Genomic DNA, 72,089 nt, shown 5'->3' with positions numbered 1-72,089 from the left:
TTAACCTTAAAAATTTTTTTGAAAGGTTGAGAAAGTTTCAACTTAAGTTAAATCCATCCAAATGTACATTTGGAGCCAAGTTAAGGAAATTGCTAGGTTCTGTGGTTAGTGAAAGGGGAATTAAAATTGATCTAAAGTACACCAAAAGAAATCTGAGGTTTTTTAAGCAGATTAAATTATATTTCTCGATTCATCTTTCAACTCACCTTCAAATGTGATCTCGTTTTTAAACTCCTCTAAAAATAAGTCCTGGTGAATTGAATGAAAAATGTTAAGAAGCTTTTGATAAGGTTAAGCAATACTTATCCAATCTCCTAATTTTAGTACCACCCATTTTGGGAAGACCATTAGTTTTATATATGGTGGTACATGAGAAGTTGTTGGGATGTGTACTAGGATAGCAGGATGAATCAGGTAAAAGAGAAAAGGCCATTTACTACTTGAGCAAGAAATTTACAAAGTATGAGTCCAAGTATTCATCGTTAAAAAAAATGTGTTACACTTTAGCTTGGATAGCTAAAAGACTTATGTAGTATATGCTTTACTACACTATTTGGCACATGGCTAAACTTAATCCAATTAACTACATCTTTGAAAAGCCATCATTATAAAAAAGAATAGTAAAATGGCAAGTAATGCTTTTTAAGTATGATATAGTTAGTATATATGAGCCAAAAGATGATCAAGAGAAGTGCCATTGCCAAATTCCTTTGAAACCATGTCGCTAAAAGCTATAAGCCCATGAAACTAGATTTTTCAGATGAAGAATTAATGACAATCTCCGGATTAGAGAAGGATAACAATAATGGAAAATCATGGAGAATGTATTTGAATGAGGCCGCCAATGCTATGGGGCATAGAATTAGGGCATTTCTAATATCTCCAATAGGGCATTATTACCCCGTTATAGTAAGATTAAACTTCAATTGCACCAATAATGCGATTGAATATGATACCTGTGTTATGAAATTGCAAGTTGCTTTAGATAGAAATGTCAAAGTATTAAAAGTTTTTAGGGGTTTAGCTTTGGTTATCTATCAACTAAAGGGTGAATGAGAAATGAGAGATTGAAAACTTATCCTATACCATAAATACTTTCAAAGTTGTGCAAGCAATTTGAAACAAACCAATTTGAACATTTGCCTCTAGAAAAAATTAGATTGTAGATACATTAGCCACTTTGGTTGTAATGATACAAATTGGGAATAACGTTGAAATACAGCCTTTCAAGTTAGATGTTAAGTATATGCCAGTACATTGCGCCAACATAGAGGAGGAAAAAGATGAAAATCCTTGGTATTATGACATTCTGTGATACCTAAAGAGTCAGCAATACTTAAATTATGCAACGAAGAATGATAAGAAAGCTCTGAGGAGATTGGCTATAAGATTCTTCTCAGATGAAAATGTTTTGTATAAAAAAGCAAAGATCAGATGCTATTACACTATTTACAAGCCTTTAAGGTAAGAAAGATTATTGAAGAGGTACATAATGGTATATATAGAGTACATGCAAATGGACATATGATGGCAAGACAGATTATGAGAACTAGATACTACTAGCTAATAATGGAAAGTAATTGCATTGATTATGCTAAAAAATATCATAAATGCCAAATTTATGTCGACAAAATCCATGCTCCACCCATTACGTTACATGTTTTGGTACTACTTTGACCATTTTTTATGTGGGGAATGGATGTCATTGGTCTCATCACTCCAAAAGCATCAAATGAAAATAGATTCATTTTTGTGATGATTGATTACTTCACTAAATGGGTCAAAGCAACTTTTTTAACAAATGTAACTCAATTAGTAGTCTGTAAGTTCATCAAGAGAGAAATAATCTATAGATATAGACTCTAAAAAATTAGATAATGCAAAGAACTTAAACAGTAAGATGATGTAAGAAGTATGTGCTTAGTTCAAAATTAAACACCATAATTTAGCTCCATATTACTCAAAAATGAATTGGGCAATAAAAGCTATAAATAAAAAAAAGATTCTGGAAAGAATGACTGAAACATATAAAGATTGGTATGAAAAATTACTTTTTGCTTTGTATACTTATCGAACATCAGTATTTACCTCTACTGAGGCAACTTCATTCTCCTAGATTTATGAGATGGAGGCTATATTACTAGTGGAGGTAAAAATCTCACTTTTGAGAGTCTTAAGAGAAACAAGATTAGAAAAGCCGAATGTCTTCAAGAGCGCTATGAACAATTAAACTTCATTAAAAAAAAAAGAGGTTAGCGGCGCTCTGTCATGACAAACTATACCAAATAAAGATGATAAAAGCTCATGATAAAAAGGTTCGATCTTATCAATTTTGAGAAAAAGAGTTAATGTTGAAAAAAATCCTCCCAAGCCAACATGATAATAGAAAAAAGTGGACTCCAAATTAAGAAAGGTCGTATGTTATGAAAAATACTTTTTCAGGAAAAGCCTTAATTTTGTCAAAGATCAATAGAGATGGCCTTCCTAATCCTATAAATTCTGATGCCGTAAAAAGATACTTTACTTAAAAAAAAAAGATAAAGAGTTCAAATTGAAAATTTGAAAAGTCGACTTGAACTAAAATAAAAAAAGAAGGAAAGTTCAAGTTAAAAACTCAGAAAGACAGCTTGAACTAAAAAAAAGTTTATCTAAGTTGAAAACTGTAAAGGTAACTTGGATAAGGAGGATACGACATCATTTGTAAGGTGCATCAAAAGTCAATATCAATGAATTTTTTAAGAGTTTTGAAAGGCTAAGTACATCATGTGGTTGAATTTTTTAAGAAATCCGAGATATGTTGTCATGATTATCTGACTATTTGTCTAGAAGACTATTACCCCAAATAGCCATCCTTATATGCCTTTATTTTGTCCCATTGCTATCAATTGTAATCTGCTTGTTCTCTAGATAAATGTTATTCATTTCATTCATCTATGTCTCACCTTCAGTTTTTACCTTTTTCTTTTCTATTTAAAGGCTTCACCATGAATAAGCGAAATGTATAATTCGCATCTTATATTTTGAAAATGGGATAATGAATAATAATTGAATAATATCATAAGAGATTATGCATTTACTTTGGGAAAGTTGAAAGAGACAAAGGCAAAAGATGAAACCTTCAAGGTGTGGTAAAAGTAATGGTTTTGAAAATTCCCTTAAAAAGAAAGACGAGTATCTATTTTGATTGATAAAAAGTAGATTTGATTTCCTTCACAAGAAGTATGCAGAGATTGGGATACAAAGGAAAAAGTCTAGAGAACGTTAATACCACAAACAAAATTTTCATGCATTTGCATCTCAGATAGGACATGCATTATTGTTATTACTGAACTATTTTAATCTTAGCTCATCCTAGATCATTTTATTTTTCTAACTTACAGTTTGGTCCTTACCACCTATTTTAATCTTGACTTAATCTAGATCATTATATTTTTTTGACTCGTAGTTTGATCCCAATTACCTATTTTGATCTCGATTCAGTCTAGATCATTTTATTTGTCTGACTTGCAGTTTAATCCTAGTTACTCGTTTTGATCTCGGCTTAGTATAGATCATTTTATTTTTTTTTACTTGTAGTTTGATCTTGGTCATCTATTTTTGATCTTAGCTTAATCCAAATCATTTTTTATCATGATTTGATCTCGATTACCTATTTTGATCTCAGCTCAGTTCAGATCATTTTACTTTTTTTTTATCAAGAGCTCGATCTCAATCATCTTCATTTTAGCACAACTCATTCACTTTTGACTTTGATTCAGTTTAGTCATTTTTAAATTCTAATTTGACTTCGTCTAAATCATTTTAACTTTGAATTTCAATTTGATTTTTTAAATCCGAACAAAATGGATACTTTTGTCTTTGCACAATTCTTGCTTCATAGAAATTATACAAAGAGAGATAACTATAGACACTTATTTGTGTCTGGGATCAACTTTTGTTATTATCATCATCATCATCATCATCATCATTATTTTTTTTTTCTTAATCTATTCTAATAAATAAGAAAATTGAAGATGGAGGGAATTGTATCAATTCCTTGGAATTAAACAACAAATTGGCATAAAACTAAGAACCAAATTAAAGGGATTTAAAGCCTAAAATCAGACAGAATCTAATCCCTGGATTCAAACCTAGACTAAATTAATTTAAGCCTTAAAACTTCCGTTGAAATTGATTATAAATTGAATTTGAAGATCATACAGAAAAGATAAGAAAAAGGGGAGAAAAGTCTAGGTTCTGGGTTGATACTGTTTGGTTGATTTTATTTAAGGTTAGTCAACATTTGGGTTTTTGAGTTTGGTGAAAAAACAAAATTGTTAGGAATATTTGAGAAATCTGAAAGAAAGGAATTTTTTAGAAAATTTTGGGGAATTTCTAGGAAATTTTGGAAATTCTCAAAAAGTCTAAGTTTTGGGTTAAAAGTTTGAATTTTTTTATGAACTTTGAAATTTTTAACTGAATTCCAATTAGTTTTCTAGAAATTGATGATCAAACCCAATTTCTGACGGCTTATTATAGGGTTTCTAGAGAAAAAATAAAGCAAAAAAATCCTAAAGGAAGAGAGAGGGCTAAAGGATTTTGAAGAAAAACGAAAAATCTTGATTTTTATACTAACATTGAATGATGCCGTTTCATTCAACATAACACGTGTCCCAACCTATCTGGATCCATGCATGAGTCACTTCTGACCTAACTTGACACGACTCGATCGCATGTTTTTTTTTTTTTTTCATTTAGGATATTGGAAGACTTAGTATATTTTTTATAAAAAAATTACAAAAAAATTTCATCAAACTATTGAGAGATTTGTATAAAAAAAATCTTACCAAACTATTGAAAGATTTTATTAATTTTTTATTTAACTAAAATTTAAATGAATTCAATCATAGAGCCTCTTAAAGGTAGGACACTAATCTCTATGAATATTCCTAAGATAAGAGTTTTATCTTAAATTACTACTAAACTATTGAAGTAATTTTAAGATTAATTTTCAATATTAAATATTTTGGTAAATCATAAATATGGTTAAGGCTTGGATTATTTGAAATCAAATTGGTATCATCCTTTGGATAGGTATTGTGAGGGTGTTATAACTTTTCTTATGCGTAACCGCACTCTTGAAGTTGAAATATGATTTCATGGACTAAAATCTACTATTTAAATATACCTAAGTCAATTTTGAGACTCCTCTTTAAATAGAACAGATTCAATTAGGTGATCAATCACACCTAAACAAAAAAAGATTAGTGGTGACTCCTTTAGTCCATGTCTAGCGATAGGCTCACAGATCTATATGTTATGATAAAGAGGAAGGAAAATAAAGGAAAATAAAGAAAAGTAATGGAAAAAGAAAAACCCTTTATTTGTTTCGATAAACTTTTAATTTAAAAGAAAAGAGAAGAAAACCCAATGACCTTTAGTTTCTCTTGTAATCTTCATTTTTTTAATACCTTAAATTGAAAAAAAAGCTAAGGAAATGAATGTTAAAAAAATTTTATTTTTATGAAAAAACTATTATATCTATATTTTTATTATGACATTAGATTTTATTATATAACTGATATCCTCTACAAAAATAATTTTCTTTTATGAATATTTTATATAATATCACAATTTATAAATATTTTATGATTTTTTAAATCTTAACAATAAAACAAGCCAACTCAGAATAAATTAAAAGGCTGAATTAAATACAAAATTAAGAATAAATTAATAACTAACTAATACATATTATTGTATTAAACATGCTTAATTTTATTCAAAAAGATTTGTTTATATAAGTTAGATGGTATAAAAATATATTTATATATTATATGTTACTTTATAAAAAAAGGTTATAATTGAAAAAATATATTATAATGAATTATTTCATTTTTTTCATTATTTATCCAAATAATGGTTATTAGAATTCTTTTCTTTTCATTTCTTTTATTAATTTTAACTATTCATACAAAGAGTACATGTATCATTTTCTTTCCTTTAAAAAACTTTCCTTTCTTTTTTTTTTTAATTAATATATATCTAAACATAGGGTAAAAGATAGGAAGAAATGAGGTGATAAAAAGGTGATTGGCTTATAGTATTCTATAAAAAAAAAAATTGCTTTGAACCAATCCCGGAGCCCAACCAAAGCCTAGCATTATTAACTTGACCCGACCCACTTCTATACCAACCTAATCTAGATCAAGCCCAATTGCAACCCATTCCAACTTGGTTTTCCTGGCCCTTGGTTTTGCTTTGGATTTAAATCCAAAAGTTTCACTTGGGTATATTTCTTTCTCTTGTGGCTATTTATTTTGTTAAATTTTGTATTTAACTATTTAAATACTTGGAATTGTGATTTTATGTTTTTAGGAAATAGTTGTTTTGTGAATATTTATGTTATTGTAAAATTGTTATTATGAAATATTAATAATTGAAAATAAATAAAGTTTTTTTTATGATGGGATTTCAAAAAGTTTAATTAGCAATTTTTAAAAACTCTCTAAGTAAGAAAAACCTTATGTTCTTTTCAATATAAAAATTCTTACTTATTTTTCTTAATTTGAATAATTATCTTAAAAGAAATAAAAATGTAAAATATTTATAAAAAATATATTGTGAAAAGATAAATTTATTCTTGAATAATTATATTGTTATATAACTTTTAAAGTTAAATATTAATAATTCAAAAAAAATAAATAAAGAAGGTTTTGAAGATGAGATTTTAAAAAAGTCGAAATAGTAATTCTTAAGAAATATTTAGGTGAAATTTTTTTTTCTAAAATACTACTAAAGTATTAGAGTATTTGGAATGATTTTTAATATTTTTAGCTTATTAAAAAAATTAAAAGAATAATTTTTATAAAAGATAAAAAAAAAAGAATTGTTTAAATTAAATTATGGTCATCATATTATTTATATTATAAATTTTGATTTTGAAAATAAATATAAACTATCGAAAATGAGATTATTAAAAGGTCTGAATAATGATTTTTAAAAAACTTTTAAGTGAAAAAATTGTTCATAATGTTATCAACGTATTGAAATGTTTTGAAAATTGTTCCATAACATGATTCCAATGTTTTATTCAAATAAAAATGAAATAATGATTTTTATTAAAAAAAAAGGGAGAAAACTTTTTAAAAAATGAAATGAAATAAAAACACTAAAATTGTGGTAAATAAAAGGAATTAAAGAGATTATTTCTAAATATCAAAATTAAGATCACTTTTGTCAAAGTTAAAGGATAACATATGATTAGTTGATACTGTTTTTAAAATATGTGCTGTGGAAGTGAGGTATTAATCTTTCTTCATGAGTAATCATACTCTTAATTTTAATTTTGTTTTTATAGACCCCAAAATCGTATAAATCTTAATTAACTTTAAAATTTTATTAAAAAAATAAATTTTTTAAGTGACTAATCATATCTAATAATAAAATTACTGATGACACACTCATTTTGAAATTTTCGTTTGTTGATCCCAAAAATAATTATGACAACACTTACTCTTTTTTTTATTTGAAAAACATCTTCATATTGGCAATATACACTAATCTTAAGAGATGTTATTTACTAAATTAATCTTAAATGAAAAGACAAATAGACCCTTATTAATTATTAATACTTATTTCTCTATTTGTTTTTGTTTTTATTCTTTCTTTTATTTAAAACTTTTTTAATTACAAAATAACGAAAATTTAATTTGTTTTAAAATTATCTATAATTGCGATCAAATTAAATAAATACATGTTAAATATTTTAAACTCATCTTTAATTCAATTATATTGACATTAAGATAAATTCATAAAATTATTGTAGTTTAAAATAAATTAATTACCATTATTAAAAAATTTAATAATAAAAGAAATTGATTAAAAAAGGAGAGAAGAAAAAGAATAGAAAAGAAAAAGAAAACATAGAGAAATAAAAGAAATTGGGACTCTAGCTTACATTTTCATTGTTTGTGTATAAAAAACAAATTATTTGATTATTAAAGTTTTTGAACAACTACTTCAAACATTGAATATCTTAAAGGAGTCTATGACAGTGAGCGATCCGTCTTTCATCTTTGTCCCACCTTCTCTTATTCGCCCCAATTGTCAAAGTGCAGAATTTACCTGATGAAACATGAAACTGATATCTATGTAACAAGGATAGTAGGTCTAACATTTGACAGGCTCCATATAGCACTTCGATGCATGGTACAAGATTTTTGGAAGGGAGGGTAAGCTATGGATGTTCTTTTTACCAGTTAACCATGCATATGCTCTACATCTTGTAACGCCATCCAACAACAATGGCGGATCCTTTGGCCCCCAAAAATTTTGATTTTTTTATATATATGTTAATTTCGTAATAATCTTGTAATGTTTTTTTTTTTTTTTTTATATATAAAAACTAGTTTGGCCCCTTCAAATTTAAATTTATTGTGTTGATATAGATCATTCTTTATTTTATATATTTTATTATATATACAATTACAAAAGTTATGTGTATCTAATATTACAACTCTTAATTTCAAAAAAATTATTATTTTTTAACTTGTGTTTACTTATTATAAACAATTTTTAATTTAAAATGAATAATAAATTTGTCAATACTATATTTTCATAAACATCTAAAACTAGCATGCTAAATATTCAATATGATCTTTTTTCAATCAATCTTTTTACTATATTCTATATGCTCATTTTATTTGAAAATTGTTACATATCAAAATAATTAATATAATTAGTTTAAATACTTTTTCATTTTTTATAATATAAAAATACCATATAAAAAATTAAAAAGTTTTAGTTTATCATACATAATCTTTATTTTATTTTTTAAAATTTTAATTATTTAAAAATATATTTTTGTGATTTTTTTAATTTAATAATTTAAATATTAAATATGATAAAATAATGTGTTAATATTGAAAAAAAATATATAATAATTTTATTTTATAAAAAATATTGTTAGTAATTTATAATTAGAAATTTGAGACAAATTGTTTAATATATTCATTTTGTTTTATATATATATATTTACATATTAACATATTTATAATTGTTAATTTTGTTATTATATGTTTGCATCTATTTTATATTATTAATAGATTTGATAGATTTTGAAAAAAAATTATTATAAAATATTACTTTAGCCCCTCAAAATTAAAAGTTAAGACAGATTTGATTTGTTCAAGACAGTTTTTTTTAAATAATAGGTCGGGTTGATATTTAAAAAAAAAAATCAAGACTGGATCAAAGACGGATTTTAAGGTATTTTGTCCCAACTCGTCACGAGATATATAAAAATATATATATTATTATTTATTTAATTTTAAATTTGTATATATGTTAATAAAATTATTATTTAATACCTTATTTTAAGATATATATTTATTAAAAATAATATTTTTTATATAATTAAGATGTAATTTATATTAAAAATATTTTATAAACATTATACTAAATTAAAATTATTAAATTAATTTTAAATAAAATGGAAGTCAAATATGAACTATACATATATGTATCAAATCGTAATCGTATATAAAAAATAATAACCTAATGTACAAAGATCATATCTACATTGAAAGAACATCTACACTTCTACATCTACACATGCATGTCCAAAGAACATGTCATAACGCAACCTTATGAAACATTATGAGAAGTGAATTAGGTAAACTCGTCGAGGAATTTTTTTTTTTTTAATATATAAAAGAGGTTAGTGTCTACAGATAAAAAAAGAAGCTGTTGGTTTTAAAATTTAAAATTTAAATTTATTAAATATCATTTTTTAAAAATAATTATATGAATTAATTGAATTAAATTTTTTGTTTAACTCATTAAAAAAATTATCTGGCATAAAAGTAGGATTACAAATTCATGACATTACCCTAGTGTGAAGATGTTCTAGACCAGGTAAATGTACAACATTTTATCGAAGAATGAACTCAAAGGATCATCTTCTAGTTCGGGAACATTTGCTGCTTCTGAAAATAAAAAGACTGACCAAAAAACGTATTACATAGATGGCAGTCGATTCTAATTGAACCTTTTTGCTGCATTAGGGGATGCTTATTTTTGTTCAAAGCACTTCCTTTTGCAGCATCAGGCAACGCTAAGGTGAAGAGGAAACCCAAGGGACTTTGGAATCCTAAAATTTAGTGGCAGGTTTAAAATATTTTGAAAATATTCATTTATAATATATATAAAAAAATTTATTGATGAATTTATCAATTTTATCATAAAATATATTTAATTTTATTTTAAAAATTTCTTTAATTTTTTTTTTTTAATTTTCGGTGTTATGTATGAACACCTTAATTAATTATACATGTGGATCTGCCTCCCGACGAGATTATCATGCGAGAAAGTCCAGAAACAAGATTAGATCCATCAGATTGTCATACGTATTCTGTGCAGTTCTGAGTGACAGCAGACAGACACAGAGGAAATACAACCAAAGAAGGTACTGTAAAAGGCAATGAAACCACACCTGTTTGCATGGGAAAGGAAATATATATATATATATATATATATATGTAAGAGTTTATTTACAAAATATAAAATTAAAAAATTTTATATATTTTTTAGTTATTAATTTTAATAAATTTAAAAAAAAATGAAAGAGACAATTAAAAATAAAAAATGGTTTAATTTTATCCTTTAAATCTTTAAAATCAATAATTGAAAATATAAAATTAAAAAAAAATTTACACTATATAAATTAATTTCTCTTATGATTAGCCAAATATTTGCAAGGGTAACAAATCCAGCTTTGTAGCATTCTAAAAATTAGAATTTGGAGCATCATTTTGGACATTTAAAATTGAAAATCAAGACTCCATACATGAGATAATAAGATAAGAGTGAAAATTAGTGCTCGCCATTCTCCTAAACAAAGTCTTTATGCCTTTTTTTAATAATATGATTAGGGATAGAGATATTTAAGTGTCGACTATTTATTCGATTTGAAGGTTTGTTGAAGTTTTGAAATAATTTAAAATTTTGAATAAAATTTTTAGATTTGCTTAAATTTTGAATTAAATCTTAAATACAAAAATTAAAATTTAGATAGGTGCGACTCAAATTGAATAATATAGATAATTAAATTATTATAATTATATAAAATATAAAATCTTATTTTTTAAAAAATATTATATAAATTGAGCTAAATAGCTTGGTTTGTTTTTTTTTTTTTTTAACATAAGCTAGTTTGAAAAAAATTTAGACTTAAAATATCAAATTAGATCGGATATGAACAAATATAAAATTTATTAATATTAAATATGAACTCGATCCAAATTTAATTAAATTTTATCTATTAACTTCTTTAATTATGGATATTGTTAAGTTTTATAGTAAATTATTACATTTGAAATACTAAAAATGTATCTTCTTATATCAACATGTTGTACTCCAAATTATATTTTTTTACTGTTAGCTTTAACCTTAATTGACAAAAATGATTTTTTCTTTATTAATTGATTAATTTGCGTAGATACTGTATATCATTATATATCTTGTAAATATATCTTAAAATCTTTAAGTAACAGAAGAGAAACCTAGCCAAAAAAATCAGTCAAAGAAATCCAAGTTGGAATAACCAATTATTAAAATTATATATTTAGATAAAAATAATGTGAGAAAACTAAAAGAGTGAGAAACAGTATCAAATAAGAGAAAAAAAAAACGAAAGTGAACAGAGCAAATGAACTGGCAGAGGAAAAGGATTTACTCACCCCCTCATAATGCTGTCTGCTTTCTTACCTCCCATGGTCTAAAAAATACAATATTTTTATTTTATTTTAAAATTTTCTCCAATGAGAAATACTATAGTCACCCTGGCATTACACAGACCAGCATTTGTGACCAATAAAATAACCAATGTCAAGCGCAGATCCAGCCGTTCACACGAATACATGCCAACACAGATCTTCCCTTACGCAATTTCCAAAAATACCCCCTCATATTAAAAAAATTGATAAATCACATTATGACTTTTTTGTGTTTTTAACACCCATATTAGTGAATTATTTTTTTATTTAACATTTTACATCCTTTTCGTTTTGATTAGTTAGATTTAAAAAAAAAAAATCATAAAAAAGTTACAATTAAAAATAAAAAAATAAATTATAAGTATTAAAACTTAAAACTCAAATTGATTAGATATCTCTCTTAAAAATAATTACAATTTAATTAAGTTAAATTTCAAATTAAACTTTTTTTTTCAATTTAAAAAGCATTAAAGTGGCATATTAATTTTTCATTAAATTACCAAATAATATTGTAAAATATATATTTTTTTGATATTTTTGAAAAGTACAAGGGTTTAAGTGTAGTTTAACACAAGAACATAAAAATGAAAAAAAAAATCAAAATTTGTTCAAGCAAAATTCTCTTCTTGCCGGCACTTGACAGAAGAAAAAAAAGGATGGATGACTCCATGTTTTCTCTGTTTATCTGTTGTTTCCTTTGCCTTCTTTAACACGGTCTCCATTTGCACTAAAGAAAAGATAAATTAAAAAAAAACTGATTTTTTTTATAAAAATTTGCCCCTCTGATTTTAAAATTTCTGCTGAATTTAAAGAAAAGGAGAGTTAGGGTGTGGGTTTTGGTTTTGGTTTTGGTTTTTTTTGGAGATGATGATGTCGAGAGATTTGTTTGGGTGGTCACCACCCCACATACAACTGTTGACACCAGTATCGGAGGTTTCGGTGACGGCAATACAACTGCGGAAGCAGCTACTGTTGCTGTGGCGCCGGCGGAGGTGGGGGAAGAGATGGAGGAGGCGGAAGAGATTGAGGCTCCTCCGGCCGCCGTTCCGTTCTCAAGACTCTTCGCCTGTGCTGACAGGCTCGATTGGGTTCTCATGTTCGTCGGATCGCTTGCTGCTGCTGCTCATGGGACCGCTCTAGTTGTTTACAGGCATTGTTTTGCAAAGATTGCTCATGTCCTTGGAATTGGGTCGCCAGAACAGGGACCGGAGAGATTGGATGAGCAGTTTGAGAGGTTTATAGAGGTTAGCTTTTTTATTAAGTAAAATTTTTCATTTTGAGCATTTTGAAGGTTTGGTTTAGTGTTTTAGTCGATAAATTTTTTATAACTGAAGTGAATTACTAATGTTATGATCTTTGTAATTTTTTAGAATAATATTATTTGGATTTTATAGTTTTATAGGAGTCCAAAATTTTGGGATTTTATTTAACTAATGATGTTTTAGCTTTAAATTAGGGCAGATGGAACCTTTGATTCTGAATTGAAGCAATTCCCTTGATTTTTGGGTTTTAAGTGCATAAAGTTTGATTCTTGGTAGTGTTTTGGAAATGGGAAGGTACATAAAGTTTTGGGTTTTAGGTTTCTGGGGTTTGCAACTGCTTTTTTTTTTTTTTGGTTGTGGTTGGGGGAGGGGGTTAATTCTTATGATTTTAGGATCAATAGGCCAGAGTTAAGTATTAGCAACTTAGCATTACCCTTTGCTCTGAGAGAATTTACTTGTTTCTATGTTAGGTGCCAATACAATGAAGTGAGCTGCTTCATTAGTTTTAGATTTTCAGCTTGGTTTATTTAGTTATGGAATGGTACCGCTAGGAGAGTGATTGAGTGATGTTCCTAATTTAACGCCTGAGGTCGGTAGTTTCACATCAAGCATCAGGAGTTGGTGGCTGAGATTTGGCTGGCGGATTGTCAGGAAAATTTGTGGTGTAAAAGACCGTGATATTTTGAAAATCTTTGTTGTTTGAAACTAATGGTTATTGCTTGTACAGGATTAAGAAATGCCATAGCAAGATATGCTATTATGATATTTGGGTTGATCATTAACTAATGTCTTAACTCTTAACTACAATTTCTTCCCTCTAGGTTGGGGACAGACGGGTTCTTTCTTCCACATTCTTGATGCTAGACATCATTATAACAAAAGATGAGCATATTGTTCTGAAGTGAAAGATGTGATTATCTTAGATTATTTAAGAGGCTTGCACATTTGAGGAAGGTAAAAGGGAGGGAGTGGGATAGAGTGGGACACGAACTACAGAAAGAATGGAATTTTTAATGCTGGTGAATTAGTTAATTTTAAATCAAAGAGCCACTTTTTGATTGTAGTACAAGTTAGATGCTTAGGGTGCATCAAGTCAATTGGCCGCTCTCTCTTGTGTAGATGTGCTAACATGTGCAGGTAAAAAACTAAGTATATTTAGTTATTCTCGGCTTGTTAGTGAATAGTATTTTGTTTTTAATTATTATTATGAAGATATAGAAACTCTCTATTGCTGGGTTAACTCTAGATTGCCTTTACTCTTAGAGGTGTTAATTAGTAATATAATGTTCAAATCACATGGGGCAAAGCAAAACCACTTTTTGAGATTTGAGTTTCTGTCTAACATTATTTATCTCCTTTTTTCTTGCTATAAGCAACTATCATTGCAGTTTCCTTGAGACATTCTGTTACTTTATATTTGCGTGTATCACCTATTTTTTCATTCTTGTTCTGCAGCTTGCTTCAACCATTGTTTATATTGCTATAGGTGTTTTTGCTGCTGGCTGGATTGGTAAGTTGATTTATATCAAAATCAGTTATTGCTTCATTTCTGTTTTCTTCTGATTGATGCATCTTTTCTGCCTTTTGTCACTTGTTCTGTGTAATATAGATTTCATGTTGGATTTTGACGGGACAGCGGCAGTCTGCTATCATCAGGTGAAGATATGTTCAAGTATTATTGAACCAAGATATGAGCTTCTTTGATACTTATGGGAATAATGGAGACATAGTGAGCCAAGTATTGAGTGATGTACTGCTCATCCAGTCTGCTCTTAGTGAAAAAGTATGTTCAGTCACATGTTGCTTCACATGTGGGTTTCCTTGCTTTTCTAAGAAGTTACTTATCCTTTTGTGGAATTTCCTTGCAGATGACTGCTTTAGTCCTAATGCTCCTTTGGTTTTACAGGTTGGGAATTACATTCATAATATGGCAACATTTTTCCGTGGTCTAATTCTTGGTTTTGTCAACTGTTGGGAAATTGCCCTTATAACTCTAGCCACCGGTCCATTCATTGTTGCTGCTGGAGGCGTATCCAATATATTTCTTCATAGGCTTGCTGAGAACATTCAAGATGCTTACGCTGAGGCTGGTAGTGTTGCTGGTCAGGTTTTTCTCTTCTTCTTTTATCTGATCTTCTCTACTCTCCCCACCCTTTTTCAACCAGACCTTTTTTTTTTTTTTTTTGTTGTTAATATCAATTTCAAGTGAATGCTTATCTGTTGTATTGGTTGGTGAAAGGGATGTAAATTACCTATGTGCTTGATGTTCTTTTAGAATGACTTATCTAAATGGTATATATTGGCTTAAGAATGCAGTTACCATAAACATTAAATTAAATGAGTTTGTTTGAACTGGCTGCTAATGTAGGGACCTGTATAGTGGTCATGTTATTTGAAACATGGGATCATTTTAGGAGTTTGATTACAAAACTAAAAAACAATGTGTATAAGAACTTCCTCTGCTTGCCATCATTTCTGTTTCCAGTACAAATACTTATAGGGAGCTTTAGATGCCTATTGTTTGGAGACTGTTTGGCCAGGCTGGAGTTGTGGGAAAAAGTGCTGTTCAAGTAGAGCTTCAGGAAAGTGTTTTCAAATTGAAATAATTTGAATTAACTAAGAATATCTTTTGTTTATTTAAAATTTTTATTAAACTTGCCAATTGGCTTTTCTCTAGAGGTTCTTGTAAGAAGCTCCAACTTTGGGCTTCGGCTTTTAGCTCTCATAAGCTCATTTGCAGTTTTATAGAAGCTAAAACTATTTTTTGAAAACTCTATTTGAACCCAGCTTCTGCTTTCTGGAGTTAAGAAGCTGCTCCAAAAGCTAGGAGAGGCTTGCACTTGATATTTTCTTAATCATCCATGCATAGTACATATTATGCCTTTCTGGTTTCAGTAGTGTCGATTTTGTTGAATGGTTACTCAAATTCTTAGTTGAACTAAGCTTTCTACTTAGAATCAGCCTTCTGTACAGCCAAACAGAGTGTTGAAGTGGTGCTAATATACATATAGTTATCATCTTTCTGCAGGCAGTCTCTTACATTAGGACCTTATATGCATTTACAAATGAAACTTTGGCCAAATATTCTTATGCAACCTCATTACAAGCAACTTTGAGATATGGTATACTGATTAGTCTTGTGCAAGGGCTTGGGCTTGGATTTACATATGGGCTTGCATTATGTTCTTGTGCCTTACAACTTTGGGTTGGAAGGTTCCTGGTCACAAATGACAAAGCTCATGGTGGTGAAATCATAGCAGCTCTATTTGCTGTAATTTTAAGTGGCCTGTAAGCATCACTTTTCCCTCTTTTTCTGCTCCATGTTATCTCTACCGTCTTACCAATCTTTTCTTTGTTGTGCAGTGGGCTGAACCAAGCAGCAACAAATTTCTATTCCTTTGACCAAGGAAAAATTGCTGCTTATAGAACTTTTGAGATGATTAGCTGGTCATCCTCTGGTTCTAGCGAGGAGGGTAACATCCTACAGTCCATTCAAGGAAATATTGAGTTTTGGAATGTATATTTTAGTTATCTCTCTCTACCTGAAATCCTGATATTGAGTGGATTTTACCTCACTGTACCTGCTAAAAAGGCTGTGGCACTTGTTGGTAGAAATGGCTCTGGGAAAAGCAGTATTATCCCACTCATGGAGCGGTTTTATGATCCTACATTAGGTACTATGGTCATATGATTTTATATATCACATGCACTAGTATGCCATTTAAGGTTTGAAATCATTGGTGGTCAGTAAACCTTCATGATTTAAATGATTTTACTTTTTGTGATGTAGGGGAAGTTCTTCTAGATGGAGAGAATATTAAAAACCTAGAGTTGGAGTTGCTGAGAAGCCAAATAGGACTCGTTACTCAGGAGCCTGTCTTACTAAGTTTGAGCATAAAAGATAATATTGCTTGTGGGCGAGATGCTACATTTGATCAAATTGAAGAGGCTGCAAAAATAGCACATGCACATACATTTATTTGCTTACTTGAGAAAGGATATGAGAAACAGGTAAAATATGAAAAAATACGATATAAGTTTTGCCTATTTTATTAATCATCTTGATTATTTCTCCCTTATGGTCCTTTTTTTGTTTCTTTTTTTGAAATTTTTTACTATGAATTTCAGGTGGGGAGGGCAGGCAGGCTTGGCATTGACAGAAGAACAGAAAATCAAACTTTCTATTGCTAGAGCAGTGCTTTTGAACCTGACAATGCTTCTGCTTGATGAGGCTACTGGTGCACTCGATTTTGAAGCTGAAAGAACTGTTTAGGAAGCTCTAGATCTCCTCATGTTGGGACGTTCAACTATAATAATAGCTCGGAGGCTTGGTCTCATAAGAAATGCTGATTATATAGCTGTAATGGAGGAGGGTCAGCTGGTTGAAATGGGGACGCATGATGAGTTACTAGCCTTTGATGGTTTGTATGCAGAGCTCCTCAAATGTGAAGAGGCTGCAAAACTTCCAAGGAGGTAAATGGAGCTATAGATGCTTTTACTAAGAAGGCTGGAATACTATGTTTGAAAGTCCATTCCTTGACAGTGATTTATCTTCGTTTAGATTGAAAAAATGCTCCTTTCTTTCTAAATTCTGGTTTATTGTTGTTTATTCTCTTTCAGGATGCCAGTTAGGAACTACATGGAGACTTCAACTTTCCAAATTGAAAAGGATTCTTCAACAGTTCACAGCTTGCAAGAATCACCATGTCCAAAGTTTATCAAATCACCATCTCTCCAAAGAGTTCCTGGTGTATTTCGGCCCCAAGATGGTACTTTTTACTTACAAGAATCACCCAAAGCTCACAGTCCGCCACCAGAAACAATGCTTGAAAATGGCTTGCCTGTGGATGCCGGTGATAAGGAACTATCAATTAGGAGGCAGGATAGTTTTGAAATTGGACTACCGGAGTTGCCCAAGCTTGATGTTCATTCTACCCAGCGGCAGAAATCAAACGGTTCAGACCCAGAATCCCCTGTATCACCACTTCTGACATCTGATCCTAAAAGTGAACGTTCCCATTCTCAGAGTTTTAGTAGGCCTCACAGTCACTCCAATGACATCGTGATGAATTTTAAGAAAGCAAAGGATTCACATCATAGGAAAGCTCCATCCTTTTGGAGATTGACACAGCTTAGTTTTGCAGAGTGGCTTTGTGCTGTGTTGGGAAGCATCGGTGCCACAATCTTCGGCTCTTTCAATCCGCTTCTTGCTTATGTTGTTGCTCTGATAGTAACGGCATATTATAGGCGTGAGGAACGTCATCACATATGAGATGAAGTAGACAGGTGGTGTTTGATAATTGCCTGTATGGGTATACTGACGGTTGTCGCTAACTTTTTGCAACACTTCTACTTAGGCATTATGGGAGAAAAGATGACTGAACGGGTTTGCCGAATGATGTTCTCCAGTATCTGAATCTTAAAATTAATATTGTAAACTTACTGGAATGCTGAATTCCATGCATATTATTTACCTTGTTTTGCCAATTATGTTACAGCAATGCTGCGAATGAAGTTGGATGGTTTGATGAAGAAGAGAATAGTGCTGACACCTTGTCCATGCGATTGGCTAATGATGCTACATTTGTACGGGCTGCTTTTAGCAACAGACTTTCAATATTTATACAGGATAGTGCTGCTGTTATTGTTGCTATACTAATTGGGATGTTGCTTCATTGGCGGTTGGCACTTGTGGCATTTGCAACCCTGCCAGTTCTAACTGTCTCTGCTATTGCACAGGTTTGCATATCAATTTTTTTTTATGTTAAATGCGTTTATATATTTGGTTTTCACTTCATTATTGAAAACATGAAGTTTCTGGAGAGTTGTGCTTTGATGTTAATTGTTGTCAATTCCATGTATTGTCTATGTTTATTTTTCTGCCCTATATCTTTGCTTTTTTCTTTCTTATTGAATTTGGTTGGAAGATTGTCCTTGTCCGAATTTCTAAATATTGGGCTACTTAGATGTTACAGAAATTATGGCTTGCTGGATTTTCTAGGGGAATCCAGGAGATGCATAGGAAGGCATTATTGGTCCTTGAGGATGCGGTGAGAAACATTTACACTGTTGTAGCATTTTGTGCTGGTAATAAGGTAATGGAGCTCTACAGACTGCAACTGAAGAAAATATTGAAGCAGAGTTTTCTTTCATGGAATGGCAATAGGGTTTGCATTTGGCTTTTCACAGTTTCTGCTTTTTGCCTGCAATGCTTTTCTTCTTTGGTACACTGCCCTCTCTGTTAAAAGACGCTCTATGGATCTGCCTACGGCTATCAAGGAGTATATGGTTTTCTCTTTTGCGACTTTTGCACTGGTTGAGCCATTTGGGTTGGCACCATACATAAAGAGCGGAAATCTCTCACTTCAGTTTTTGAAATTATTGATCGAGTTCCTAAGATTGAGCCAGATGATAACTCATCATTGAAGCCACCTAATGTCTATGGAAGCATTGAGTTGAAAAATGTTGATTTCTGCTATCCTACGCGTCCAGAAATGTTGGTATTGAGCAATTTCAGTCTTAAAGTTAATGGGGGACAAACTTTAGCCGTTGTTGGAGTTTCAGGATCTGGGAAGAATACCATAATATCTCTGATCGAGAGATTCTATGATCCAGTTGCAGGTCAGGTTCTACTTGATGGCCGTGATCTAAAACTCTACAATTTGATGTGGTTGAGGAGCACCTTAGGTCTTGTTCAACAGGATCCCATTATTTTCTCAACTACTCTCAGGGAAAACATTATATATGCAAGGCACAATGCTAGCGAAGCTGAGATGAAAGAGGCTGCAAGAATAGCTAATGCTCACCATTGTATCAGTAGCTTGCCCCATGGTTATGACACGCATGTGGGTATGAGGGGTGTGGATTTGACCCCAGGACAGAAACAAAGAATCACTATTGCTTGAGTTGTGCTGAAGAATGCACCCATCTTGTTATTGGATGAAGCTAGCTTGTCCATTGAATCTGAGTAAAGCCAAGTGGTGCAGGAGGCACTTGATATGCTGATAATGGGGAACAAAACAACCGTTTTGATAGCCCATAGAGCCGCAATGGTGAGGCATGTTGACAACATTGTAGTGCTTAACGGTGGTCAAATTGTGGAGGAAGGAACACATGATTCTTTGCTAGTGAGAAATGGCTTGTATGTTCGTTTAATGCAACCTCATTTCAAGTGCCAGCATCGGCTGGTTTAGGTTGGCTTTACGATTGATTGTAACTAACATTGGTTCTTCTACATAGTACACGTCCCGCATATCTGAATTGCTGGAACTGCCACCAACCTGTGGGCTTCACTGAATCTCTTGGTTGAAAAATCCAGAATCAGAAAGGACAAATGGGGATGATGCAGCTTGTAATGATGTCCTCAGGTGACAATCAATCGAGGGTTGTAACAATGTCCACTCCGGTGAGTAGGCACAGCAGCAGCTATAGTTACATTGTTTAAAAGTAGGGCATAGATCCATATTCTTTATGAGTTTAAGCAGAGCATTAGATTGGGGCTGTGTGTTGTTTCCATTCTATATTATTTTTCTTTATTGATCAGAAAAGGGTTGATAATTTTAGTCCTATTTTCCAGGTTTTGCCTCTGATTTCTATAAATTTCTGCAACTCTTCTCTCCAAAGCTTGGATGATGTATGTGCCTAGCTGTAAAATTTTCAACTTTTGATTACCGATAGAATTAGAGGAAAAAATGTTGTAATCCCTGTAAATAAAAGTGCATATAATTTACAAATTTTTTACTTTGCCATCATTTCTGCTACTTGAGTAATGTTCTGCTATATCTCTTTTACTCTGCTAAGCTTTTCTTGCTCAGATGAACATAGAAATTTGTGACTGCTTAACACTTAAGAGAGCCTCATTAACAAAATTCAAGAAATGGATGGTAGTAATAGGGGAAGAAGTAAATTTCACAATTTGTGTATGTTTATTTTGTGTTTAATACATATAAATACAAAATTTATTGTATCATAATTTGTGTTGATGCAACAAACATAAATATTTTTATTTATTTTTACCAAATATATATAAGTTTTTATTAAAATTTTAAATTATCGTTTTCATGTGTTTTTTTTTTTTGTATTATTTTCATATAATGATATGTACAATGTTTAAAATTATCAAATCTAAAATGAATAGTAATAATTCAGGTTGATGATGCTCAACGACGAGAGAATCCCGTTGTTTCCGACTATAGACAATGAAACGAGTTGTCTTTTTCACAGGTTGAGGATTGCCCTGCTCTGTAAAACTGCATTTCAGATGTTAAGCACTTTGAAGGAGTCGGCCACCACTTTCAGCTTGTTGCGGGAGCTTCTCCACCGTCTTTCAAGTGCTCCCACAACCAGTGTGTAATATCTGCTTGCAAAGAAATGCAAGTCAATAGGTTAAAGAACACGAGGAAATCTTTCTCCTTTGTTGTAGTTCATATCTTCACACCAAGTAAAGACTCTGGATCAAATGAAGAAACCTGTCTTGTCAATTGATTTTGTGTAAATATGGCTAAGCCATTGTTCAAGGATTGCCATTTCCAACAAAAACGCATCAACTATTTTAGTTATAAAATGCGAACAAGTAATATGAGTATGACATAATAAGAACACGATAATTTAAAAAAAATAAAGATATAAATAAATGCAACAATTGAATTTGACATTTTTGAGATGATAAATTCTCTACGATTTCCAATGGCTATCGTTGCAAAGGAAGCACTGGCATAGTTGGGAGAGGTGAGTTGGTATTCAAAGGTGTAAAAATTTTTCCCATCACTTGTCTCTGCATTTTGATGAAAGAAAATTGTCAGACTCACAATTAAAGCTATATGCTATTTTGTTATCTCTTACTAATAAAAACTGAAAGAAAGTTGCATGTATTTTGTACAAACCTCTTGCATATCGAGAATATTGGCCACTTGATTGGCGATGCATAAACTTGATTAAAGAAAAAGTTAATAGAACTTCATTTTTTCCAAGTAATTCAAGGAAATAGACATGATAATTTTAATTAAGATAAGGTAACAAGATGCGAAAATAATACGAAAAAAATAATAAAATTTTAAAATTTTAACAAAATATAATTTTGATAAAATTAAAAATTGAATTTCATTTTTTACGTATTTATATAAATTATAATGCAACAATTTTTATGTTTTATACATATTAACACAAAATAAACAAGTAGAAGACAGAATTGCCATACGTACAAGAAAGCAAGCGTAAGAATTGCCATTCTTTTACCTCTTCTATTGGCCCCAAATCATGGATGTCTTTTTTATCAGTTGATATGAATCTCACCGTTGCATTGTGCAGTTGAAGAAATCTGTGCTTGTATGCAGAATCATGTCCCCTAAAGTCAAATTCCAAAGAAAAGCGACAGCTGAAATCAGATAAGGGGATTTGCAGCCAAAACCAAGGCTTCAATTTGTTAGTATTGAAACAACTTACAGTCCAATCTGATGGCTAGTAATAAGAAGGGATATTTCGTTTAGCCTCTAAATTATCATAATTTTTTAATGTGATATTTAAATTAAAATTTTTTTTATCATATATCTAAAATTTAATTTTGTGTATTAAATTATTTTAACTCTTAATACTATTAAAATAATATTAGTATGATATTTTAATATTGATATAAATAATACACGATTATTATTTGACAGTGATATACATGACAATTACATATTAGATCACAAGGCAGTTATATGTCATCCGTGTTAATATTTCAATGTCACATTAGCATTATCTAATGATGTTTAAGGGGAAACTTAATACATGAAAATTAAAAAATTTTTGTTTAGGTACTATATTAAAAAAGTGTAATAGTGCATGGGTCATATGGGAATTATTCCCAATAAGAATACCCGTTTGGAATGTCTCTGTCAAATGACAAAAGCAAGAAAAGTTGAATATTCAAATGACGGTTTCCAGCCGCCAATCTCGCGGGTCTCTACGAGACTTTCAATGGACCACACACCACACAATCATCATGAGGTCCCACCATCATTTGGTCGGCGATCCAGATCGCTTCCTCGCCGAGTTCTCCGTTGCTAAAATTAATCACAACCACACACGTAGCAAACTACTCTTCCTCTGTGTCATTTCTTACCGGGTACCTGCATTACCGGTTCCTTGGCCGTTATTTTAGGTATGTACAAAAGAAAGCTCTTGCTAAACACTTGACACAAATTTGAGAGCTATATTCTTAGAAAGCAAAAGAGCAAGAAACAGTTCTTGATACTTCTTTTGAAAGAGAAAATTTGCATTGATAATTTGTTATTTTTCCTTGAAAATGCCGATTAATAGAATTACGGTTGAAACATCGAGCGAATCGAGCCATCCAGATGCGATAAAGGCAGCTTTCGCAGAGTTTTTTTCAACGCTTATTTTTGTATTTGCCGGAGAAGGATCCGGCATGGCTTTTAGTAAGTTTCAAATTTTCGAATATCATTATGTTTTTGATAAAAATAGAATGTTTATTTTCATGCAATTATGGGCTTAGAAATTTTTTTTGGATAAGGATATGTTTGGATGTACAGTGGGGTACAGTGGGATTGTATTGTTATCTGTTCAGTGAAAAATATATTTTATTTTATTGGACCGTTCATCCAAACATAACATATAATAAATTTTTAAAATGAAAATTTGTTGCTTTAAAATATATTAATTCATAGTTACTAGTCGAATGATTAAAAAAAAAACCATTGAATTAGTTGAAACAATGATTATTACTGGGCTGATGCTTCTTGTTGGCAGACAAGTTAACGAATAATGGGTCAAGCACACCTGCCGGTCTTGTAGCTGCATCGTTGGCTCATGCATTTGCCCTTTTTGTGGCTGTTTCTGTTGGTGCTAACATTTCAGGGGGTCATGTCAATCCTGCTGTGACCTTTGGGGCTTTCATTGGTGGCAGCATTACTTTGTTGAGAGGCATTTTGTACTGGATTGCACAGTTGCTAGGGTCAGTCGTGGCTTGCTTCCTTCTTAAGTTTGCTACCGGCGGATTGGTAAGAAACTTGTGAAAATTTTAATCAATCTTGGTCAGACTTAAGAGTACATGCATCTGCCACACGAACATTTTATTCAATTGATTGGCATATAATCTTTTTATCGGAGCTTTCAAATCTACTTAGTCTTAAATTTTTTAGCAATTTAAAACTGTTTTTGTATAAAAGAGATCACAACTTGAGACGGAGAGAAATGGTTGTTGGTATTGAGATTCAAACTTCAAACAAATTAAACTTGATAGATGTCACTTTTTAATAATGGTTGCATAAACCGAATTAAGCTCTGATTCAACAACCTGAAAATGTTAAATATAAGTTCAATGTTTAATTTTAGTGGATTTGATCATTTGCAGGAAACACCAGCTTTCTCGCTATCATCTGATGTATCCGCCTGGAACGCACTTGTGTTTGAGATTGTGATGACTTTTGGCCTCGTCTACACAGTATATGCCACAGCAATGGATCCAAAGAAAGGAAATTTGGGGATAATTGCTCCTCTTGCAATTGGTTTCATAGTGGGTGCTAACATCTTGGCTGGTGGTGTTTTTGATGGTGCCTCAATGAACCCAGCAGTGTCATTTGGTCCTGCTGTTGTTAGCTGGACCTGGACTAACCACTGGGTCTATTGGCTTGGTCCATTGATTGGGGCCGCCATTGCTGCCATTGTCTATGACAACATCTTCATTGGTGATGGCACCCATGAACCTCTTTCTACCACTGATTTTTAGGTGATGGAGAGAATAAACAAATTGGGAAAGGAAGAAGAGGTTTCTCAGGGTGAAATTGGGGTTTGTTGTAGTTGTAGTTCGTTCTAAATTTGTGTTATAGGAGTGTATAAGAGCTTCTTGGCTCTCCTGATCTGAAAAACTTGAGAAATTCTAGTCCATGATCAATCCCTTTCAATAAATTCCATGTAAGTTATGCTAATATATCATCTATAGACCGGAAACTACCATCTAAATTTACAAGGAATTATCATGAAGGGATGAAAAGAAAAAGACGTCTAAACAGAAATATACATATGTTAGGTGGGTGTTTGGCTAAGCTTATGGAATGGCTTATCTACTACAAAAACATAAATCATTTGGCTTTCATAATTTTAAGAGTTTTAACTTACACAGGAAATAGATTAAACTTTTAGACGAAAATATAAATTATTTAATAACAAGTTTTTCACGAAAATATTTTATATTCTCAGTTTTTTTCTTCAAAAATTTGTAAAATTATAAGAAAAATTATATTATTTTACATTATTTTTATTTCATCAAATTTTTTATTGAATTCTTTTGTTTTTTTTATTATAATTAACCGAAATATCCTTTTTTACCTAAAAACTTATAATTTAATTTAATAAAATTGATTATTTAATTTTTATTTATTAGAAATATATAAAAATACTATCGAATAAATTTTTTAACGTTTTACAATACTTTTATATTAAGTTTGCCAAACATTATTTTAACTTTTCTTTATAACACTTTTAAAACAGCTTTATTTTAGCAACGCTTTTTATAAAAGCTTGGGTTGGACCAAACAAGCTTAGATGCAAGGTTTTCGAGCTTTGGTATATATTTAACAATTAAATAGATATATATTTAATAAATGAAGGGCATTCAATAATTGCAGTTAATTAAATATTAAATTACCATTTTAATCTTAAGTTTAATTTATGAACTAAATTAAAGTTAATTAATTAAGTAAATATAGTTATGTGAGGATAGTTATGCTTTTTGGACTTGATCTTGAAAATTGAGAGTAATTATGCAATCTAACCAGACAATTTTAGTTATTTATGTCACATAATTGTATGTGTCGTACAAAAATTTTATGGCTCAATCCAATGAAAATTGTGAAGTACACTCAAAATAGTGATGTATTGAGTCACAAGCAAACTGATAGGGAAGCAAGGAACTTATGAGACAAAGATGACAACTGGAATTAGCTTCATTGATTTCTTCAATTACCCAATTCCTGTTAGAAAAGTTGGATTAATCACATTAGAATTAAAATGGATCATAGGTAAAGCAGAAAAGAAACAGAATTGATACTATTTGGAGAAATGAATGAGCAAGAAAGGGATAAAGAAGGGCTAGACAGGAAACTACCAAAAGAAAAAGAAGAAGAAAAGGCATAATCTAAGCAAGCTCTTAGTTATTTTCAAGTTGAAGATCAAACCACTATTGCAAACTACCAAATTTATAATTGCAAGGAAATAATAATAATAATGACAACTTTGAAAGGAGCCATGATTAAATTCGAAGTTTAGTTTAATTGGTTCGTATAGTTATTTTTATGAAGTGATATCATAAATTGATATTTAAATTTCAACATTTATAATTTTTTTTTATCTTAGGCTGAAATATTCTTTATAAAAAAGACACAATTTTAAAATAAAAAATTACAAATGTTAATCATTTCTTAAAAATTATTATATAAACCAATTTAATTTTACTTTTGAAAAGTAAAAGAAAAGCTTATGCTCTCATATTTCAATTGTTTCTACTTTATCTTTATTGATTGCACAAGATAAGTATAATTTAAAAAAGAATCATATATAATCTCAATCAAACAATGAAAGGATGATTTGTATGGTTAGAATATATAAAACGCCATTGATTTTTCACCTAAATGGTTTATCACAAACATAAACTTGAAGATATCAATAAAATAAAATTCATTTCTTCTTCTTCCTCTTCGATTTATTTTTATGTATTTCAACTTTAAACTGATGTATCCACATTTTCTTTATTTAAGTTACATAATATGAAATTAGGGTTTTTTTTTTTTTTTTAATTTGAGATTTAATTTTGTTAATTCATATGATCACTTTTAAAGCTTAGTTCAATTGACATTTAATATGTTTGAAATTTAAATATCAACACCTATAATCTTTTTTATTATTCTCAAGTTACGACCTACTTTATATTAAAAAAATTAATTTTTTTATTTTATATACCAAAATGTAAATTAGTACATATACAGTTAAAATTTTAGGGCAAGACGCTTCGTCCTATCAAACAAAGCTTCGGGTTCCAATTAATTGGTGATATACAATATGAAATAGATGTGCCTACATTCTTGGCTTTAATTAGAAATATTCTTTGTAACAAGAAAAATTTTGATATTGGGAACATTTTGTAATTCAGTGTACTCAAGTCATATATTTCACATTACAAACATAATAAAATATTAATATATGATTATTTTATATATAAACAAAATAATTTTTAAACTCCATGAACTGATTTTTATAATTGCTATGTTTTTATAATAATTACATTAATTTACTTAATTAATAACTTAATGGACATATAATAATCCTCTTAATTTGCTTGTGATTGATATTTAAAAAATTTTACCATTGATGTATACAATAATTTTCATCATTAATTGTTCACAGTGGGAAATAGTGGTAACATAAAAAACATGATGAAATGAATTTGAATATAAACCTTGATAGAGATTAGAAACTAAATATAAATATTAAAGATTACAGCCATTAAAAAAAATAAATCTCCCACTTAAAATTAGACACAAAACAGAGAATGACAGGGTGAAATGGTCCTTCCATAACAAATAATTATTTATCATTTTTTTATTGGAAACAATTTGATTTTTGAAGTATATGTATGTGTGCTTGCTGTTCCCAGAAAAGCATTCACTACTATCTCACCTGCGAACTTACATAGAAAGAAACGAGAGAGAGAGAGAGATGGAACCTCAACATTTTATCCATAATCATCCTCTGGTTTCCAATGAAGAGCGAAGACAAGAAAGTGATCAGGAGGTTTGTTGCTCTGGGTGTGAGGAGGTGATTTCGGGTCCAATGTTTAGCTGTGTGACATGCTGGTTTCATCTTGACAAGAACTGCGCCATGGCACCTTCTGAGATAAATCACCCCTTTCATCGTAACCACAGCCTTAATCTTCTAGCAAGCTCGCCATATAGTGCAGGTTGGTGTTATTGCAATTTCTGTGACAAATATTGCAAGAAGTTTGTTTATCATTGTTCTTGTGGTTTAAACCTTCACATCAAATGTGCTTTGTTTTTGTGTGACATTGCTGAAAAAAAATTGGAGATCAGCTTCAATGGATTGAAAATAAAGACCCATCCATCTCCACTGAAAATCATTCTGAAGAGCTCAAGAAAGCTTAGTGCTTTGCCTGTTGGAAGCCTTTATTAGATTCTGCATACCTTTCTCTTGATTCTGGATTTTGCCTACATAAAAAATGTGCTGAGCAACCTCTTGAAACCAATTATCCTCGCCACCGCCAACATTTTCTTTTTTAACAATTTAATAGTCATCTTATCCCTTGCAAAACATGCGAAGTAATCCGATCTGGAGGATTGGTTTATTGCTTCGCATAAACCAATAAATTTGTGTTATAGGAGTGTATCAAAGCTTCTTGGCTCTCTTGATCTGAAAAACTTGAGAAATTTGTTAGGAATAATGACTCAAATCCCATAGGAGATTTGTTTGAAATTTATTAGATATTGCTTGATGGATAAGAGGACTTGCAGAAAAAGAATTCTAAAAAAAAAGAGATTCTTAATAGGCAAGTTTGACTTACAGAAGAAGAATTCTAAAAGGAGAGTGATTCTTAATAGGCAAGTTCGTATAGTTATAAATAGGTGAAGTCTCTTCTAGGTTAGGTATGAGAAAAAGATATAAGAGAGTTGTGGGATTTTGTGGGATAAACACTAAATAGGAGTACTGGGGCTTTACGTCTTATGGGTGTGTATGTTTGTTTGTAAGTGAACTAGAAGAGACTGAGAGGGTCTATATAGGTATGATGTATGGGTGTATATGGGTATGCGTTTGGTTATGTTGAAAGAATGCACATGGGTTTGTGTTTGTTTGAGTTGAGAATACTCCATAAGACTAAAAGAGATTGAGAGGGTTTATGGGTATTGATTGTTGTATGAGATTGATTTGAGTATGTTTGTAATTCTCTACAACTGGTGGATTTTGTTTCTCATCTGTGAACGTAGGTCAGTTGGACCAAACTATGTTAAATTATTGTCTCTTATGTATTTGATTGATTATTTGATTTCACTTCCGTTGGTGTGATTGGATTGGAGGCTTTTAACCTAACCAGTGGTATCAAAGCTATGGTAATCCCTAATAAGTGGTATCAGAGCTGAAGGTTCAAGACTTGGAAAAAGTTAAGGGTTTGAGTTATGAGAAGAGGCAAGCCTAGAGGAGCTCAATATTGCGCCTGAAGCAATAATTACAACAATACAGAAGCAATAGACAACAATCAATAATCAAAGACGCAGGAAAAATAAAGTATACCAAGATTTACGTGGAAAACCCTCCAGTGTAAAGGAAAAAAAACTACGGACCACTAGAAAAATCTTCACTATCAAATAATAGGTATACAAAGTTCTTCTCTAGCTAAAACTAGAGCTAATCAACAACTAGAGAAACAATTGGAGAAATCTCACCAAATAAGTGACTCAACAAATACACCATAGATTTGTTCCTAGAGAGCTTCAAACCTGATCTTCACCATTCAGAATGTAGAACTTTGAATCATAAATGTCCTAACAAGGTTCCAATTCAATCGGACCACGGATCGACTTTCGTTCAACCAACTCTCCCTTTTCTTTTTTTCTCTCTACTTTTCCTGGCTTTTGTTCTTTCTCTACTTGGTTTTCGACACACTCATAAAACAACCCCACCTCTTTTTTATTAAGTAGCTAGGGCTCTGTGTAAAATGAAAGATCAAGGTCCATGGCTTTTACTTGGTCCAAAACTACTTATATGAGGCTGGAACCCATTTTCCTAACAATCTCTCCTTCCAGCTCCATTAGGAGGAGATTCATCACCATAGTAGTTTCATTTGGAACTTACCTTGGCCAGGGAACTCATTTAGGCTAAGTTACTGCAAAGCTCAAGCTTTTTCCTGGGAAGTATCTTAGTCAACATATCTGTTACATTCTTATCAGTATTTACTTTCTTCAATAGCATCTACTGTTCTTCAATCACTGAACATAACCAATGATATCTAACATCAATGTGCTTTGTTCTAGCATGGTACATGGTATTCTTACTCAAATCTAAAGCACTCTGGCTATCATAAAATATCACATACTCTTTTTTATTCAACCCTAATTCAATAAGAAAACGTTTTATCCAAAGCATTTCTTTACATGCTTCAGTTGCTGCAATATACTCAACCTCTGTAGTTGACAAAGAACATTTTCATAAGATACAGTTTCTCCTGTAAAAGTGAACAAATACCCTGAAGTAGATTTCCTACCATCAAGATCACCGCATGTCAACATCAGTAAACCCTTCTAGAACTAGTTGTGAAACTCCATAAGTCAAGCACATTTTTGAGGTACCCCTCAAATATCTAAAAATCCATTTCATTGCTTTCCAGTGAATCTTTCTCAGATTAGAAAGAAATCTGCTCACTACACCAATTGCATGAGCAATTCAAGCCTTGTACAATTCATAAGATACATTAAAAAACTGACTGCAGAAGAATAAAGAATACTAGACATAGCTAGTTACTTTTTTTTAGACACTGGACAAGATTTCTTACTTAGATGAAAATGATTGGCAAGTGGACTGCTAACTGATTTAGCATGTTGCATGTTGAATCTACCAAGCACTCGTTTAACATACTTTTTCTGTGACAACCACAGCTTTTCAGCTCTCTTATCTTGGATAATGTCTATACCAAGAATCTGCTTTGCTAGACCTAAATCTTTCATATCAAAGGACTTAGACAATTGTTCTTTCAACCTGCAAACCATACTAGCATCTTATCCTACAATCAACATATCATCAACATATAATAATAGAGGATAATGAAGTTACCATTAGGGAATTGTTTAACATACACACAAGAATCCGTTGCTGTTCTTTTATAGCTAAGACTCACCATAAAAGAATCAAACTTCTTATACCACTGTCGCGGAGCTTGTTTCAAGCTATACAAGCTTTTCTTCAATTTGCAAACTAAGTGATCTTTCCCTTTCACTTCAAAACCCTCAGGCTGATTCATATAAATGTCCTCATGCAAATCACCATGCAAAAATGCAGTTTTAACATCAAGTTGCTCAAGCTCAAGATTCAAACTAGCTGCTAATCCCAGTACCACTCGAATAGAACTCATCTTTATAGTTGGAGCAAAAATCTCATCAAAATCGATGCCTGGTTTCTGAGAAAAACCTTTTACTACCAATCGAGCTTTATACCTCGCTAGTTTGTCACCATCTTTTTTCAACTTGAACACCCATTTATTCTTTAATGGCCTCTTCCTTGTTGAAAGTTTAACAAGATTATAAGTACCATTCTTTCGTAATGACTCCATCTCTTTTTTCATTACTTTTAATCAGTGCTCTCTATCTGGAGTAGTTTGCACATCTTGAAAGCTTTCTGGCTCCCTTTCACTGGTAACTAAAATAAAATTTGAACTTGGATACCTGGTAGATGATTTATGCTCTTTAGTAGATCTCTTAGGCTGAGACTCTATATCACTTGATGCCAAAGGTAGCTCTTCTTGCTCAACACTCTCAGGTAGAGAGGATTGCTCCCCCTACTTAAAACTAATTGCATCTGGCTCATCACCAACTGTGGCTGGCTCATTCATATCCCCAAGTTCTGTTTCTTGCTCATTTTCACCATTTGTGGCTTTTTCTTATGGAATCCCTGCCGGTGTTGAAACATCACACTCAATAGTAACCCGTGTAGTCTTCTCATTTTTCTCAAGGTCTACTATGATTTTTTTTTCATGAAAGACCACATCTCTACTTTTGACTGTCTTTCTTTTTACTGAATCTCATACCCTGTAGCCAAATTCCTCATCACCATATCCTACAAACACACACTGTGTAGCTTTACTGTCAAGCTTTGACCTCTGTTCTTTCGACACATGCATGAATGCTTTACACCCAAAAACTTTCAAGTGAGAGTATGAAGTATCTTTCCTTGTCCATACTCTTTCTAGAATATCAAAGCCCAAAGGAACTGATGGTGATCTGTTAAGTAAATAATAAGCCATGTTGACTGCTTCACCCTAGAATGGCTTTGGTAATTTTACCATCCTCAACATACATCTGACTTTTTCCACAATGGTGTGATTCATTTTTTCAGCTATACCATTATGTTGCGATGTTTCAGGTTCTGTCCTCTTATGCTTAATCCCATGCTTTGAGCAATACTTTCAAAGCCTTTAGATGTGTATTCTCCACCATTATCAGTTTGAATACACTTCAAGGGTATTATCCTTTCAACCATGACATGAAATTTTTGAAAATACTACAGTACCTGACTTTGGTATTTCAACATATACACCCAAGTCTTACGTGAAGCATTATCAATAAAAGTAACAAAATATCTACTACCACCTAATGACTCAACCTCAATGGGACCACATACGTCAGAATAAATTAATTCCAATCTATTTTATTTTCTCTGAGAACTTTTACGAAAAAAACTCTATGATGCTTACCAAACAAATAATAATCACATGAATCAAGAGACATACCTTTGGTCAAGGGAATGAAAGACTGCCTTGCCAAAACCTGTAACCCTTTTTCATTCATGTATGCCAACCTCCTGTGCCATAAGTTTGTTGAAGCATCATTTTCAACGGTATTTACCTGGTTACCATTCAATTGTATCCATGTCTTATACATTGTGCAGCATAGTTTTCCCCTTGCAACTACCATAGATCCTCTGAAAAGCTTTCACTGTCTATTCTTTTGTTGACTTTCATATCCCTCTTTATCAAGGACATTAATAGCAAGCAAGTTCATTCTCATATCTGAAATATATCTGACATCCCTCAAAGTCAACATGCAGCCTGTACTAGTTTGTACAATAATATCACCAATCCCAATAATCTGTGACACACTCTTGTTTCTCATCTTGGTACAACCAAAGTCTCCTGCTTTATAAGCTGTAAACAACTCTCTCTTAGGAACACAATGATATGTCGCTCCTGTGTCAATTATCCACTCAATGCTAGGATCACTAACATGATTACAATCACCATGTGTACAAATCAAAGTAACTAAATCACTATCTGAATTCACTGCTATAACATTACCATCATCTGAACTCTTGCCTTTCTCATCTTTTCGCTTTTGCTTCAAGATTTTACAGTTTCATTTTATATGACCTGCCTTACCATAATAGAAACACTTCACTTTACCTCTAGACTTGGATCTATGTTTAGACTTACCAAGGCCTTTTGAGTCTTGACCTCTGTCAATGTTTCTACCCCTGTTTTCTGTGACCAGAGCTTGATTCTCAGGGTCTACATCTTTTCGCCTTACTTTTTTATTAAGCATACTGTTCTTACCATCTCCAATGTCACCTTATAATCAGAAGCTGAATTAAGAATAGTCACAACTAAAGTATTCCAGCTATTTGGCAATGAACCTAAAAGAAATAATGCCTTCATTTCATCATCCATCTTAAGCTCCATAGTAGTCATTCGATTAAATATATCTTGAAAATCACTCAAGTGCTCTGTAACAGATCCTCCATCCATGTACTGTAAAGTTGCAAGCTTTTTAACAAGGATAACTTTATTCATACCTATTTTTCTCTCATACAATGCTGTCAATTTTTTTCAAATAGTGTGAGTATCTGACTCCTGCGCTACATGATGGAACACGCTGATATCAACCTATTTTTTGATTGTAGCCAGCGTCTTTCTACCTAGCTTCTTCCAGCTGTCATCTTTCATATCTGTTGGTTTAGTCGAATCACCTAACACTGGCTCATACAAATCTTTACAGTATAGATGATCTTCCATCATAGACTTCCAAATTGAATAATTTGATGCTGTTAATTTTATCATGAAACCTGTATCACCTTTCATGATCTCAAATAGAATTTACTTCTATCATGGGTTACTTTTGTATTAATGTCTCAAAATTACCCTCGCTCTGATACCACTTGTTGCACCAGAAGCAATAATCATAATAATACAGAAGCAATAGACAACAATCAATAATCAAAGACGTAGGAAAAATAAAGCACACCAAGATTTACGTGGAAAACCCTCCAGTGTAGAGGAAAAAAACCCCAGACCACCAAAAAAATCTTCACTATCAAATAATAGGTATACAAAGTTCTTCTCTAGCTAAAACTAGAGCTAATCAACAACTAGAGAAACAATTGGAGAAATCTTACCAAATAAGTAACTCAACAAATACACCCTGGATTTGTTCCTAGAGAGCTTCAAACCCGATCTTTACCGTTCAGAATGTAGAACTCTGAATCATAAACCTCCTGACAAGGTTCCAACTCAATCGGATCACGGATCGACTTCCGTTCAACTAACTCTCCCTTCTCTTATTTTTTTTTGCTTTTCCTGGCTTTTGTTCTTTCTCTACTTGGTTTTCGACACACTCATAAAACAACCCCACATCTTTTTTATTAAGTAGCTAGGGCTTTGTGTAAAATGAAAGATCAAGGCCCATGGCCTTTACTTGGTCCAAAATCACTTACATGAGGCTAGACCCCATTTTTTTAACACTCAATTCAAGAGGAGAGTTCGAGTTCATATTTTAAAGATTAAAGATCAGTTTGTATGAAGCGTGAAGACACACAAGAGAAGATGATTGTGAGACTTTCATTGTAAGTTGAGCTAAGCATGTTTAGCATAGAGACATATGATTGATGAAATTTGAGTCAAGGTGGAGATTGTTAGGAATAATGACTTAAATCCCATAGGAGATTTGTTTGGGATTTGTTAGAGATTTATTAGATATTGCTTGATGGACAAAAAGACTTACAGAAAAAGAATTCTAAAAAGAAAGGGATTCTTAATAGGCAAGTTTGACTTGCAGAAGAAGAATTCTAAAAAGAGAGGGATTTTTAATAGGCAAGTTTGTATGGTTATAAATAGGTGAAGTCTTTGCAGGGTTAGGTATGAGAAAAGGATGTAAGAGAGTTGTAGGGTTTTGTGGAATAGACATCCCATAGAAATACTGGAGATTTATGTCTTATGGGTGTGTATGTTTGAATGTTTGAATATTTGTGAGTGGACTAGAGGAGACTGAGAGGGTCCACATAGATATGATGAATGGGTACATATGGGTATGTATTTGTTTGTGTTGAAAGGGTACACATGGGATGTGTTTGTTTGGATTGAGAATACTCTAGGACTAGAGGAGATTGAGAGTGTCTTATGAGTATTGATTGTTGAGAGGTTGCTGATTTGATTTGTATGTTTGTAATTCTCTACAACTAGTGGATCTTATTTTTCATCCATGAACGTAGGTCGATTAGACCGAACCACGTTAAATTACTGTCTCTTGTATGATTGATTGATTGTTTGATTATGCTTCTGCTGATGTGATTGGATTGAGACTCTTTAACCCAACAAGTGATATCAAAGCTGTGATGATCTCCAACAAAATTCTAGTCATGATCAATCCCTTTCAATAAAGACCATGTAAGTTAAGCTGATATATCATCTGTAGACCGAAAACAACCATTTAAATTGATAACGAAATATCATGAAGGAATTAAAAGAAAAAGATGACTAAACAAAAAGACAAATGTTAGATGAGTGTTTAGCCAAGCTTATGGAATGACTTATCTATTGCAGAAGCAGAAGTCAAGTGTTTGGTTCTCAGAATTTTAAGAATTTTAGTTTGTGTGAGAAAGAAATTTGAACTTTTAAATGAAGATATAAATCAAAATTTTTTTAAGAAGTTCTAATTTTAATAACAGGTCTTCACGAGAAAATTTTGCATTCTCACTTTTTTCTTTAATAGTCATAAAATTATAAGAAAAATTATATTATTTTACATTATTTTTTTTTATTTTATCTATTTTCTATTGAACTCATTTGTTTTTTGTTATTATAATTAACCGAAATATCTTTTTATTTTTTCACTTAAAAACATATAATTTAATTTAACAAAAATTGATTATTTAATTTTTATTTATTAAAAATATACAAAAATACTATAAAATAAATTTTTTGAACATTTTATAATATTTTGTATTAAATTTGTCGATCGCTGTTTTCATTTCTTTTTACAACACTTTTAGAATACCTTCATTTTAGTAACACTTTTTATAAAAGCTTCTGCTGGACCAAACAAGCATAGATGCAAGATTGACATGGATTTGAATTTTCAAGCTTTGGTATATATTTAATAATTAAATAGATATATATTTAACATATATTATTATTTAATATATGAAGAGCATTAAATAAATGCAGTTACTTAAATAATAAATTATCATTTTAATCTTAAGTTTAATTTTTGAATTAAATTAAAGTTAATTAATTAAGTACATATATATAGTTATGTGAGGATAGTTAATGTTTTTTTAACTTGATCTTGAAAATTGAGAGTAATTATGTTATCTATCCAGACAATTTTATTTATTTATGTCACATAATTGAATGTGCCGTACAAAAATTTTATGGCTCAATCCAATGAAAATAGTGAAGTAAACTCAAAATAGTGATTTATTGAGTCACAAGCAAACAGGTTCTGACAAAGTTCTTTTAGGGAGGTAAAGAACTTAACATGTGTTTAATACAAAAAATTATGATAAGATAATATTATGAATATGATTAAATTAAATAATAGCATTTTATCTTATATTTGATGTGTGCAATGATTAAAATAAAATAATTTATTTATTAATCAAAATTATCTTTTCGTAAAGTTTGTATAATTTAAATTATTAATGTAATTTTTAAGGATATAATAGGATATAAAAATTAAGCTCATTAATTAAAAATAATCTTTTCCACTTTAGGAGAATTGAATTATCTTATATCCAAAGGATATTAATCCTCCTTGTAATTTTATCCTTTTCTTTAGATACAAATCAAATATAATATAAAATGATTATCATCCTATTTTATCTATCATCCTATGCACCAAACATAATCTTATGAGACAAAGATGACTATCGGAATTAGCTTCTTTGATTTCTTCAATTACCCAATTCCTGTTAGAAAAGTTGGATTAATCACATTAGAATTCAAATGGATCAAAGGTAAAGAAAAAAGAAACAGAATTGATAGTATTTGGAGAAATGAATGAGCAAGAAAGGGATAAAGAAGGATTAGCCAGGAAACTACCAAAAGAAAAAGAAAAAGAAAAAGCATAATCTAAGTAATTAAGCTCTTAGTTATATTCAAGTTGAAGATCAAACCAGCATTGCAAACTAACAAATTCATAATTTGCAAGAAAAATAATAATGACAACTTTGGAGGGATACCGTGTTTAAAGTCGAGACTTAATTTAATTAGTTTGTATAGTTTTCCTTTTTTTTTTAAATTGTGATGTTAATAGGTTAGAAATTTAAATTATAGCTTCTACATTTTTTTTTCTATTTCAAACTATGATCTTCTTTAAAAAAAAAAAACAATCTAGGATAAAAAAATTGCAAATATTGAAATTTAAACTCTAAGGTGTGCTTTGTGTATAAAATTATGATAGAATATAATAATATGATAGTATAAAAAGATTAGATTCAACAATGTCATCTTATCGTGTGTTTGATATGTGAAATGATTAAAATAAGATAATTTTATTTATTGATTAAAATTAGTATTCCTCAAAGTTTATATAATTTAAGTTATTGTGTAATTTTTAAAAATATAATAATACATGTAAGTTCAATCTCATAAATTATAAATAACCCTCTCTACCTTGAGAGGATTGAATCATCTCATATTAAGAAAATGATTAATCCTCCTTATAATATTATCCATTTCTTTAAATACAAACTAAACATAATATAGTATCATTATTATCTTATCCTATCAATCATCCTATACATCACATATAGTCTAAATTTATTGAATATTGTCTCTTAAAATTTATTACATGAACCAACTTTAATTTTGAAAAGTAAAAGAAAAGAATATGCTCTCATATTTAAATTACATTTACTTTATGTTTAATGATCGCACAAGATAGGTATTTTTACTTTATGTTTACTAATCGCACAAGATAAGTATAAATTAAGAAAGAATCAAATATATTTTCAAGAAAATAATAAAAAGACGGTTTGTACGGATATGTTATATACAAGCCATTGCTTGTTCATCTAAATGGTTTTGCACAGATATAAACTTAAAGAGATTAATAAAATAAAATTCATTTCTTCTTCTTCCCCTTTCATTTTTTTTTTATTTATTTTCAACTTCAAATTGATCTATCCACGTGTTTCTATATAAGTTACATGATTATGAAATTATTCCTTTCTTTTTAGTTCGAGATTTAATTTCGTTAATTCATACAGTTATTTTTAAGTCTTAGTTCAATTGGTATTTAATATGTTTAAAATTTAAATGTCAATACATATAATCTAATTTGCTATTCTTAAGTTACAACCTTTTTTTTATTAAAAGAATTAAGTGTTTTTTTTTTTTATTGGGGTTCCAATTGATTGGTGATATACAACATGAAATAGATGTTCCTACATTCTTGGCTTTAATTAGAAATATTCTTTTTAACAAGAAAAATTTTGAAATTGGGAACATTTTGTAATTCAGTGTGCTCAAGTCATACATTTCACATTACAATTGAATTATTCAATAATTTTCACCATTGTTCACAGTGGGAAATCGTGGTAACATAGAAAATATGATGAAATGAATTTGAATATAAATCTCCCACTTAAAATTAGACAATTTGAGAACAAAAGAGAGAATGAATAGGGTGAAACAGTTCTTCCATAATAAACAATTATTTATCATTTTTTTATTGGATACAATTTGATTTTTGAAGTATATATATGTGGAGTTGCTGTTCCCAGAAAAGCATTCACTACTATCTTACCCACAAACTTACATAGAAAGAAAAGAGAGACATGGAACTTCAACATTTTAGCCATAATCATCCTCTGGTTTTCAATGAAGAGCGAAACCTTGAAAGTGATCAGAAAGTTTATTGCTCTGGGTGTGAGGAGGAGATTTCGGGTCCAATGTTTAGCTGTGTGACATGCGGGTTTCATCTTGACAAGAACTGCGCCATGGCACCTTCCGAGATAAATCACCACTTTCATCGCAACCACAGCCTTCATCTTTTATCAAGCTTGCCATATGGTGCAGGTACGTGTGTTTGCAATTTCTGTGACAAAGATTGCAAGAAGTTTGTTTATCATTGTTCTTGTGATTTAGACCTTCACATCGGATGTGCTTTGTTTTTGTATGACATTGCTGAAAGAAAAATTGGAGATCAGCTTCAATGGATTGAAAACAAAGACCCATCCATCTCCACTGAGAATCATACTGAAAAGCTCATAAAAGCTAAGTGCTTTGCTTGTTGGAAGCCTTTATTAGATTCTGCATACCTTTCTCTTGATTCTGGATTTTGCCTACATAAAAAATGTGCTGAGCTACCTCTTGAAACCAATTATCCTCGCCACCGCCAACATTCTCTTTTTTTACAATTTAATAGTCATCTTGTCCCTTGCAAAACATGCAAAGTAATCCAATCCGGGGGATTGGTTTATTGCTGTTCAATTTGCAATTTTGTCCTTCACATTGAATGTGTCTCACAACCACCTATCATTGAAGATACAAGTAGTCATGAACACCCATTCACCAGGTTGTTGTTAAGACAATCCTCATTCACTTGTGATGCATGCGGCGCTTCAGGAAATTATGTTTCTTATATTTGCTTAACATGCAGCCTAATAGTCCATAAGAAGTGCACTTCATTGCCACGCATCATCAAAAGCATATGGCATCACCATCCTGTTTTCCACAAATACTCCGTTGTAGACAATGAATGTGGAGCACTGGCATGTGTGATTTGTCATGAGATCAATAAAGAGTGTGGCAGTTACTATTGTTCTGACTGCAAGTTTATTCTCCATGTGAATTGTGCATTACAAGATCCTTGGTGGTATTACAAAATTGAGTCAAGAGATGCTTTCGAGAAGCTTAATCAAAATGGAGCTGATAATGTGGATCCCAGCTTTTCTGTTATTAAAGAGATCAGACATGGAGAAAATGTGATGAATACAGAGATGAAACATTTCAGCCACGAGCACAATTTAATACTGCATGATGAAGTAAAGGATCATAAGTGTTGTGACGGTTGCAGTCAACTGATCGAGACTTCTTTTTATGGTTGTTTACAATGTGATTTCTTTCTCCACAACTCATGTGCTGAGTTACCTAGGAAGAAGCAAATTTGGATTCAAGTACACCAACATTCCTTTAACCTTATTGCAGATTGTGTTTACATGTGTGGATTTTGTAATTTCGTGTGCAGTGGTTTCTCCTACAAATGCAAAATTTGCGACGATCGTATCTGCGTTCGATGTGCTGGACTTTCTCCGGCCTGCACAAGTCAAGGACACAATCACCCTCTTCTTTTTTACCTCAAGTATAGTGGGCAGTACTGTAATGCTTGTGGTGATAGTATTGATAACAATGTAACATACAGATGCAAGGATTGCGATTTTAATGTGCATTACAGATGTATTCTCCTTCCACAAACAGCTTGTCACAAATGTGATGAACATGTTCTCACTCTCACATGCAATGAAGATAATGATTATTCAGAATATCATTACTGTGATATTTGTGAAGAAGAAAGAAGCCCCAACAATTGGTTTTATTATTGTGCAGTTTGTGACAATAAAGCTCATCCCAAGTGTGTTCTAGGAGATCACCCATTTGTCAAGCGTGGAACCAACATCTTCATAGAAAGTGAGCATGCACACTCTCTCGTGTTCGTGCAAAAGGTTTATCCTTACCCTGAATGCTGTAAATGTGGTCAGCCCTGCTTAGATCTGGCTCTTGAGTGTGGAGAGACAAGATGCACCTATATTGTCCATTTCACATGTGTAGAACAATATTCATACTTTGGTCGAAAGGCAAACCAAATACGGTTCTAGTGATCAGACACAGAGGTTGCTGATGATCACAACCAAAATGAGACGGTTCATACTTCTTCATCGAAAATATCTTCTTTCCTTGTTTTATCCTTTGAAAATTTCCAAAACTTTTTAATAAATTCACTGTGTAAGGCTTCCATGTGATCCTAATCGTGTGATTTGTAAGATTTTTTCATTGCATTTGTATAAACATTGTCTTGCTATTGATGGATTTGCTATCATCACTTGAAATTTGATTAGAAGATTATATTTTTCTGAATATGCTATCTAGCTAGGCTATATTGTGCACATAAAGTTGTCTAATTTGAAGGTAAAATCGTATGAATAAATCAGTTCCATTCTTGTAACTGGAGATGTCTGATCTAACTATAATAAGCTATTCCTTTTGGATTATTTGCTCAAGAATAAAATTCTTTCAAGTTCAAACTGATTTGATTTTTTTTTATTAGAAGCTATTAGAGATTAAACTTTAATTATGGGAACTAAAAGTCTAATATTCTATTAAACAGAGAATATAATATGAGAAATTATTTCATATTCAGTGATAGTGGAATTTTAGATTTTATAAGCAAAATTAGCAAGATGACATATACCTCTTATGATATAATATAAATATTAAAAAAAATTAAATATGTTGTAGTCTTTTAATTTCGCTTATTAAATGAAAATTTTTACTATTAGCATATAAAAACAAATAAATTGATGAAACCAAATCCTAAATCCTAAGAAAAAAAATGATAGTTTGAGCATCTTAACTTTACCCCCAAAAAGTAAAAGAAAAAAATTGCTCCCATATTCGTTACTTTCTCTTTAATGATCACAAGACGGGTACTTAAAAGAAAAAGTCATATCCTTTGGTAGTGCAAGGATGATTCCTATGGATAGGATACATAACAAGCTATTGATTGTAGATCTGAAAAGATTAACAAAGTAAAATCCTTTTCTTCTTCTTCTTATTTTTAATTATTTTTAATTTTTCCCTTTTTCCCTTTATCTATTTTTAACTTCAAGCTGATCTATCACTCTTTCTTCATATAAGGGACATATAATTGTGAGATTAGTCATGTTTTTATACACTAAAATGTAAACTATTTGGAATTTCAATTAAGGCCAAATAGTAATGTTTATTTTAATTGAGATACCATGGAAAATTGTTGTGGGTGGCTTGAAAATGTCTAGCCAACCTTTTGGAACTTAAAAGGTGGCTGGCTAATAGAAAATGGAGTTTTAGCGATCATAATTTACAACGAATAAAAATATTATTGTAAAATACTATTATATTAGCAAAAAATTTTCAAAGTTGCTGATTAATTAAAGGTTTTTAGTCTTCATACAATGACAAGTTTTGTCTTTATGAGTTCTAATCACATTTCTAACAACTAACTTTCATTGCGAAGTTTCTAACAAGGGATTATAGATGTAATTTCGTAAGTTTCATACTATTTTTTTGATTTATTTAATTTTGTTATGGAAATTAACTTGTAAAAATGAAAAGGAATTTGTAAATCTCATTCCAAGGTAGCTAGATCCTTGCAATTCGGTGCATTTTTTTTAACAAGAATGCTTATCTACTATAGTTGGAAATTCAATAGCCACTAAAATACCATTTCTCAATTCAAGTGAATATCTTTTGTTATGTGCTTATTTTAAATATTTTCAAAAAAAAAAGTTTGTATCCATTAGATGAGAATTTGCTAAAGAACCAAACATATATATAGGGAGACATGTTCTTTTTAAGAAAAAATCATATTGTCTCTGTAATTTATCCGTGACCTTGAAATTGATACTAGTTGTTATCAGCAAGAGAGGAATAAAAAAACCACGCCATGTCATGGATTTATGTTGTCTTTATAATAATGTTATCTGTTGGGTTATGGTTATTACTATGACATTCCATGACTTATGAAATTCAAAAGGAGTCGTAACTGAAGCATTTTAACATTATTCCTTGACATGAACAAGTTTGGCTTTGTTATTTTCTTGTGAAAATGAAATTTTCATGTTCACTTCCTACAGACAGAAGCTGCAGCGAACAAGCCCTGGCTCTTGACAGAGCTGAAATGTGAGTTCAATTGTCCATATCTCTCTTTATTTCCCGTTGTTAAATCATGCTTATAAAACTTCTAGTGTGTTCCTTAGGGGAGGAATGCAGCTAACAATTCAGCCCTACAAAGCCATTCAAGTCAATAAAGCAACTGGTTTTGCCCAAAGATGGAAGGTTTAAGGAAAAAAGAGTCATCTATCATCATAACATATATATCCGTGGACGAACCATAAGGCATGGATTAGAGGAGTCACCATCAATCTTTTTTATTTAGGTGTGATTGGCTACCTAATCGAATTTGTTCCATTTAAAGAGGAATTTCAAGATTGACTTAGGTATCTTTAAATAGTAGATTCTGATCCATAAAACCAGATTTTAGGTTTGGGAGTATAGTTACGTGTGAGGAAGGTTGTATCACCCTCACAATGCCCATCAAAAGATGGTACTAGTTTGATTTCAAATTATCCAAGCTTTAAAAATGTTTATGCTTTACCAAAATATTTAATATTGAGGATTAATCTTAAAATGATCCCAATACTTAGGTAGCAATTTAAGATAATTCTCTCACCTCAAGAGTATTCATAGAGACTAGTGTTCCACTTTGAAGAGGCTTCGTTGTTGAATTTATTATAGTATTTTATTTAGGAAAATCAATTAAGTCTCCCAATAGTTTAGTAGGACTTACTTTGAGGCAGATCTCCCCATAGTTTGGTGAGATTTTATTTGAAAATGTTTATAAAAATTTTATTCTTATGAGAAAATTCATTAAATCTCCTAATAGTTTGATAAGATTAATTTAGGAAGCAATTCTCCAATAGTTTGGAGGATAAAAATTATTTTTTATCTTTTGAAAATTTATTTATCTAATTTCCTTATAGGTTGGTGGATTCCATAAAATTTAAATTCATGAAAATCCCCCAAATAATTTAGCAGGATTCACGAATTTATTTGAAAAGATTTTTTTTTAATTTTTTAATAAAATAAAATTTTATAAAATATTTAACAAATAATAAATTGCTCAGTAAAAATAAATAAATAATACAAATCAGTAAAATAAAAAAATTTTAAATATAAAATAAATAAAAAGAAAATCAAAAATAAAAATAAAAATAAAATGAAAAAGAAAAACTTTCGATCTGGTCGGGTTAGACTACGGGTGGCGCACGGATCTTACTTGGGTCACGTGCGAATCTGGGTTCTAAAAAACAATGCTGTTTTGGAATCCATAAAAGCCAACTCTTTCTATTTTTTTCTCAGATGCTCATGCTCTCTCTCTCTTTAGCCAAAAAATCCTCTGACTTATCTCTAGAAAAACCTAGAAATTCAACTGAAAACTAGAAATCTTCATCGATTTCTAAAAAAGTCATCAAAATCCTGAAAAATCCAAACTTGACGAAAAAATTTAACCAAAAAATTCAAAGTTTATCCTAAAACCCAGTTTTTCCAAAAAAATCCTAAAAACCACAAAATTTTTTCAGATCCTTTCAAAAACCCTCAAGAACCTCAATCTTAACCCTAGGAACCCAAATCTAAACCCAGAATCCCTAGAATTTTCGAAACCTAAACTCACAATCCCAGCCACCCAAAATTTCAAAAAATTAAACACTGGGTCTTTTTCACCAAATCCACCCTGTGTGTTTTCTCGTCTTTGTTCAATTTATAAGCAGTCCTCAATCAACTAAGAGATCAGGCAAAACCAATCCAAGCTTGAATCTTAGGATTAGATTTTGCCCAAACCTAATTTTAAGCCTAATTCTTTGCTGATTTGTTTGGACTGAATAAAAATCCCTTGATTTGGTTCTGATTGACCCTTTGACCGAGTAGATTGAATTCAATTCTAGATTTCAATTTCTTTGATCGCCGATTAAGGAGGAAGGAAAGAAAATAAATAATAATAATAATAATAATAATAATAATAATAATAATAATAATAATAATAATAATAATAATAATAGTGATAATATAATAAATATTTTGTAATATACTAATATAGCATATTGTAATACATACTATACTAATAATAAATATAATAATGATAATAATATAATAACAATATATTATACTATAGTACTAATAATACAAAAATAATAATAGTAACGAAACTCAATCTTGGTTGGCCCTATACACATATGGGTGTCTACAGCTGGCCCTCTTTGCACATCTCTATGAGACAGGGATGATGCAAAGACATAAACATTTACTGTATTTCAATGGTCAAGTTAATAAGCAGAATTGACTAGGACTGAGCTGTAAGTCAGGAAAATAATTTGGACTGAGATGAGATTAAATAGGTGATCGGGATTGAATCATAAATTAGAAAAATAAAATGATTTGGATTGAGTTGAGATCAAAACAAGAGATTGGGATTGAACCACAAGTCAAAAAATTGATCTGGACTGAGTTAAGATTAAGCTATCAAGATTGAGCCATAAGTCAGGAAAGTAATCTGGATTGAGACAAGATCGGATGATTGGGACTAAGACACAAGTCAAGAAATAATGATCTAGACTGAGTTAAGATTCGATGATTGGGACAAAATCACATGTCAAGAAAAATGATCTGGATTGAACCAAAATTTAATGATCACGATGGAACCATAAGTCAGAAAAGGGATCTAGACTAAGTCAAGATCAGATGATCGAGACAGAATCACAAGTCAAGAAAAATGATCTGGACTAAGCCAAGATCGAATGATTGGGATGAAACATAAGTCAAAAAAATAATCTAGACTGAGTCAAGATCTGGTGACCGAGATGGAATCATAAGTCAGAAAATGATATGAATTAAGCCAAGATCGAAAATGAGTGATAAATGCTGATGCAACAATGCAAATACATGTCCTATCTAGGATGCAAATGTGAACACCATGTATGTAATGTAGAAGTTACTAAATCAATGCCATGAAATTTCACTTGTGGTAACAAGGTTCTAAAAACTCCATCGTCTCATGTATTCCTTTTCAGCTTTTCAGCATCTCAGAACAAATTCTGTTAGCTGACCATGTCTTTCTTTTCATCTAGTCACCACTCACAGGTCATGTCAACCAACCCATCACTAAATTCATCACTGAGCCACTTGTGTCACTTTATTTACCCTTTTTTAAAGCATTTTTTTAAGCTTTTTTCATTTATCTTATCTTGGATTTCTTTTAAAAAAAATGGAAAACTCTTTATAAACATTATTATTTATTTATTTGCCATCATTCAAATTAGTGACATACATGATAAAATTTTCTTGATTTATTTAGGGAATGTATATTTGGCAAAGGATAAGAAAAATGGGTCTTTATTATTGAAAAGAAATATGGTTAATAACAAATTAAAGGTGAACAAAGGCAAAATACTTTGGCTGCTCAAATGGGATATTAGCGTTAGAAAATAATGATTGTTCAAACAATTGTGAACTCTAACTTAAATCCTCTTTTATCAATATCTTCGATCTTTGAGCCAATCATCTTCATTTCTAGGATCCTCACATGAAATTTTTTTTTTCAAGTTTTCATCTTTACTTAAATCGTCATTTCGGGTTTTCAACTTAAGTATTCTTTTTTTTTTCTTTTTTTATTTTTTGTTTTTGTTTTTCACTTTTTTGTTTTTTTGTTTTTTTTACACACCTCTTTTTCATCTTTTCTTTTCATTTTTTTTTTCCTTTGATCCATTAGTGACACTTTGATCAAAGTCTCAAATAATCTAATGGCAAATCTGCCTTAATTCAAATCATGATTCTCTAATTCGAGTATTCACATTCGATCAAAATGGACTTTCAAGGGATGTAATGTAGGTTATGATGAAGGGTTATGAAAGAAATGAATAAAATAGGTCCAAATTGTATTTGAAGGGTTATCAAACCAACAACCACTTTTTTCATGTAAAGCATATTGACATTTTACCCCATCAATTTTTTTTTCATTTTTTTCTTTTTTCCTTCATTTTTTAAGAAAGACTTGAGCATAAAAGGGCTTCACCCTTGAAATAAACAAGCTTTTCAAACTTTTCCCCCAGTGTGAGGGTGATTTTTGGTTAGGGTTTTTAAAAAAAAAATTTGAAAAAGGCTCAAACGGGGTAACAAAGGATAATTTTTACTTTTTTTTTAGGATAGAAGAAAGATGGTCATTTCTTATTTTGAATATGAATACTCTCAATGAAAAATATTTATTGATCAAAAGCAAACTTGTGAATGAACAATTGCAAAGATCATGTGTTGTATCCCTCTTAAGATTCTTCACCAAATTTATCTTTTTTTTATTTAATAGTCCAATGAATCAACAATCTTCATCTATCAATCAAACCATCATGAATGATATTTTTAGAATTGAATCCTAAATCATCGTCATGATTGTTTGAATATTCATTATTTGAAATTAAAGAATGGATATGGGCAAAAGGTATGAGAGGATGAAAAGTAAATAATGGTGATTCACATAAAAGAGAAAAGTCATGAAAATGCATTAAATTTGTCATTTTTATTAAAATGATAAAAAATAAGATGAAATTCAAGTACATAAAAGAGATCTATATTCTCAAGAAGTCTTAAGATGATAATCAATTCCAATTAGCCTCCCTAAAATCATGCATTTGGATGATTAGGCAATGGGTTACCACTTACATCAAGTGTCATATTTCCACCGATGTTGAAGCTTATCAACCCTTATTTAATCAGACTTTGCACATTATGTTTTAAAGGGATACAATTTTTGATAGAATGGCCAGTCATCCCATAATGATAGTCACAATGAGCAGTGGAATCATACTATTTGAGATAAAGAGGTTCAAGTTATTTTGCAAGAATGAGAGCAATCAAGTGGTTTTTGTAAAGCTTTTGGAACAGTTCTATGTAGCTTATGGGAATAGGATCAAATGTAAGCTTTCCTGATTTTGGATTCCTGTACACCATTTGTTGGGGTAGCTAGATGAATAAAGGCCTAGTTATGGATGGATAAGAAGGTCATGTAGCAGAAGCATGATTTACAGTAGGATGATATATGGGATAGATTGGCTAAAAGTAGTTTTTGAATTGCTACCTATTGAAACTCACAGCTTGAGCCTCACTTTCTTTTTTTTTTTAGGTATCTTTTTAGCAGCAGAGGATTCTTTCTCTTTTAGTTTACCACTTTTGATTGCATTTTCAATTATCTTCTTTGAAATCACCATATCAATAAAATTTTTAGTCACATTCCCTATCATCTTCTCATAATATGATGACTTTAAAGTGCTTACAAATAGCACCATTATTTTTTTTTTGTTAATGGTGGCTGTACTTGAGTGATGACATCCTACCACTTTTGGGTATACTCTTTAAAAGACTCAAATGCTTTCTTCTCTATACCTTGCAACAAAAGGCGATTAGGAGTTATATCTATGATATGACGATATTGGTTAATGAAATATCAAGTCAAATCCTTCCACGATCTTGTATGAGTTTTGTCTAACTGAACATATCACCTTATAGTAGACCTGATTAAGCTATCTTGAAATATATGCATGAGCTATTTCTCATTGTTAGCATGTACCGTCATCTTATGATAATACATTATGACTTGTGTAATAGGACGCTTAGTACTGTCATACTTATCAAATTTTGATACTTTGAATTTTGGAAGAATTATAACATCTGGTACCAAATAAAGGTTGGCAACATCCATAGAACCATAGAAATCAATGCCTTTCATAGCCCATAATATTTATTCAATCATGCTCATGGCTTGATCATTGTTAGAGTCTTCTAAGGGTACAACCATTTGTAACTTCACTTTTTTTTTTTGTTTCATCCAAATTAAGGATTTTGGTGGGTCAACTACCTTTTCAGTGAAGATAGGATTAATGTAACTCTGAACATTTCCTTGATTGTAATTTGAGAACGTGGTTTATTATGGCTAAAATTTTAGAGTGGTCTGGGTTTGACACGAACCAAAACCTAAAAGATACAATGACTCAGGATCTTTATATGAGGTATATTCTTTTACTGCTTTCTCTTTGTTTATCTTTTCTAGAGCTTCAAGGATCTTGCTTAGTTTTCCCTCAATTACCTCTTAAGTCTTTTCCAATCTTTCAAAATGGTTTGTATTATCTAGCTTCATCTTCTTGGCTCCAACCTGAATGTAATATTGGTGTTGAGCTATCCTCAAACCTTGATTTTCATAATGTGCAAATTTAAAATGATATTTATAAAACTTTCAAATTATGCATAAGAATGAATGCAAAAACAAAATGCATAAATGTAACAAAGGGAATTTACCAAATAACAATTGTTATCAAAGAAAATTTTTATTGAATTAAAAGTCATTTTTAACCAAATCCAACATTACATCCATGAAAAGTCTAGAACTATTGGGAAAAAAAACTCATAACTTGTCAATACTGGCTTTGCACTTCATTAAAAAAATCTATCAATTTTTGACCATGTGCTCCCACTGGTGGCACCTTTGTTTTCCATTTTTCAATCATTTATGCCATGTCCTTGCCTTTGTAAATAGCCACAATGATTCGATTAAGTAAAGACTTCAGCTTATTATGTTTTTTCACATATGCTTCCTTCATTTGCTCATATTCTTCAGTCACAGCCCTCATTTGTGCTCTAATTCCTAACACTACTCCATTTAGCATCTATATGTGCTTTTGTACTTCAAAAAGCATTGCATCCCTTTCTTATAGTTTTGCTTGCAATTGTCTGTTTTCTGGTAAAATTTGGGCTAATTCTTGATTAGTGGATGACTATGTTGTATTAAGGTCAATGCACAAACTCCTCTATCCATCCTTTTCTTGTTTCAGTGTTTGTCCTTTTTTAGCTTTTTGTTTGCAAGCTTCAACTCTTTATACTCCCTTTTTAGAAATAAAAGACTTTGCTAGGCTTTTCATGGATGTAACTGAGATTTTTCTTGTTAAAATTATTTTATGGCAAATATTTCTTATGATAAATCTAATGATGTGAATGCATGATAAAGGAAAAGGGTTAGTAGGCATAAAAATAATACATAAATATAAAAACCAACATACAGGACTAAAGTATATAAAAAGGACAATATATAAACTTACAAGTAAAATAAACATCCAATCATGTGTCCTATTCAAGATCTAACACAAGGGAATGCATGGTTATACCTATGTTAGGCTCTTAAAGTTAACTATATGTGATTTGGATTATTTTTAAAAAGGTTATCAAATTATTCCTTACATTATTATCTATTACGAACTAGTAAGGTACTCCAATCCTTGCTCATCATAGGCTATAAACGAAAAATGTTCAATTTGAGTAAAAGTGTTTCGCAAGCCTATGCAAAGACATAAAATTTCACGAGGGCATAGGTATTTCACTTCCTTCTAAGGGTAGGGCTTAGGTGTAGAGCTTTATGTTATACACATGCAAATGAATGACAAATATATACAATAAATAAATGAATAACTAAACAAATATAATAGGGAAAAGAAATATAAAAGAAAAAAAAACTCAAATTTATTAAGCAAGGTTTGGATAATAAAAAATTATTTACTAGCTTGACTCTCGATCTTTTCAACGGAGTCACCAAACTATCATAATGTATAGATCCGTGGACCTATTGCTAGACATGGATTAGAGGAGTCACCACCATTTTTTTTTTTTTGCTTAGGTGTGATTGGCAACCTGATTGAATCTATCACATTTAAAGAAAAGTCTCAAGATTGACTTAGATATCTTTAAATAATAGATTTTGATCCACAAAACCAGATTTTAGGTTTGAAAGTATGGTTACATGTGAAAAAGGTTGTAGCACCCTCACAATGCCCATTAAAAGATGGTACTAGTTTGATTTCAAATTATTCAAGCCTTAAAAATGTTTATGCTTTACCAAAATATTTAATATTGATGATTAATCTTAAAATTAACCCAATAGTTTGGTAGCAATTTAAGATAATTCATTCAGTTTAGGAGTATTCATGGAGATTAGTATCCTACTCTGAAGAAGCTCTGTCGTTGGATTTATTATAGCATTTTATTTAGAAAAATTTGTAAAGTCTCCCAATAGTTTAGTATGACTTACTATAAGGCAGATCTCCCCATAGTTTGGTGAAATTTTATTTGAAAATATTTGTAAAAATTTTATTCTTGTGATAAAATTCATTAAATCTCCCAATAGTTTGGTAAAACTTAATTTAGGAAGCAATCATCCAATAATTTAGAGGATAAAAATTATTTTTTATCTTTTTGAAATTTATTTATGAATTTTTCAAATAGTTTGATGGATTTCATAAAATTTAAATCCATGAAAATCTCCCCAATAATTTAATGGGATTCATGAATTTATTTGAAAAGATTTTTTTATTTTTAATAAAAAAATTTAATAAAATATTTAACAAATAATAAATTGCTCAATAAAAATAAATAAATAATAAAAGTTAGTAAAATAAATTTTAAAAAATATAAAATAAATAAATTTAAAATATAAAATAAATCAAAATAAAATCAAAAAATAAAAATAAAATCAAAAAGAAAAACCTGCAATCGGGTCAGGTCAGACCACGGGTGGTATGCGGATCCTACTCGGGTTATGTGCGAATTTGGGTTCTCCAAAATGGTGCCATTTTGGAACCCTATAAAAGCCAGCTCCTTTTGTTTTTTTTTTAGATGCCCCTGCTCTCTCTCTTTAGCTGAAAAAATCCTCTGACTTTTCTATAAAAAACCTAAAAATTCAATTGAAAATTGAAAATCTTCATATGAGGTATCTTCTTCTACTACTTTCCCTTTGTTTATCTTTTTTAGAGCTTCGAGGATTGTAGACACCCAACTGGGTCCGGGCCCAGATCAATTGGGCCTGGCCCAAACGGGTAAGGCCCAATTCAATCCTGTATTTTTTTTTCTTTTCTTTTTCTTCTTTTGTATTTTATGTATTTTATTATTATTATTATTATGTATATATTTATTATTTTTTTTTATTAGATTAGATTTATATGTATATAGTTATATATTTATTATTATTATTATTATTTTTTGTAATATATACTTGGGTTTATCTTATTTTATTATTATTATTATTATTATTATTATTTTTAATTATCTGTTCTGATTTTTCCTGATTATCAGATATATATATTTTTTTAAAATATCTTTTGATTTATCTGATTATTATCTAGTATTTTTTTTTTTTTTTTTTTGGAGAGCTAAGATTGAAGCTGAAGAATCCTACCGGGAATGGGAATTCAATCAAGAGAGTCCAATTGGATTCAAAGACTGAATTCCCGTCCAAGGAGGAATTGGGATTGATCAGAAACTCCTGATCAATCCCTATATAAAGCACCTCCTGGAACAGATGAAAGACACACAGAAAACAGAAGCAAAAGCTACTGATTGAGAGAATAGGGGTGTTTAGAGAGCTAAGGAAAAGTTTAGGAGTGTTCTGGCAGTGAGAAAAATTTTTTAGAAAAATTTTACGAAAATTTTTTCTGGAAATTTCTGGGAAATTTCCAGATTCCGGCGAAAATTCCGGCGACATTTGAAGTTTCCGGCAAAAATTCCGGCCAACATTGAAGTTTCCGGCGACAAGCCCAGTTTCCGGCGAAGAATCCCAGAAACCGGCGAGTTTCCGGCCAACTTCCGGCGAAAAAACCCAGATTCCGGCGAAAATTTCCAGAATCCGGTGAATCTTCAACTGGAGTTCTTTGGTTTTCTAGAGAGAAGGGAGAGAAAAGGGAAGGAAGAGAGAGAGAGGGGAGGAGCGTTCTGCCGAAAAACAGAGGAGAGTGCCTTAAATACCCTCCAAAAACGACGTCGTTTTGGCCTTAAGTAACCAGAGGATCCGCGCGTTTTGCCGTGACCCGACCCGACCCGAGCGTCGACCCGCTTTCTGACCCGCGCGCTTCATCCCCTCCGAGCCGAGCCGAGCCGAGCCAAGCCGCCAAGCCGCTCCCCCCGAGCCGTTTACTCTTCCTTGAGCCGAGCCGAGCCGAGCCGCTCCAGGTTTTTTTTTTTTTTGAATTTTTTTTTTTTGAATTTTTTTTTTTTATTTGACTTTGATTTTGATCTTGATTTTTTTTTTTGAATTTTTCTTTAATTAATCCGACGACGGAGCCTGTACAAGTGAAACAGTAGTTTTTCTTGCATACTCTTGAGGTGAGGGAATTTTCTCAATTTCCTGCTAAAAGTATTAGAGTTAATTGAGACTAATTTCCAATAATTAATTGGATGATTTTGATTAATCCGACGACGGAGCCTCTGCAAGTGAAACAGTAGTTTTTCTTGCATACTCTTGAGGTGAGGGAATTTTCTCAATTTTCTGCTAAAAGTATTAGAGTTAATTAAGAATAATTTCCAATAATTAATTGGATGATTTTGTTTTTTCTTTAATAAATCCGACGACGGAGCCCCTGCAAGTGAAACAGTAGTTTTTCTTGCATACTCCTGAGGTGAGGGAATTTTCTCAATTTTCTGCTAAAAGTATTAGAGTCAATTGAGAATAATTTCCAACAACTAATTACTTGGTAAAATTTTAAGGCTTTTGGATAACACAAATTCAAGCTGGTACCATCTTTTGATGGGCGTTGTGAGGGTGCTATAACCTTCCTCACACGTAACCGAACTCCCGAACCCTGTTCTGGTTTGTAGACCTGAACCTATTCTTCTAGGGACCCTTAAACTTAGGTGTTCCCTGGAAGGACAGATTCCTTAGGTGGCCAATCGCACCTTGATAAAAAAGATTGGTGGCGACTCCCTGAAAGTCAATGTCTAGCGATAGATCCTCGGATCTAGACGTTACGACAGCTTGGCGACTCCACTGGGGACTTTGAGAGTCAGGCCAGCAAATAATTTGTGTTATCCAAAAGCTTAATAAAATTGAACCTTGTTGTATATATGTGTATTATTCATTCATGTTTTATTTACCTTGTTAATTATGTCATTCATGTGCATGTGCATAACATGAGCTCTACACCCGAGCTCCGTCCCTCTAGGAGGGAGTAAAGTACCTATTGCTTTCGTGAGGTCTAATGCCTCCGCAGTGGCTAGCGAAATACTCCCACTCAAATTGAACCTTTTCCGCTTGTAGCCTGTAATGGGTGAGGATTATGGTGCCTTACTAGTCTGTGATGGACAAGGATGTAAGGAACAATTTGAGGACCTTTAGACTTTGACCCTAAAACCACATGTAGGGAACCTTAAGAGTGCCTAACCCTAGGATAGAGCCCTTTCTACCCAATGATAGATATACCCTGAAATTAGGACACAAAAAAGGTGTTTATCTAATCATTTTGATTGCTTAACTTTGTGTATTATTTTTTGTAATGTTATGCATCAGCATCACTTTCATTTCATTCATGAAACTAACTATGTTGTTTGTCTGATTGTATGCATCCGCATTACTTTCATGACCATGTTTTAACACAATCATTTGCATTCATTTCATACTAGATTTCATTCAGAAAAATATACATTTCATTTGTGTATCAAAGCATCATACATAAGGCACAGCATGACATTTCTAATCATAAGTATGGTACTCAAGGTCCCAGAATAGCTCCATCTAGTGAAAACCCTGCTCATCCATACAACACAAGATCCAGAGCAAGACAAATGGAGGAGGAAAATTCTTATAGATTTGAAAAGCTAGAAAAAGCTCAGGAGAAGATTGAAAATGAGCTAAGCAAGATTCTGGAGGCTCTAAATAACATGAACAAAGGAAAAGGAGTTGAAGGAAGTACAAGCCAGCAAGAAGTGGCTGACCCTTTATACCCTCCAGGTTTTGGCCCACCTCAAGCCCAGTCTGCCCAAGAGGTCTCGCTACAACCAACATATCCTGGAATGCCATCAGCTTTCAACCCGGGACAATATAATAGTTATATAAATCCTGTCTTCACTGAAAAAGTAGCAGAACCAATTCCTGACCTAGATGCCTTAAAGGAGAAGGAAAAAGAAAAGATGAAAGTGGAAGCTGAGGAGAGTTCCAAGATTAGCATGCTAGAGCAGAGGCTACGAGCTGTGGAAGGATTTAGCTTTTATGGGTCAGTAGATGCTGCTGGGCTCTGCCTAGTCCCTGATGTGGTTATTCCCTATAAGTTCAAAGTACCAAAATTTGAAAAATATGACGGTACCAAGTGCCCCAAAACCCACATCACCATGTATTGCAGGAAGATGGCAGCTTATGCTCATGATGAAAAACTCTTGATGCATGTTTTCCAAGACAGTCTTACTGGCTCTGCGGCCAGATGGTATGTTCAGTTGGATAGGACTCATATTCGCTCTTGGAGTGATATGGCACACGACTTCATCAGTCAATATCGACACATTATCGATTTGGCTCCTGATCGTTTATCTTTACAGAATCTGGAGAAAAAGTCAAACGAGTCTTTTAAAGAGTACGCCCAGAGATGGAGAGATATAGCTTCACAGGTACAACCTCCTCTGATAGAAAAAGAGACCACAATGCTGTTTGTTAGCACTTTGAAACCTCCCTATTATGAAAAGATGATAGGGAATGCAACAAAGAATTTTGCTGACATGGTGATCTCTGGAGAAATTATTGAAAGTGCCATAAAAAATGGCAAATTGAAAGGAGGAGAAACCAAGAAGGTATCAGAAAAGAAAGAAGCTGAAGCTCAAGCTGTGAGCTTTGATAGACAACAATTCAGGGGTTATCAACCCTATCCATCCCAAGGCTACTCTCCATACTATCCCGCTGTGAATAATGCCTCATCCTACCCATACCAGCTAGCCCCACAACCATCTTATTCATCCACTTATCGCCTTAACATTCAAGCTCCTGTAAAAACCCAAATCCGCCCTACTAACCCAGCCAGTGGCTCGCGAGAACAACGGACCGCTCGAGAAAAACCTGTATTTGATCCAATCCCTATGACTTATACAGAGTTATATCGAGAACTCTATAATAGCCACTTGATTGCCCCCAGCTATGTGGAACCTCTTAAACCACCCTATCCAAAGTGGTATGATCCTACAGCCCACTGCGACTACCACTATGGAATTACTGGCCATTCTACTGAAAATTGCACTGCTTTAAAGCATAAGGTGCAACGGTTGATCAATGATAGAATGGTAAGTTTTGATCAGGGAAAAGCAACAACGCCCAATGTTAGCGTTCTGAGTGAAAGTCAAGAACAGAAAGGGGCTGAAGAGTCACAATGAATTGAGGGGCAAGATGTCAATGGAGGGGGCTAATTTTTAAGAATGGAGATAAGGCAGGTTGAAGGTTTTTTTGTCATTTTAGGATCTCTTTTCAAATAATGTTAGATTTCTTTTTTGCAATAGGACTTCACTTGTTATCATTTTAATAAAGGCAAGTCAATGCATTTCATTACATTTTTCTCTTTCATTTGACCATTATTCCATACCCTGCTACCCTTCATAACTTCACATTCCCATTCTTAAATTTCAGATGATGAATATTTAGACAATGATAACAATAATTTTGGGATTTAATTTTGAGAACTCATCCATGCTAATATGAAGAGACGATTTGAGCAAAAATAGGCTGTTACCGGAGATGAAAGAGATATGTTTTGAAGATGTGTAATCTTTTATACAGATTCATGAGCTTTGTTCAATAGATGATGTTCAAGAAAGGTATTCACAATTGAGATGAAAAATGGCCATCTTTCTTTTACCATTGGAAAAACTATTTATTGCTACCCCTTTGAGCCTATCATGATTTTTTCTTGAAGAACCCCAACCAAGGATCACCCTCTACACTGGAGGGTAATTTTTGAAAAAAAAAAAAAATACCACAAAAGGTCTCAAAGATGGAAAGAGAAAGAAAAGCAAAAGAAAAATAAATGCCACACATGATTTGGGGCAAAGTAATGAGATCCTTTGTGTGAGGAAAGAAAAAGCAGTGAAATGATGTGGGGCAAAATGCCAAGTTGTATCAAATGATCCTTTGGTTTTGAACCCTTTTAATATATGTTTTGAGCCTATTATATCCATTTTTTGTGACCCTTCACCTTGGCCTACATTACAACCTTGAAAAGTCCATTTGGATCAAGTGTGAATACTCAACTTGAATGATCATGTGTTGAGCGAAGGTATACTCATGATGAAGCAATGGAATCATGCTACATTGCTCTAAAGTTGGATGTATGAAAGATATCAACGATAGATGAAAAATGAGAAAAAAAAGATGATGAAAAAAAACAAACGAAAAAAAAAATAAAAAAAAAAAGAAAGAAAGAAGAAAAAATGAAAAAATGAAAAAAGAGATTCAAATTGAAAACCTGAAAATGTGATTTTGGTAGAAAGAGATCCAGGTCAAATGGCTCACATGAATGGAAGACATCTGAAGACCCCTCAAAGACTGGGGCAGAGTTTGCCAAGCTCAAGATGACTTCAACAGTAAATGGAATGAGTTTTTGAAAAAGAACCCTAGATTAATGTTGAGAATTGTCTGAATATTCATCATTTGGACATACCATTCATCCCAATGACATTTATCCAATTTGCTCTGTACCAAAACAGATCTTCATTGATTATCTTTACCATAATTCACCTTGCGTTCTCTTATTGTTTCACCCCTAGAATGAATTGAGAAAATGTTTGATTGCATTATATTTGTCAAGATTTGAAATGATAATGAATGAATATGTGCTTAAAAGAGTCTTGCATTCATTTGAAAAGAAATCTAAGATGATGAAGAAATGGTAGAAACCTAAAGGAGATGATTTGAAAAGATATATGATGTGATGGGCAAATCTTGAAAAATGATATAACCAAGTGATGAGTACAAGGATGACTTGGTCGATATGACTTGCAAGTTATGATTGAATGATGAGAACAATCAGTGGACAAAGTTTGTTTTGGAATGGTAAATGCTAAGACAATGACCCAGTGATGGTGGAAGAAACTTGTTTTGAAATTTGTTAGTACTGAGAAATTCATTGAATGATGTTCAAGTGATGATCGATTGATGAAGCTTATTCCAGAGTATTGAGAAACTGAACAAGGAAGAATGTGAGTGGAAAAGGCAATTGAGAGCTACACTGGTTCGATCTCAGAAGAGCAGTGTAATCGGATCTCTGAAGAATCAAAGGGCTTGATGCCTAAAAAAAAAAGAGCTTGAGAAACTTGAGTACCATACATTGAATAGGAATTAATTGGTCAACATTTGCATGGCATGCATTGAAATTCATATGCATTGCACAGCATACACTACTTTCAGGAGAATATAGTGTACAAATTCAAGAAGCAGGGGTGTTCCAACATCCCACATGAAAAAGACGGATATGAAAAGACTTTGCAAGTTTGAGAAGAAACTTGTCAGGTAAGTTCCTAATCCTTGAAATAGGATGTCTTTTGGTATCAGGGTTGATTTATAAGACCTTTGGGCATAATCTCCTGAAATCCCTTCAAACACAACTTTCAACTCCTTTGGACATGATTGTCAAGGAGTAATTTACTTTTCAAAGTCGTGGTGCCTCTGTTGAGAGGAGCAATTTACATTTCCAAAGTCGTGGTACCTCTGTTGAGAGGAGCAATTTACATTTCCAAAGTCGTGGTACCTCTGTTGAGAGGAGCAATTTACTTTTCCAAAGTCGTGGTGCCTCTGTTGAGAGGAGCAATTTACTTTTCCAAAGTCGTGGTGCCTCTGTTGAGAGGAGCAATTTACTTTTCCAAAGTCGTGGTGCCTCTGTTGAGAGGAGCAATTTACTTTCCAAAGTCGTGGTGCCTCTGTTGAGAGGAGCAATTTACATTTCCAAAGTCGTGGTACCTCTGTTGAGAGGAGCAATTTACTTTTCAAAGTCGTGGTGCCTCTGTTGAGAGGAGCAATTTACTTTCCAAAGTCGTGGTGCCTCTGTTGAGAGGAGCAATTTACTTTCCAAAGTCCGTTGCCTTTGTTTAGAGGAGCAATTTACTTTTCAAAGTCGTGGTGCCTCTGTTGAGAGGAGCAATTTACTTTCCAAAGTCGGGGTACCTCTGTTGAGAGGAGCAATTTACTTTTCAAAGTCGTGGTACCTCTGTTGAGAGGAGCAATTTACTTTCCAAAGTCGTGGTACCTCTGTTGAGAGGAGCAATTTACTTTCCAAAGTCCGTTGCCTCTGTTTAGAGGAGCAATTTACTTTCAAAAGTCGTTGAGTCTCTGTTTAGAGGAGCTTCGGCAAAAAAAAAAAAAAAAAAAAACAAAACAAAACAAAAAAAACAAAAAAAAAACAAAACAAAAAAAAACAAAAACAAAACAAAAAAACAAAAAAACAAAAAAAAACAAAAACAAAAAAACAAAAAAAACAAAAATTTAAAAAAAAAAAACAAAAAAATCAAAAAAATAAAAATGTTGAGTTGAATTTTGATTGGGTGTCTACGTCTTTGCACAATTTCTGTTTCACAGAAAATGTGCAAAGAGGGGCAGCTGTAGACACCCAATTGGGTCTGGGCCCAGATCAATTGGGCCTGGCCCAAACGGGTAAGGCCCAATTCAATCCTGTATTTTTTTTTCTTTTCTTTTTCTTCTTTTGTATTTTATGTATTTTATTATTATTATTATTATGTATATATTTATTTATTTTTTTTTTATTAGATTAGATTTATATGTATATAGTTATATATTTATTATTATTATTATTATTTTTTGTAATATATACTTGGGTTTATCTTATTTTATTATTATTATTATTATTATTATTATTTTTAATTATCTGTTCTGATTTTTCCTGATTATCAGATATATATATTTTTTTAAAATATCTTTTGATTTATCTGATTATTATCTAGTATTTTTTTTTTTTTTTTTTGGAGAGCTAAGATTGAAGCTGAAGAATCCTACCGGGAATGAGAATTCAATCAAGAGAGTCCAATTGGATTCAAAGACTGAATTCCCGTCCAAGGAAGAATTGGGATTGATCAGAAACTCCTGATCAATCCCTATATAAAGCACCTCCTGGAACAGATGAAAGACACACAGAAAACAGAAGCAAAAGCTACTGATTGAGAGAATAGGGGTGTTTAGAGAGCTAAGGAAAAGTTTAGGAGTGTTCTGGCAGTGAGAAAAATTTTTTAGAAAAATTTTGCGAAAATTTTTTCTGGAAATTTCTGGGAAATTTCCAGATTCCGGCGAAAATTCCGGCGACATTTGAAGTTTCCGGCAAAAATTCCGGCCAACATTGAAGTTTCCGGCGACAAGCCCAGTTTCCGGCGAAGAATCCCAGAAACCGGCGAGTTTCCGGCCAACTTCCGGCGAAAAAACCCAGATTCCGGCGAAAATTTCCAGAATCCGGTGAATCTTCAACTGGAGTTCTTCGGTTTTCTAGAGAGAAGGGAGAGAAAAGGGAAGGAAGAGAGAGAGAGGGGAGGAGCGTTCTGCCGAAAAACAGAGGAGAGTGCCTTAAATACCCTCCAAAAACGACGTCGTTTTGGCCTTAAGTAACCAGAGGATCCGCGCGTTTTGCCGTGACCCGACCCGACCCGAGCGTCGACCCGCTTTCTGACCCGCGCGCTTCATCCCCTCCGAGCCGAGCCGAGCCGAGCCAAGCCGCCAAGCCGCTCCCCCCGAGCCGTTTTCTCTTCCTTGAGCCGAGCCGAGCCGAGCCGCTCCAGGTTTTTTTTTTTTTTTGAATTTTTTTTTTTTTATTTGACTTTGATTTTGATCTTGATTTTTTTTTTCTTTTTTCTTTAATTAATCCGACGACGGAGCCTGTACAAGTGAAACAGTAGTTTTTCTTGCATACTCTTGAGGTGAGGGAATTTTCTCAATTTCCTGCTAAAAGTATTAGAGTTAATTGAGACTAATTTCCAATAATTAATTGGATGATTTTGATTAATCCGACGACGGAGCCTCTGCAAGTGAAACAGTAGTTTTTCTTGCATACTCTTGAGGTGAGGGAATTTTCTCAATTTTCTGCTAAAAGTATTAGAGTTAATTGAGAATAATTTCCAATAATTAATTGGATGATTTTGTTTTTTCTTTAATAAATCCGACGACGGAGCCCCTGCAAGTGAAACAGTAGTTTTTCTTGCATACTCCTGAGGTGAGGGAATTTTCTCAATTTTCTGCTAAAAGTATTAGAGTCAATTGAGAATAATTTCCAACAACTAATTACTTGGTAAAATTTTAAGGCTTTTGGATAACACAAATTCAAGCTGGTACCATCTTTTGATGGGCGTTGTGAGGGTGCTATAACCTTCCTCACACGTAACCGAACTCCCGAACCCTGTTCTGGTTTGTAGACCTGAACCTATTCTTCTAGGGACCCTTAAACTTAGGTGTTCCCTGGAAGGACAGATTCCTTAGGTGGCCAATCGCACCTTGATAAAAAAGATTGGTGGCGACTCCCTGAAAGTCAATGTCTAGCGATAGATCCCCGGATCTAGACGTTACGACAAGGATCTTGCTTAGTTTCCCCTTAATTACTTCTTGAGCCTTTTCCAACCTTTTAAAACGGTTTGCATTATCTTGTTCCATCTCCTTAGCTCTAACTTGAGTGTAATATTGGTGTTAAGCTATCCTTGAACTTTGATTTTTACAATGTACAAATTTAAATGATGTTTATGGAATCCTCAAATAATGCATGAGAATAATGCAAAAACAAAATGCATGAATGTAATAAGGAAAATTTACCATATAACAATTATTATCAAAGAAAATTTTTATTAAATTAAAAGTCATTTTTAACCAAATCCAACATTGCATCCATGAAAAGTCCACAACTACTGGGAAAAGAAACTCATAACTCGTCAATACTAGCTTTGCACTTCATTAAGGAAATCTATCAACTTTTGACCATGTGCTCCCACTGGTGGCACCTTTGCTTTCCATTTTTCAATCATTTCTGCCATGTCCTTGCCTTTGTAAACAACCATAATGATTTGGTCAAACATAAACTTCAACTGATTATGTTTCTTTACATATGCTTCATTCATTAGCTCATATTCATCAGTTATAACCCTCATTTGTGCTCTGATTCCTACCACTACTCCATTTAGCATCGTATGTGCCTTTTACTTTAAAGAGCATTGCATCCCTTTCTTGTAGTTTTACTTGCAATTGTCTATTTTCTTGCAAAATTTGGGCTATTTCTTGATTAGTGGATGATCATGTTTTATTAAGGTTAATGCATAAACTCCTCCATTCATCATTTTCTTGTTCCAGTGTTTGGACTTTCTTTTTTAGCCTTTTGTTTACAAGCTTCAACTTTTCAGACTCTCTTTTTAGACTAGTAGAAGACTTTACTACGCTTTTCATGGATGTAACTGAGATTTTTCTTATTAAAATTATTTCATGGCAAATATTCCTTATGATAAATCTAATGATGTGAATGCATAATAAAGGAAAAAGGTTAGTAGGCATAAAAATAATACATAAATACAAAGACCAACATATAGGACTAAAGTACACAAAAAAGACAATATATAAACTTACAAGTAAAATAAACATCTAATCATGTGCCTTATTTAGGATCTTCTAACACAAGGGAATGCATGGTTCTACTTATGGTTGGGCTCTTAAAGTTAACTATATGTGATTTGGATTACTTCTAAAAAGGTTCCTAAATTGTTCCTTACATTATTGTCCATTACAGACTAGTAAAGTACCTCGATCCTCGCCCATCATAGGAAAAAAGTTCAATTTGAGTAAGAATATTTCACAGGCCTATGTAGAGACATGAAATCTCATAAAGGCATAGGTACTTCACTCCCTCCTAAAGGTAGGGCTCAGGTGGAGAGCTTTATGTTATGCACATGCAAATAAATGACAGATATATATAATAAATAAATGAATAACTAAACAAATATAAGTAGGGAAAAGAAATATAAAGAAAAAAAACTCAAATTTATTAAGCAATGTTTGGATAATAAGAAATCATTTACTGGTTTAACTTTCGATCTCCCTAACAAAGTCACTAAACTATCACAACGTATAGATCTGTGGACCTATCGCTAGACATGGATTAGAGGAGTTGCTATCAATTTTTTTTTTGTTTAGGTGTGATTGGCCACCTAATTGAATCTATCCCATTTAAAAAGGAGTCCCAAGATTGACTTATGTATATTTAAATAGTAGATTCTGAGCCATGAAACTAGATTTTAGGCTCGAAAATACAGTTATGTATGAGAAAGGTTATAGCACCCTCATAGCATCCATCGAAAGATTGTACTAGTTTGATTTCAAATTATTCAAGCCTTAAAAATGTTTATACTTTACCAAATATTTAATATTGAGGATTAATTTTAAAATTACCCTAATAGTTTGATAGCAATTTAAGATAATTCATTCACCTCAAGAGTATTCATGGAGACTAGTGTCCCACTTTGAAGAGGCTCCGTCGTCGGATTTATTATGGCATTTTATTTAGGAAAATCACTTAAGTCTCCCAATAGTTTAGTAGGACTTACTTTGAGGCAGATCTCCCCATAGTTTGGTGAGATTTTATTTGAAAAAATTTGTAAAAATTTTATTCTTGTCATAAAATTGATTAAGTCACCTAATAGTTTGGTAAGACTTAATTTAGGAAGCAATTCTCCAATAGTTTGGAGGATAAAAATTATTTTTTATCTTTTTGAAATTTATTTATGTAATTTCCCAATAAGTTGATAGATTCAATAAAATTTAAATCCTTGAAAATCCCCTCAATAATTTAATAGGATTTATGAATTTATTTAAAAATAAATTTTATTTTTTATTTTTTGTTTCTTTATTTTTTATTTTTTTGTTTTTGTTTTTTAATAAAAATATAATTTTATAAAATATTTAATAAATAATAAATTGCTCAGTAAAAATAAATAAGTAATAAAAGTCAGTAAAATAAATATAAAATATAAAATTTTTAAAATATAAAATAAATAAAAATAAAAATAAAATAAAAAAATAAAAATAAAATGAAAAAGAAAAACCTACGATTAGATCGGGTCAGACCACGAGTGGCACACAGATCCTACTCGGGTCACACGCGGATCTGGGTTCTCTAAAATGGTATCATTTTGGAACCCTATAAAAGCTAGTTCCTTCTGTTTTTTACTCAAATTTCCCTGCTCTCTCTTTCTAGCTAAAAAAAATCTTCTGACTTCTCTTTAGAAAAATCTAAAAATTTAACCAAAAACTGAAAATCTTCACCAATTTTTGGAAAAGTCACCAGAATCCCATAAAAAAAATTCAAATCTCGCCAAAAAATTCAACCAAAAATTTCAAAGTTCATCCCAAAAACCCAATTTTTCCAAAAAAAAATCCCAAAAACCTAAAAAGTTTTTAGATCTTTTCAAAAACCCTATAAAACCTTAATCCTAATCCTAGGAACCTAAATCTAAAACCAGAATCCCCATAATTCCCGAAACCTAAACTCAAAATCCTAGTCGCCCAAAATTCTAGAAACTTAAACACTAAGTCTTTTTCACCAAATCCACCCTATGTGTTCTCTAGTCCTTTGTTCAATTTATAAGCAGTCCTTAATCAACTTAGAGATCGGGTAGAACTAATCCAGGCTTTAATCATGGGATTGGATTATGCCCGAATCTAATTTTAAGCTAATTCTTTATTGATTTGTCTGGAATAAATAAAAATCCCATGATTTGGCTTTGATTGACCTTTTGACAGGGTAAATTGAATTCAATTCCAAATTTCAGTTTATTTGATGGCTGGTTAAGGAGGAAGGAAAGATAATAATAATAATAATAATAATAATAATAATAATAATAATAAAAATATTCTATACTATACTAATATACCATATTGTAATAACATACTATATTAATAATAAATATAATAATGATAATAATATAACAATAATATACAATATTATAGTACTAATAATACAAAAATAATAATAGTAACGAAACTCGACCTCGATTGACGCCAAACACAAATGGATGTTTACATCCATGTCTTTTACAACAAATACAAACACAAATTAACCATTAATGGAGGGTTTTTTTTCCCATCACCTCAATTGCAGCTATTTATGTGTGACTACTGTTGTACCGGCATAATCTAAAGTATTATTCAATAGGTAGGCAGACGTAAAGATTTGAGGAAAAGAGAGTTACTCATGTCTTTTTCTACTTTGGTATGAATGCTGATTTTATAATGTTCACTGAGGAACTTTTTGGGCACAGTTCCACAGGTGAATTAATTACACTTTGAATCCTCTTCATTATAAATGCATGGAAGAAAATTAACTGGAACAAATAACTAAATAATTTTTAGAAACTCACTAGAGTCACAGCTAAAGAGTAAAATAATTTTAAAAAGTTTAATATTTGTATTCATTACTTAATTGGCCTAATGATCTAAAAGTTTAATCTTAATACTTTAAAGAATTTCTAAAATATCAAAATTACTTGGATATAGTATTAATCTAATTTTAATAATTGACCATTTGAATAATAAATGGTGCAATGAAAAATGAAGATGACATATTGCTTATTGTCTATTCGTATGGCATGACTTGGTTGGCTTAGTTTTAACTTTTAAGTTATAAGCTATAATATTTTATTTTAAGAGTTAATTTTATGTCAATCAAAATAAGTATAATTGTATAAGTAAGAATCATAGTATATGATCTTTTTAACTTTTGTTCAAAAAAAGGAAAAGAAAAGAAAACTTACTAGCTTAGCATAACTTGCAGAGGAAATAAGTCTCTTTAATGTTACTTTTGAAAAGTAAAAAAGAAAACAATTAAAAATTAGAAAGAAATATCCTAATGTTATTATTTATTCTTTTGGCCAATCTTTCATGCTTTAGTTTTTGTGATTTTTTTTCTATATTTACTACTTTCTCTTTTGTTTTTTTTTTTTTTAAAGATAGGTATAAAGAAAAGTCATATTAAACCAGATAGGCTAACTTGGAAGGATTATTCTTTTGGTGGATAATACGCTATTGATTGGTGACTAAATTAATGGTTTATCACAAGATAAACTTGAGGACAATAAAGTAAACTTAATCTTCCTCTTGTTTTTCTTTAATTTTCTTTTTTTATCTTTTTATCTTTTTTACAATTTTACATTTTTTTCGTTTTCTTTTTTACATTTTTTTTTTCATTTCAAGATTACCTATCTACAATTCAACCGGACACCACTATGTAAATTATATGTATATTTTTATAAAGGATGTCATAATTTAAGAATAGAAAAAAATTATAAATGCTAAATTTTAAATTTTAAATATGTTAAATGTTATCTTTTAAAAATAATTGTATTAATTAATTAAAATAAACCTCAATTCAACATTGCATTAGTCATTTTCATTATTCACAAAATAATATTGATTATATAATATGGATGTAATGTCCTTGTATGTATAAATCTTTGGGTTTCTAATAATTATTTTTTAGTGCTATGTAATAGTGTAGTATAGAATTCATAGATATAGTGTATGATTTGTGAATAAATTCTTGGGGTTGGAAATATGTAGTTGGAAATTAAATAGCTTCAATTGCACTAATACACCATTTCTCAATTCAATTAAAGATCTTTTATTATTTTCTTATTTTAGATTTTTTTTTAAATTGTGTCCATTAGCTGAGAATTTGCTAAAGATCCAAACATTTATAGAGAGACTTATTCTTTTTAGGAAAAAAAATATGTTGTCTCTTTGATTTCCATAACGATCTAAACAATATAACAAATCTAAATATTTTAGGATTAAAGAGGAAAGGAGAAGGAGAATGATATTGATACTATTTCAAGAAATGGTGGAGTAACAATGGGATAAAGAAATTAACCACACCAATTGATGGATTTATTTAATTTGGTAAATGGAAACTAGCGAAAATTGCAAGTAATACGTAAATCTAATTGCAAGATAATTAGAACCTAGCAACCTTGAATATCTTTTTCTGTTTAATTTTAGCTGTAGTTGCACAAAAAATAAAACCATTTCTCTGACGGATTTTTGTTTGTTCCGAATCCAACTTGATTTTATACTCACAATATTCGAACTTGATCCCAATTCGATATGATATTGTATAAAATTATACTTGACTTAACTTGAAATTAATAAAATATTATTTTTAATATAAATATAAAATTAAATATATATATAAATATAAAATTAAATAAATAATTAAATAAATAATTATATATATTGGGTTGGGTCAAGATGGGTGTACCTAAAACCTGACCCAAAATATTTTTTACTGTTACTCGACCTGACTCAAAACTCAATTTTCAAAAAAAAAAAATTGACCTTAAGAATTCAGGTCAAGTCAAAACCCGTCGAGTATGGGTGGGGCTACCATCTTTAATTAAAATGCAGATCTTTCATTATTTCTTATTTTAATTAATTTTCTAAAAATTGTCTCCATTAAGTAATTAAACTAAACAAGATTTTAAAAAGTAAATCTAAGTTTATCTTTGTATTGTATGTAGTTTATTCACAAAAAAAAAAAAAAAGATTTTAAAAATTATAAAAATGGAAAAAAATTAAAAAATAAAAGAAAAAAGAGGTAAAAAAAAAGAGAAAAAGAAGAAAAAGAGAAAGAAAAAAGAATTTTACTTTATTCTCTTCAAGGTTATCTTATGGTTAAACCATTTAGATAAGCAATAATTATTCCAAAATTTTGTCATGAGTAAAGAGAAAGTAACGAATATGGGAGAATTGGTGTAAAAATTCCTTTTTCAATATGGAAAAATATAAATATTTGAACCATATGCTTAGCTTCCATTAACCCATTCTCATCCTACTTAACCCACAAGTTTACATAGAAACAAGAAAGCAGAGATGGAGCTTCAACATTTTAGCCATGAGCACCCACTGGGGTTCGCTGAAGAGCTGAGCCATGAAAGGGACAAGGCTTATTGCGTGGGATGTCAGAAGCTGGCGTCAAGTCCAGCTTCAGTTGTATGGACTACGACTTTTACGTTAACAAGCAATACGCTGAGGCACCCCTGAGATGAACCTGAATCTTCTAGTACGTGCACCTTATCAAGATGTGGCTTTTATTTGTGATTCTGCAACAAAATGGGTAAGTAGTTTGTTTATTATTGGTCTTTTTTATTAGACTTTCATATTGTAATACCCTAGCAGCCCAAATGACAATTGGGTTAGAGTATTGCTAAATCCCATAAATTTATTAAATGGAATAATTAGAAAAACAAAAGTTGAGGTATTTGCTGAAGAAACCTAGCAGCATTTGTTTAACGTGAAAAAAAAAAAAAGAAAATAAGTTCGCCTTTTTTGTAAGGATTTTATTCTTTCTGAAAACTTAAGGGCTGGAAAATCAAAATTAAGAGTTGAAAATTAAAGATTATCTCCATATTAGTCTTTTAAAGATAATAAAAACTCTCTTTTACTCTGAAGAAGAAGTCTTGTTCATTATTGAACTTTTGGTGTTAAGGTTTATAAAAGAAATTTATAAATTTCTTGTAATTGAACAGATTCTCCTTGATAAGTTATATTAAGGTTGTTAAATCTTGTTTTACTCATTTAATTATGAGTTAAGATTGGTTATTGGATTAATTTTAGGACTGCAAATGGAAGAACTCATTATTGTGGATTAAAGGGAAAAATATGCTTTGTAAGAACAAGTTTTCTATCATAGTGGGTTTGTATTAATATTTTGTATTAATCTACAAACCCGTACTATGAGGATTATATATTTTTGGAAAGCTTGTTGAATTTACTTCCAATGAAACAAACAGAAGTCAATTTCGAGTTTTTTATGAAGAATTATTTAATATTTACTTAAGGACATTTAGGCTATTTGGCGACAACATGAGGGAAGAATTATGAAAATTCTATTAAATTTTATATAAGGACTTATGAGTTAAGCCATATATGTTTGAAAGATTATTGAGTCTCTACTTTCCAACAAAAAGAGTGAAATTGAATTTTGAGTCTCTTATAAATAAATATTTAATTTTTATTAGAAAGTATATATGTTGTTTAACAGCAGCATAAGATGCGAATTGAAAATATTATTGACATTAATTTGTAAGGAATTAAGTTGTGAGCCATATATGATTGGAAAAGCCTATCAAGTCTAGTTCCTAATTGCGTAAAAAAATCATAATTTTGAGTTTTATTTCTTGAGATATGGTCATTTTAGTGAAAAGAGTGCAAGATATTAGTATTAGTTAGTTGAGTTAACTCATATATAATTTAGTTGTTTTAGAATTAATAGCCTAAAAAAATATGGATTGATTTTTTATATGTTGAAATGACCTTGAATAAGCTATTAATTATTTTGGAAAGAAAGGTAAGTGGTGAATTGAAGGAGATAAGTAAAATCTCACACACTATACTAATTTTCAAACCTATGTATGTATGTTTCTCCAAATGAGTGAACGTATTAGTTCTTTATTTTTGATATATGAAAATATGGTCAAGCATATAATTATTTTGTGCTTTGCTACATAAATAATAGATCATACTTATTAAATGAAATGAGTTGTTTTATACTTTAAAGAATGATGTCATAAAGCTAAGAAAGAATCCCTAGGAAATGGGTTAATCAACACTAGATGTAGTTCTAAGGTCTTGCTTAATGAATTATAGTAGTTAGCATAGCCATGATTATTCAACCTAGCTAGCAAGTTATAATAGTTAGATAAGGTTTTGGCTTACGGGTTATAATAGTTAGTAATAATAATGAGAATGATATTGTCAATACAGCTTTTGTGACAAGTTATAATAGTGACCATAGCTAATAATAAACTTGTGATAATGGTGATTACATGAGTTATGATAATTAATTTATGATTTGAATATTAATCTATAAAGTATGCACTTGACAATGATTTATGATTTATAATTGATGAAAAGATATGTCTTGATACGAAATTAATCCTTTAAATGATTTCTTAAATATTTTGGAATCATAATTTGAATAATTTTTTTGAATGATCTATATGTATGTATATATGAAAACGATACTTGATTTGGTAATGTGTATGAGTCTATACTTGTTAAGCCATGGTTTGCTCATTCACCTTTTAATTTTCTTTTACATATGATTAAATGATAAGTTGCTTAGTCTTGTGAGGAGTTAGAAGAACGAATAGAAAAGGGTATTTGAGCATTGGAGACATTGTTTGGCAAATAAGATTTTATGAATAATTTTTTTAGTTGTATTAGTTTACATTAAATTCTTGGAGATTTGCTATTTAGTTGGATTTTAGTTATGAAATTTACTTGAGGATATTATTTTAGTTAAGAATTTTTTAATGATTATGGAAGAAGACTTCATTTTTTTTTGGGTTTTAAATTAAAGTAATATAACAATGTTATGTCTTAGTGTCTAAGCATAAAAACAAAGTGATATTGGAGCTTAAGTTATGATCCATAGAGATTTTTTAAGAGTTTAGATTAGGATCATTAGATTATGTAGGGCATTTTTTTAAAGCTTACAATATGATCCTTATATTATATAAAGATGTTTAAGAGTTTATATTATGATTTTGAAAACTGTCTAAGAACTTAGATTATCATCATTGGAGATTTCTTGAGAGTTTAGTTTGTGATAACTAGATTAATGATGATTTCTTAAGAACATAAGTTATAATCATTATATTGAAAGAGACATTATAAGGGGATGGTTATAATCCATACACTCTGTGGAGATTTTAAGAATTTGGATGATTGTTTCTAAATTATGTGATAATTTTCTAAGAGCTTAAGTTTGATTTATAGACTATAATGTTGAGTATAAGTAAATGAATTGATGGATTTTTGACTAGTTAATGATTCAATAAATTTTTTAGAAATTAATGATTTGATGAATTTTTAGAGTATTTGTTTTGATTGATACTTACATATTACTTTGAATTTTATAGTTAAAAGAAAATCTATTTACTTTGGCATAGTGTAATGTTTTAAGTTGAATGGATTTCTAATTTGACTTATAACAAGATATATCTTATAAGCTAAAAAAATTATCAAAGAGAATGAGTTGATTATTGAAGGTTCTATGGGTTGAGAAACAACATTGGGTTTAATGAAGTTTTGAAGTTATTTGGTGAATGTTACATGAACCTTTAATCACGGGACAAGCTTGGTTTAAGATTGTATATTGTTGTAATTAAAGTATGGAATATTGTCATTGGAACGAAATGATATTGCAAAAATTTGAAGTAATTATTTATTGATTATAATGTTTGAGAATTTGTCTTGATGGATTTAGCCCCAAGTATTATAATTGTGATAAATAGTTTTATATATATAAAAGAGGATATTCACTTGATTTGGTACATTCTATATTTTTTATTGAGAAAGTATTTAAGGTTGATCATATAAGTTGCAAGTTGGTATAATTAATTTGAAGTTTGATCATTATATTTCTACTTGAAGTGTAAATAATTTTTTTAGTGATCAAAGTGATTAATTTGTGGTTACATTTTGAAGTACACTATTGGATTTCCTGAAATTTTAAATTTATGGAGAATATTGCCTATTGTGGTACAAGGCATTTGTTATTCTATATATTACTATTTTATGGATAAGAATTGAAGTTGTCCTTATTTAATGATTAACTTACAAATAAGTTGGTTTTGAGGAATAATTAACTTACAAAATCATAAATATTTGTCAAGGACATTTTTGTATCATTAAAGGTATAAAGGATGATCATATTGTTAATTAGATATTAATAATTTATTAATAAATGGTTTTATGTACTTGGTGATCTTTGAGCAAGGATTCAATTTTAAAGAAAATCAAGAAAATTTATGTGATACTTGATGCATTTGATTATTGATTATAATTGTACTCTTGGAACTAATTCAAGTACTTGGAATTTTTGTTGGTTGGAATTCCTTATTGAAATATTTTACTTATGATATATAGATTTTGAATTTGACTTAGAGTTGGGAATAATATATTTGGTCAAAAAGATAATCTTAGACATTATGATGTTCATAATAATTTTGGAGAATTAATTGTTATATGACAATTGATATAGGAAATTCAAAAGAATAATATTTGAATTTGGAGATAAATTGGGCAATCAAAAATGTAAATTTATGAATATGATTTCATATTTATTATAATGGTTTATCAATAGAAAATTTCATATCATCGGTGAAGAAGAAAATAAAATAAAAGTAGTATATGATGTCTTTTTGGTGACTAAAGATTTGTTGATATTATTATTCAACTTTAAGGTTGCATATGGGTATGGATACTTGATGTGAATCAAATTACATGAAAATTTCTTAGACATGCTTTTTTTTTTTTTGGTTATAAAACAATGTTATAAAAGTTAATTTTGTTGTTTTAAATGTTATTGGAAGGAAATATCATACTATGCAGTGAAAGCTTGAATTAGTTTACATTAT

At 31.1% G+C, this 72,089-nt stretch overlaps 3 protein-coding genes and 1 pseudogene across 4 annotated transcripts; 3 read left to right on the top strand and 1 right to left on the bottom strand.

Annotated features, from left to right (window-relative positions):
• Positions 1 to 12,348: 12,348 nt before the first annotated feature.
• Positions 12,349 to 20,775, top strand: LOC111296049 (ABC transporter B family member 20-like; annotated as a pseudogene). Its single transcript, XR_016325939.1, has 11 exons — positions 12,349 to 12,997; positions 14,471 to 14,525; positions 14,623 to 14,798; positions 14,922 to 15,122; positions 16,044 to 16,303; positions 16,379 to 16,689; positions 16,806 to 17,028; positions 17,150 to 17,488; positions 17,636 to 18,448; positions 18,514 to 18,754; positions 18,991 to 20,775. The product of XR_016325939.1 is annotated as an ABC transporter B family member 20-like (transcript).
• Positions 20,776 to 21,238: 463 nt separating this feature from the next.
• Positions 21,239 to 23,110, bottom strand: LOC149515747 (photosynthetic NDH subunit of lumenal location 1, chloroplastic-like). Its single transcript, XM_089741787.1, has 5 exons — positions 23,076 to 23,110; positions 22,239 to 22,388; positions 21,898 to 21,943; positions 21,655 to 21,786; positions 21,239 to 21,397 (listed from the first exon to the last, which is right to left on the bottom strand). Exons 1-5 carry the CDS (start codon positions 23,108 to 23,110, stop codon positions 21,272 to 21,274), a joined length of 489 nt encoding a protein of 162 aa, XP_089597913.1. The 3' UTR covers positions 21,239 to 21,271.
• LOC111296585 (aquaporin TIP1-2-like) lies at positions 22,793 to 24,906 on the top strand. The gene is made up of 3 exons (XM_022890966.2): positions 22,793 to 23,433; positions 23,765 to 24,015; positions 24,369 to 24,906. Exons 1-3 carry the CDS (start codon positions 23,301 to 23,303, stop codon positions 24,741 to 24,743), a joined length of 759 nt encoding a protein of 252 aa, XP_022746701.2. The 5' UTR covers positions 22,793 to 23,300; the 3' UTR covers positions 24,744 to 24,906.
• A 13,814-nt stretch (positions 24,907 to 38,720) lies between these two features.
• Positions 38,721 to 41,094, top strand: LOC111297614 (uncharacterized). Its single transcript, XM_022892269.2, has one exon. It carries the CDS (start codon positions 38,840 to 38,842, stop codon positions 40,877 to 40,879), a length of 2,040 nt encoding a protein of 679 aa, XP_022748004.2. The 5' UTR covers positions 38,721 to 38,839; the 3' UTR covers positions 40,880 to 41,094.
• The last annotated feature ends 30,995 nt before the right edge of the window (positions 41,095 to 72,089 follow it).

The sequence above is a fragment of the Durio zibethinus genome, chromosome 12 (genome assembly GCF_047325235.1).
Source record: "Durio zibethinus cultivar Kanyao isolate XHJ-2024 chromosome 12, ASM4732523v1, whole genome shotgun sequence".
In the NCBI taxonomy this organism is placed as follows: domain Eukaryota; kingdom Viridiplantae; phylum Streptophyta; class Magnoliopsida; order Malvales; family Malvaceae; genus Durio; species Durio zibethinus.
The sequence above is the reverse complement of the archived record's forward strand: the minus strand, read 5'-3'. Positions and strand labels throughout refer to the sequence as shown.

Coding starts and splice junctions, on each gene's coding strand:
- LOC149515747 (XM_089741787.1), bottom strand. CDS start 23,110: ATGACACAGAGGAAGAGTAGTTTGCTACGTGTGTG. Junction 21,944..22,238: donor ATAGAAGAGGTAAAAGAATG/GCAATTCTTACG, acceptor TCTTTAATCAAG/TTTATGCATCGCCAATCAAG. Junction 21,398..21,654: donor CAAAAATGTCAAATTCAATT/GTTGCATTTATT, acceptor GTTCTTTAACCT/ATTGACTTGCATTTCTTTGC.
- LOC111296585 (XM_022890966.2), top strand. CDS start 23,301: ATGCCGATTAATAGAATTACGGTTGAAACATCGAGCGAATCGAGCCAT. Junction 23,434..23,764: donor AGGATCCGGCATGGCTTTTA/GTAAGTTTCAAA, acceptor TCTTGTTGGCAG/ACAAGTTAACGAATAATGGG. Junction 24,016..24,368: donor AGTTTGCTACCGGCGGATTG/GTAAGAAACTTG, acceptor GATCATTTGCAG/GAAACACCAGCTTTCTCGCT.
- LOC111297614 (XM_022892269.2), top strand. CDS start 38,840: ATGGAACTTCAACATTTTAGCCATAATCATCCTCTGGTTTTCAATGAA.